Raw genomic sequence first — 72,089 nt, forward strand, 5'->3', positions numbered from 1 at the left:
GTCTATTTTGTCTGATTAGTGCAAGTGGTTCTGCCTGTGTTATGTGTCCTCTCTGGCCTCATGAGTGGTTTGATACCTCTTTGTACCACGTGAATATGACCCACTTTGGCAAAGGATGTTTCAAAACCAGAGATAGAAAAAAGAAGCGATGGATCTTCTTTTAAAGGTCTGAAATTATTAACAACCAAATAAATACTCATACTTCCAAACACTGAAAAACAATCTTAACTTGCTTCTGTTTACTATATTAAACACCCTTTATTTTCCCTCAAATTTACCCCACCCTATTTCATGTCGTATTTCATAGTAGGTAATTCACTAAGGTCAATTCGTGGTGCCCATGTGAACTTGAATATGAATCTATACTCTAGAATATAGAAAATCTGCTAATTTGTTAGAACAGCCCTCCAAAGAGCTTCCACCTGAAACTTTATCCTCCTAAGAGGTAGAGTATGAGGAGCACATCTGCTTAATTATTTGCATAGTTCTGGGTGTCTTGTCTTATATGGATAAATAGATAAACACAGTTGATATGTGTTCATGAACTAAGTGCCCATATTTCTGTACTGAAGTGTGCATTTCAGAGCATTGCTCATTTTGTATCCCTTACACTGTTCTTCCCCTGTACATTTTTTTTTTTCTGATCACTGAGATTTGGATGGAGGAAAGGTGTCATTGTGGTATCCTTTTGTATTTCACTTTCACTGTCACTTAATCACTAAACACTGAAAAGTTATACACTTCAAAAGAAACTTTTTGGACTAAGGTTCCTAGCAATCTATGTGTATAAACATAAGCATAAAAGGAAATGCTACACCATCCCCATGAGCAAAATTATAGTAGGCTCTATGCTATAACCTGTGAACTTCCTATCCACAAGCCTTTACCTCCAATATCTGTACCAGATGTTAAAATCCCTCATGTTAACCAGGCCTCAAACCAACTAAGAGTGTGGATGATTATATCATAATGGCTGTATAACCATGGCAACATTGGAGTAGCTCTTGACTGTAAAGGCATTGTCAGAGCATGCTATTTTCATCACACTGTAAGAACATGGGTAAGATTTCATTCCTATAATGCCGAGAAGTACTCTCCTCTGACTTTGGAAAACCTAGCCAGGTGGTAAAATTATTTTTTTTAATTAACTTTTAGATAGAGGTATGTTTTTTTCTTTAGTTAAAGGATGTGGTGCTTTTATCGTTAGTGTTTTCCATCTGGGTGAGTCAGTAAACCAAGGACAATGGCCAAGATGTTTTCTTTTAGAATCTACCTTGAACATCATGGTGTACTATCTTCTTCTTAGCTTTGTAATTTTCATTATATAGCGATGGTTCTGTGGGTATAAGTATTTATTCTTTCCTGCTAATTCAGAACAGACTTTACATATTGTGTGTTTTCTTTTTCTTTATGCAAAGGAAGTAAAAATATTTCATGGTAAAACTGAAGATTTACATTGAAAATATTTCCGATAATATTGAAGAAATATATAGAAAAACATGTCCATTGTGAAAATATTTTTAGAATATTATTGAGAAAAATGGTAGACAAAAAATCGTTGTTACTTGTTTTTAAAAGGAAGTAGCAATATGTCAAGACTGAAAATTTACATGATAAATGCATTTAATACAATTGTAGAAAAATACAGAATAACATGATAAACTTGAAGATTATAGTGGAAAATTTTACAGATAATCTGGTAGGCATGAAAATGTTTCTCTCTTTCTTAATGGAAGAATTATATACATTTTCTAATAAAATTGATGTTTACTTGGGAAGTATTTCTGATAAACTTCAGGAATATGAAGAAAAGCATGTTAAATTTGACAATATCATAGAAAAGTATACAGATATATTGATAGGCATAAACTATTGCCAAATTGATTAAAAGTGAAATTACAAACATTTCTGATATAATTATCTGTCTCTGAATATGGATAATCTATCATATAGCCTCTCTGTGAAACTGGGAGCCCTGTTCTCTCCATGTAGACAGGTATGTGCATACTCTTGCTAGACCAGCTCTGTTGTTGTTCTATTTGCCTATGTAGTTCTATGGCCCTATCAGTCTGAGTATAAATGGAAATGGGAAGGCTCCTGTCCCAGGCTGCTCCAAGAATCTTATGACCTCAGGCATTCATGCTGTTTCATTGAGTAGTATGGGTGGTAACACATGTTTTATCTGGCCACTCTGCACTCCTGAGTGGTTAGTTACCTCTGTGCACCATTTGGATATGGCCAACTCTGGAAGAGGATATTAATAAGCCAGAGAGAGAAAGAAGAAGCAATGAGTCTGGGTTTAAATGATTACAATTTGCCAGCTCCAATATAAAGTTTCTCCCCTCCATACACTGAAATAATATCTTAACATGCAATTATTTACTCTGTTAAATACCATTTAATTTCCGTCTAATATGTCCCTCCCAATTTCATGTCATCTTTCATATGTGATAATTCCCTAAGTTCAATTACTGCTGCCCATGTGAACTTGGATATGAGTCTATCCACTGGAACACAGAAAAGCTGCTCATTAGTTAGAAGACACCTGCAAACAGCTTCCAACATCCACTTTATCCTCTTAAGAGGAGAAGGATGGAGAACACATCCCATTAAGTATTTGGAAATTCGGGCTGTCTGGTCTTATATGAATATACATATAATCACAGTTGCAGTGAGTTCATGAACTAAGTGCTCATATTCCTGTATGGAAGTAAGCAATTCACAGCATTGCTCATTTAGCATCCCTTATATTGTGCTTCCCTTGTCCTCTTTTGGGCATATCTCTGTGATTTGGACAGAGTGAAAAGTGGCATTGTGGTTTAATTTGGGATTTCACTTCCACTGACATTCAATCTCTAAACACTTGATAGTTGATGGTCTTTACTAAAATTAATGTACCCTTCAAAACAGGCCTTTTGTAATAAGGTACCTAAAATTCTTTGTGTATATAAATATAGAAGAAAACGTTACTCCATCACCATGAGCAAAATTATAGTGGGTTCTGTCCTATAATCTATTATCACCATATCCACAGGACTTTAACAACAATTTCAGTATCAGACATTAAAAATCCTCATGTTAATGAGGTCTCAAACCCACAAGGAGTGTGCATGTTTACCTCATAATAGTTGTATAACCATGGCAACAGCAGAGAAGCTCTTGACTGTAAAGGCAGTGTCATAGAATGCTGTTTCCATCATAGAATGCATGTTTTCCATGTAAGAAAATGGATATGGTTTTTATTCTATTCTGACTATGTAAAGCTATCCAGATGAAAGATAATTCCTAGAAACTTTGAGATTGAGTTTTCTGTGTCTTTAATTAAAGGGTGTGGTGCCATTAACATTAGGGCTTTCAATGAGGTTAAGTTTGTTAAACAAGGACAATGACCAAGTTGTGTTATTTTGGAAAATACTTGGAAATTCAAAGTGTGGTATCATATTCTGGTGACAATCATATTCTGGTGAAAATCGTGTCTGTGTTCAGATGGAAATGGGAATTCTCCTGTCCCAGGCTTTTCCTAGCCTCTTATACCCTCAGTGCTTCAGTCTATTTTCTCTGATTAGTGCAAGTGGTCCTCCCCGTGTTATATGTCCTCTCTGCCCTCATGAGTGGTTTGATACCTCTTTGTACCACTTGTATATGACCCACTTTAGCAAATGATGTTTCAAAACCAGAGACAGAAAAAAGAATCGATGGATCTTGTTTTAAATGTCTGAAATTATTAACAACCAAATAAATTCTCGTACTTCCAAACACTGAAAAACAATCTTAACTTGCTTCTGTTTACTATATTAAACACCCTTTATTTTCCCTCAAATTTACCCCACCCTATTTCATGTCATATTTCATAGTTGGTAATTCACTAAGGTCAATTCGTGCTGCCCATGTGAACTTGGATATGAGTCTATACTCTAGAATATAGAAAAGCTGCTAATTTGTTAGAAGAGCCCTCCAAAGAGCTTCCACCTGAAACTTTATCCTCCTAAGAGGTAGAGTATGAGGAACACATCCGCTTAATTATTTGCATAGTTAAGGGTGTCTTGTCTTATATGGATAAATAGATAAACACAGTTGGTATGTGTTCATGAACTAAGTGCCCATATTTCTGTACCGAAGTGTGCATTTCAGAGCATTGCTCATTTTGTATCCCTTACACTGTTCTTCCCTTGTCCATTTTTTTTTTTGCTAATCCCTGAGATTTGGATGGAGGAAAGGTGTCATTGTGGTCTCCTTTTGTATTTCACTTTCACTGTCACTTAATCTCTAAACACTGAAAAGTTATACACCTCAAAAGAAACTTTTTGGACGAAGGTTCCTAGCAATCTATGTGTACAAACATAAGCATAAAAGGAAATGCTACACCATCCCCATGAGCAAAATTATAGTAGGCTCTATGCTATAACCTGTGAACTTCCTATCCACAAGCCTTTACCTCCAATATCAGTACCAGATGTTAAAATCCCTCATGTTAATCAGGCCTCAAACCAACTAAGAGTGTGGATGTTTACATCATAATGGCTGTATAACCATGGCAACGTTGGAGTAGCTCTTGACTGTAAAGGCATTGTCAGAGCATGCTATTTTCATCACACTGTAAGGACATGGGTAAGATTTCATTCCTATAATGCCCAGAAGTACTCTCCTCTGACTTTGGAAAACCTAGCCAGGTGGTACAATTATTTTTTTAAATTAACTTTTAGATGGAGGTATGTTTTTTTCTTTAGTTAAAGGATGTGGTGCTTTTATCGTTAGTGTTTTCCATCTGGGTGAGTTAGTAAACCAAGGACAATGGCCAAGTTGTTTTCTTTTAGAATCTACCTGGAACATCAAGGTGTACTATCTTCATTTTAGCTTTGTAATTTTCATTATATAGCGATGGTTCTGTGGGTTCAAGTATTTATTCCTTCCTGCTAATTCAGAACAGACTTTAAACATTGTGTGTTTTCTTTTTCTTTATACAAAGGAAGCAAAAACATTTTATGGTAAAATTGAAGATTTACATAGAAAATATTTCTGAAAATATTGAAGAAATATATAGAAAAACATGTCCGTTGTGAAAATATTTTTAGAATATTATTGAGAAAAATGGTAGACAAAAAATCGTTGCTTACTTGTTTTTAAAAGGAAGTAGCAATATGTTATGTCAAGACTGAAAATTTACATGATAAATACATTTAATACAATTGTAGAAAAATACAGAATAACATGATAAACTTGAAGATTATCATGGAAAATTTTACAGATAATCTGATAGTCATGAAAGTGTTTCTCTTTCCTTGAAAGAAGAATTATATACATTTTCCAATAAAATTGATGTTTACTTGGGAAGTATTTCTGATAAACTTCAGGAATATGAAGAAAAGCATGTAAAATTTGACTATATCATAGAAAAATATGCAGATATATCGATAGGCATAAACTATTGCCAAACTGAATAAAAGTGAAATTAGAAACATTTCTGATATAGATAGCTGTCTCTGAATATGGATAATCTATCATATAGCCTCTCTGTGATCCTGGGAGCCCTGTTCTCTCCGTGTAGACAGGTATGTGCATACTATTACTAGACCAGCTCTGTTGTTGTTCTATTTGCCTATGTAGTTCTATGGCCCTATCAGGTCTGAGTATAGATGTAAATGGGAAGGCTCCTGTCCCACGCTGCTCCAAGGATCTTATGACCTCACTCATTCAGGCTGTTTCATTGAGTAGTATGGGTGGTAACACATGTTTTATCTGGCCACTCTGCACTCCTGAGTGGTTAGTTACCTCTGTGCATCATTTGGATATGGCCAACTCTGTAAGAGGATATTAATAAGCCAGAGAGAGAAAGAAGAAGCAATGATTCTGGGTTTAAATGATTACAATTTGCCAGCTCCAATATAAATTTTCTCGCCTCCATACACTGAAATAATATCTTAACATGCAACTATTTACTCTGTTAAACACCATTTAATTTCCGTCTAATATGTCTCTCCCAATTTCATGTCATCTTTCATATGCGATAATTCCCTAAGTTCAATTACTGCTGCCCATGTGAACGTGGATATGAGTCTATCCACTGGAACACAGAAAAGCTGCTCATTATTTAGAACACACCTGCTAAGAGCTTCCAATGGCCACTTTATCCTCTTAAGAGGAAAAGGATGGAGAACACATCCCATTAAGTACTTGTAAAATTCGGGCTGTCTGGTCTTACATGAATATCCATATAATCACAGTTGCTGTGAGTTCATGAACTAAGTGCTCATATTCCTGTATGGAAGTAAGCATTTCACAACATTGCTCATTTAGCATCCCTTATATTGTGCTTCCCTTGTCCTCTTTTGTGCATATCTCTGTGATTTGGACAATGTGAAAAGTGGCATTGTGGTTTCCTTTGGGATTTCACTTCCACTGTCATTCAATCTCTAAACACTTGAAAGTTGATGGTCTTTACTAAAATTGATGTACCCTTCAAAACAGGCCTTTTGTAATAAGGTTCCTAAAATTCTGTGTGTATATAAATATTGAAGAAAATGTTACTCCATCACCATGAGCAAAATTATAGTGGGTTCTGTCCTATAACCTATTATCACCATATCCACGTGACTTTAACAACAATTTCAGTATCAGACATTAAAAATCCTCATGTTAATCAGGTCTCAAACATACTAGGAGTGTGCATGTTTACCTCATAATAGTAGTATAACCATGGCAACAGGAGAGAAGCTCTTGACTGTAAAGGCAGTGTCATAGAATGCTGTTTCCATCATAGAATGCATGTTTTCCATGTAAGAAAATGGATATGGTTTTTATTCTATTCTGACTATGTAAAGATATCCAGATGAAAGATAATTCCTAGAAACTTTGAGATTGAGTTTTCTGTGTCTTTAATTAAAGGGTGTGGTGCCATTAACATTAGGGCTTTCAATGAGGTTGAGTTTGTTAAACAAAGACAATGACCAAGTTGTGTTATTTTTGGAAAATACTTGGAAATTGAAAGTGTGGTGTCATATTCTGGTGACAATCATATTCTGGTGACAATCGCATCTGTGTTCAGATGGAAATGGGAATTCTCCTGTCCCAGGCTTTTCCTAGCCTCTTATAACCTCAGTGCTTCAGTCTATTTTCTCTGATTAGTGCAAGTGGTCCTGCCTGTGTTATATGTCCTCTCTGCCCTCATGAGTGGTTTGATACCTCCTTGTACCACTTGGATATGACCCACTTTGGCAAAGGATGTTTCAAAACCAGAAACAGAAAAAAGAAGCGATGCTTCTTGTTTTAAAGGTCTGAAATTATTAACAACCAAATAAATCCTCGTACTTAAAACACTGAAAAACAATCTTAACTTGCTTCTGTTTACTATATTAAACACTCTTTATTTTCCCTCAAATTTGCCCCACCCTATTTCATGTCGTATTTCATAGTTGGTAATTCACTAAGGTCAATTCGTGCTGCCCATGTGAACTTGGATATGAGTCTATAATCTAGAATATAGAAAAGCTGCTAATTTGTTAGAAGAGCCCTCCAAAGAGCTTCCACCTGAAACTTTATCCTCCTAAGAGGTAGAGTATGAGGAACACATCCGCTTAATTATTTGCATAGTTCTGGGTGTCTTGTCTTTTATGGATAAATAGATAAAAACTGTTGGTATGTGTTCATGAACTAAGTGTCCATATTTCTGTACTGAAGGGTGCATCAGAGCATTGCTCATTTTGTATCTCTTACACTGTTCTTCCCTTGTCCATTTTTTTGCTGATCACTGAGATTTGGATGGAGGAAAGGTGTCATTGTGGTATCCTTTTGTATTTCACTTTCACTGTCACTTAATATCTAAACACTGAAAAGTTATACACTTCAAAAGAAACTTTTTGGACTAAGGTTCCTAGCAATCTATGTGTATAAACATAAGCATAAAATGAAATGGTACACCATCCCCATGAGCAAAATTATAGTAGGCTCTATGCTCTAACCTGTGAACTTCCTATCCACAAGCCTTTACCTCCAATATCAGTACCAGATGTTAAAATCTCTCATGTTAACCAGGCCTCAAACCAACTAAGAGTATGGATGTTTACATCATAATGGCTGTATAACCATGGCAACATTGGAGTAGCTCTTGATTGTAAAGGCATTGTCAGAGCATGCTATTTTCATCACACTGTAAGAACATGGGTAAGATTTCATTCCTTTAGTGCCCAGAAGTACTCTCCTCTGACTTTGGAAAACCTAGCCAGGTGGAAAAAAATTTCTTTTAATTAACTTTGAGATAGAGGCATTTTTTTTCTTTAGTTAAAGGATGTGGTGCTTTTATCCTTAGTGTTTTCCATCTGGGTGAGTTAGTAAACCAAGGACAATGGCCAAGTTGTTTTCTTTTAGAGTCCACCTGCAACATCAAGGTGTAGTATCTTCTTCTTAGCTTTGTTAATTTTCATTATAGAGTGATGGTTCTGTGGGTTCAAGTATTTATTCCTTTCTGCTAATTCAGTACAGACTTTAAACATTGTGTGTTTTCTTTTTCTTTATACAAAGGAAGTAAAAACATTTTATGGTAAAATTGAAGATTTACATTGAAAATGTTTCCGATAATATTGAAGAAATATATAGAAAAACATGTCCGTTGTGAAAATATTTTTAGAATATTATTGAGAAAAATGATAGACAAAAATCGTTGCTTACTTGTTTTTAAAAGGAAGTAGCAATATGTTATGACAAGACTGAAAATTTACCTGATAAATACATTTAATACAATTGTAGAAAAATACAGAATAACATGATAAACTTGAAGATTACCATGGAAAATTTTACAGATAATCTGGTAGGCATGAAAATGTTTCTCTCTTTCTTGATGGAAGAATTATATACATTTTCTAATAAAATTGATGTTTACTTGTGAAGTATTTCTGATAAACTTCAGGAATATGAAGAAAAGCATGTTAAATTTGACTATATCATAGAAAAGTATACAGATATATTGATAGGCATAAACTATTGCCAAATTGATTAAAAGTGAAATTACAAACATTTCTGATATAGATAGCTGTCTGTGAATATGGATAATCTATCATATAGCATCTCTGTGATCCTGGGAGCCCTGTTCTCTCCGTGTAGACAGGTATGTGCATACTCTTGCTAGACCAGCTCTGTTGTTGTTCTATTTGCCTATATAGTTCTATGGCCCTATCAGTCTGAGTATAGATGGAAATGGGAAGGATCCTGTCCCAGGCTGCTCCAAGAATCTTATGACATCAGGCATTCATGATGTTTCACTGAGTAGTATGGGTGGTAACACATGTTTTATCTGGCCACTCTGCACTCCTGAGTGCTTAGTTACCTCTGTGCACCGGTTGGATATGGCCAACTCTGGAAGAGGATATTAACCAGCCAGAGAGAGAAAGAAGAACCAATGTTTCTGGGTTTAAATGATTACAATTTGCCAGTTCCCATATAAATTTTCTCGCCTCCATACACTGAAATTCTATCCTAACGTGCAAGTATTTACTCTGTTAAACACCATTTAATTTCGGTCTAATATGTCCCTCCCAATTTCATGTCATCTTTCATATGTGATAATTCCCTAAGTTCAATTACTGCTGCCCATGTGAACTTGGATATGAGTCTATCCACTGGAACACAGAAAAGCTGCTCATTATTTAGAACACGCCTGCAAACAGCTTCCGATGACCAGTTTATCCTCTTAAGAGGAGAAGGATGGAGAACACATCCCATTAAGTATTTGTAAAATTCGGGCTGTTTTGTCATATATGAATATCTATATAATCACAGTTGCTGTGAGTTCATGAACTAAGTGCTCAGATTCCTGTATGGAAGTAAGCATTTCACAACATTGCTCATTTAGCATCCCTTATATTGTGCTTCCCTTGTCCTCTTTTGTGCATATCTCTGTGATTTGGACAGTGTGAAAAGTGGCATTGTGGTTAACTTTGGGATTTCACTTCCACTGTCATTCAATCTCTAAACACTTGAAAGTTCATGGTCTTTACTAAAATTGATGTACCCTTCAAAACAGGCCTTTTGTAATAAGGTTCCTAAAATTCTTTGTGTATATAAATATAGAAGAAAATGTTACTCTATCACCATGAGCAAAATTATAGTGGGTTCTGTCCTATAACCTATTATCACCATATCCATGTGACTTTAACAACAATGTCAGTATCAGACATTAAAAATCCTCATATTAATCAAGTCTCAAACCCATTAGGAGTGTGCATGTTTACCTCATAATTGTTGTATAACCATGGCAACAGCAGAGAAGCTCTTGACTGTAAAGGCAGTGTCATAGAATGCTGTTTCCATCATAGAATGCATGTTTTCCATGTAAGAAAATGGATATGGTTTTTATTCTATTCTGACTATGTAAAGCTATCCAGATGAAAGATAATTCCTAGAAACTTTGAGATTGAGTTTTCTGTGTCTTTAATTAAATGGTTTGGTGTCATTAATATTAGGGCGTTCAATGAGGTTGAGTTTGTTAAACAAGGACAATGACCAAGTTGTGTTATTTTTGGAAAACACTTGGAAATTCAAAGTGTGGTGTCATATTCTGGTGACAATCATATTCTGGTGACAATCGTGTTTGTGTTCAGATGGAAATGGGAATTCTCCTGTCCCAGGCTTTTCCTAGCCTCTTATACCCTCAGTGCTTCAGTCTATTTTCTCTGATTAATGCAAGTGGTCCTGCCTGTGTAATATGTCTTCTCTGCCCTCATGAGTGGTTTAATACCTCTTTGTACCATTTGGATATGACCCTCTTTGGCAAAGGATGTTTCAAAACCAGAGACAGAAAAAAGAAGCGATGGATCTTGTTTTAAAGGTCTGAAATTATTAACAACCAAATAAATTCTCGTACTTCCAAACACTGAAAAACAATCTTAACTTGATTCTGTTTACTATATTAAACACCCTTGATTTTCCCTCAAATTTACCCCACCCTATTTCATGTCGTATTTCATAGTTGGTAATTCACTAAGGTCAATTCGTGCTGCCCATGTGAACTTGGATATGAATCTATGCTCTAGAATATAGAAAAGCTGCTAATTTGTTAGAAGAGCCCTCCAAAGAGCTTCTACCTGAAACTATATCCTCCTAAGAGGTAGAGTATGAGGAACACATCCGCTTAATTATTTGCATACTTCTGGGGGTCATGTCTTATATGGATAAATAGATAAACACAGTTGGTATGTGTTCATGAACTTAGTGCCCATATTTCTGTACTGAAGGGTGCATTTCAGAGCATTGCTCATTATGTATCCCTTACACTGTTCTTCCCTTGTCCATTTTTTTTTTTTTTTTTTTTTTGCTGATCACTGAGATTTGGATGGAGGAAAGGTGTCAATGTGGTGTCCTTTTGTATTTCACTTTCACTGTCACTTAATCTCTAAACACTGAAAAGTTATACACTTCAAAAGAAACTTTTTGGACTAAGGTTCCTAGCAATCTATGTGTATAAACATAAGCATAAAAGGAAATGCTACACCATGCCCATGAGCAAAATTATAGTAGGCTTTATGCTAGAACCTGTGAACATCCTATCCACAAGCCTTTACCTCCAATATCAGTACCAGATGTTAAAATCCCTCATGTTAACCAGGCCTCAAACCAACTAAGAGTGTGGATGTTTACATCATAATGGCTGTATAACCATGGCAACATTGGAGTAGCTCTTGACTGTAAAGGCATTGTCAGAGCATGCTATTTTCATCACACTGTAAGAACATGGGTAAGATTTCATTCCTATAATGCCCACAAGTACTCTCCTCTGATTTTGGAAAACCTAGCCAGGGGGAACAATTTTTTTTTAATTAACTTTTAGATAGAGGTATTTTTTTTTCTTTAGTTAAAGGATGTGGAGCTTTTATCGTTAGTGTTTTCCATCTGGGTGAGTTATTAAACCAAGGACAATGGACAAGTTCTTTTCTTTTAGAATCTACCTGGAACATCAAGGTGTAGTATCTCCTTCTTAGCTTTGTAATTTTCATTATATAGTGATGGTTCTCTGGGTTCAAGTATTTATTCCTTCCTGCTAATTCAGAACAGACTTTAAACATTGTGAGTTTTCTTTTTCTTTATACAAAGGAAGTAAAAACATTTTATGGTAAAATTGAAGATTTACATTGAAAATATTTCCAATTATATAGAAGAAATATATAGAAAAATATGTCCACTGTGAAAATATTTTTAGAATATTAGTGAGAAAAATGGTAGACAAAAAATCGTTGCTTACTTGTTTTTAAAAGGAAGTAGCAATATGTTATGACAAGACTGAAAATTTTCATGATAAATACATTTAATACAATTGTAAAAAAATACAGAATAACATGATAAACTTGAATATTATCATGTAAAATTTTACAGATAATCTGGTAGGCATAAAAATGTTTCTCTCGGGCAGTTCAGCAGTGGCTCGTCCAGCCGAAGGGCCATCAGCAGTGGAACCAAGGCGACACAGGGTCCTGTTAGGCCCTGTGCCAAAGACCACTGACCTTCGCTGACCAGCCGGGCTACAAGCAGCTGAGGTTTTGCGGAGCCTTTTGCTACAAGGAAGCCACTTCAGAACTCGGCCTCCTGCCAGACAGGAGATGCTCACCTCCCTCTTGGTTTCAGACTCCAGACAGATCGGACAGACTGAGGTACACAAACATAATCCGAGGCCAACACTGCAGGGGTCTGAGCCCGACGGGTGTTGGCCTGCACCCAGACCTTGGGCTGTTTGGGGGGCCAACGTGGTGCCAACCCAGCCAGGAGGTTTTTTTGCACAGGCTGGCGTTGGCGCCGCCATTTTGCCTACAGTCTCCAGAGTGCTCAGGAGGGGAGAGACGGCTAACAGGCATAGCCTGAGGACCCCAACAGGCCCTGGACTGACTCCAAGAACTGGGCGGCTTGGTGGGCCATCTGTGTGTCAACCCGCCCAGGAGGTTGTTAGCACAGCAGACTCTCCCAGCACTTTCCTGGAGCGCGAGCAAGCACGCCCCCCATCCTGGTCACCTGGCAGACCCAATTAAAAGTCATAGCCCTAGGGGAACTTTGCTCGGACCTTGGACTCCCAGGCTTTTGCCTGGACTCAAGGCCTGGGAGGCCAGGCTAATCTTGTGTGCACCAGCCCGGTTGGGGGATCGGCTGGCCAGCTGAGTGGTCAGAACACAGGGGAGGTTCCAGCAGCATACAATGTCTGCGCACCCTGGAGGTGCACACGGGCTCCATCTGGTCCACAGACACAATCTGGGGCAAGGCCTCAGGCGGGAGCCTTCAGCTCAACTCTACCCACTTCCGGATCCAGATCAGCCTGGGCGGCGGCCCTACATCCACAGGTCCTGCAAGAGGCTAGAGGGGCTTCCGGGCAGCCAGCTGGGAGAAGTTGGTGTGCTCAGGTGAATCCAGCAGGCCCCAGCGGAAGCCTTCGGGTGCCTGCTTCAGGATCTGAACAGCCTGAGCAGCAGCACCCTGTCTACAGGCAGTGGAGGAGGTAAGCTGTGCACCAGAGGCCAACTGGGAAGGGTCAGCTTGCTCTGGTGAGTCCAGCACTGACAAGACAAACTAATACCAGTGGGAACTAGATGGCAAAAGGCAAATGCAGGAACGTCACTAACAGAAATCAAGGCAATATGGCAACATCTGAACCCAATTCTCCTCTACCAACATGTCCTGGATACCCAATCACACCAGTAAAACAAGATTTGGATTTAAAATCACTGGTCATGATGCTGGTAGAGTGAAGCATGAAGGACATACTTAAAGAAATCCAGGGGAAAATGGATCAAAAGTTAGAAGCCCTTGCAAAGGAAACACAAAAATCATTGAAAGAAAGCCAGGACAATACAAAAGCCAACAATGAGGAAACGCAAAAAACACTTAAAGAAATACAGGAGAACTTTGGTCAACATGCTGAGGTCATGAAAGAGGAAACACAAAAATCTCTTAAAGAATTACAAGAAAGCACCAACAAGCAAGTGAAGGAGCTAAGCAAAACCATCCAGGATCTACAATCAGAAGTAGAAAGAACTAAGAAAACTCATAGGGAGATAACTTTGGAGATAGGAAGCCTTGGGGAGAAACCAGGGGACAGAGATGCAAATATCAACAACAGAATACAAGAGGTAGAAGAAAGAATCTCAGATGCTGAAGATTCCATAGAAACCATGGACTCAACAGTTAAAGAAAATGCAAAATGCAAAAAGCTTGTAACTCAAAATATCCAGGAAATCCAGGACACAATGAGAAGACCAAACCTAAGTATTATAGGCATAGATGAGAGTGAAGATTTACAACTTAAAGGGCCAGCAAATATCTTCAATAAAATTATGGAAGAAAACGTCCCTAACCTAAAGAGAGAGATGCCCATGAATATACAAGAAGCCTACAGAACTCCAAACAGACTGGACCAGAACAGAAATACTTCCCGTCACATAATAATCAAAACACCAAATGTTCTAAACAAAGAAAGAATACTAAAGGCAGTAAGAGAAAAAGGCCAAGTAACATATAAAGGAAGACCTATGAGAATCACAGCAGACTTTTCACCTGAGACTATGAAGACTAGAAGGTCCTGGGCTGATCTCATGCAGACTCTAAGAGAACACAAATGCCAACCAAAACTACTATATCCAGTAAAACTCTCAATCACCGTAGATGGAGAAACTAAGATATTTCATGACAAAACCAAGTTTACCCAATACCTATCCACAAACCCAGCCCTACAAAGGATAATAGGAGGACAACACCAATACAAGGAGGGAAACTTCACCCTGGAAAAAGCAAGATAGTAACCTTTCATCAAACCCAAAAGAAGTTAAGCAATCAAATTTAAAAAATAACGTCAAAAATGATAGGAAGTCACAATCACTATTCCTTAATATCTCTTAACATCAATGGACTTAATGCCCCAATAAAAAGACACAGACTAACTGACTGGATACGTAAACAGGACCCTACATTTTGCTGCTTACAGGAAACACACCTCAGGGTCAAAGACAAACACTACCTTAGAGTAAAACGCTGGAAGACAATTTTACAAGCAAATGGTCTCAGAAAACAAGCTGGAGTAGCCATTTTAATATCAGATAAAATTGACTTTCAACACAAAGTCATCAAAAGAGACTCTGAGGGACACTTCTTGCTGGTCAAAGGAAAAATACAACAAGAAGAACTCTAATCCCGAACATCTATGCTCCAAATGCAAGGGCACCCTCTTTCGTAAAAGAAACTTTACTAAAACTCAAAGCACACATTGCACCTAACACAATAATTGTGGGTGACTTCAACACTGCACTTTCCTCACTGGACCGATCAGGAAAACAGAAACTAAACAGGGAAACAATGAAACTAATTGAGGCTTTGGACCAATTAGATTTAACAGATATATATAGAACATTCTATCCTAAAACAAAAGAATATACCTTTTTCTCAGCACCTCATGGCACCTTCTCCAAAATCGACCATATAATTGGTCAAAAGACAGACCTCAACAAATATAAGAAGATGGAACTAATCCAATGCCTCCTATCAGATCACTATGGAGTAAAAGTGGTCTTCAATAGCAACAAAAACAACAGAAAACCCACATACACGTGGAAACTGAACAATATTCTACTCAATGATACCTTGGTCAAGGAAGAAATAAAGAAAGAAATTAAAGACTTTTTAGAACACAATGAAAATGAAAACACGGCATACCCAAATCTATGGGACTCAATGAAAGCAGTGCTAAGAGGAAAACTCATAGCCCTGAGTGCCTCCAAAAAGAAAATGGAGAGAGCATACATTACCATCTTAATGACACACCTGAAAGCCCTGGAACAAAAAGAAGCTATTTCACCCAGGAGGAGTAGAAGGCAGGATATCATCAAACTCAGGGCCGAAATCAATCAAGAAGAAACAAAGAGAACCATACAAAAAATCAACAAAACCAGGAGCTGGTTCTTTGAGAATATCAACAAGATAGATAAACCCTTAACCAGACTGACCAAAGGGCAAAGAGAAAGTATCCAAATTAACAAACCTAGAAATGAAAAGGGAGATATAACAACCGAAACTGAGGAAATCCAAAAAATCATCAGATCCTACTTCAAGAGACTGTACTCAACACAATTGGAGAATCTGGAGGAAATGGACAATTTTCTTGAGAGATACCAAATACCAAAATTAAATCAGGACCAACTAGACCATCTAAACAGTCCCATAACGCCCAAAGAAATAGAAGGAGTCATAGAAAGTCTTCCAACCAAAAAAAAGCACAGGACCAGATGGTTTCAGTGCAGAATTCTATCAGACTTTCAAACAAGATTTAACACCAATACTCTTCAAACTATTCCACAAAATAGAACACAGAAGGAACACTTCCCAATTCCTTCTATGAAGCCACAATTACACTGATACCAAAGCCACACAAAGATCAAACAAAGAAAGAGAACTTCAGACCAATTTCCCTTATGAACATCGATGCAAAAATACTCAATAAAATTCTTGCCCACCGAATCCAAGAACACATCAAAACGATCATCCACCATGATCAAGTAGACTTTATCCCGGGAATGCAGGGTTGGTTCAATATAAGGAAATCCATCAATGCAATCCACTACATAAACAAACTCAAAGAACAAAACCACATGGTCATTTCATTGGATGCTGAAAAAGCATTTGACAAAATTCAGCATCCTTTCATGCTTAAAGTCTTGGAGAGAACAGGAATTTAAGGCCCATACCTAAACATAGTAAAAGCAATATACAGCAAACCGGTAGCCAGCATCAAACTAAATGGAGAGAAACTTGAAGCAATCCCACTGAAATCAGGGACCAGACAAGGCTGCCCCCTTTCTCCTAACCTTTTCAATATTGTACTTGAGGTACTAGCTCGGGCAATTCGACAACATAAGGAGGTCAAAGGGATACAAATTGGAAAGGAAGAAGTCAAACTATCATTATTTGCAGACAACATGATAGTCTACCTAAGTGACCCAAAAAAAAACTCCACTAGAGAGCTCCTACAGCTGATAAACAACTTCAGCAAAGTGGCAGGTTATAAAATCAACACAAGCAAATCAGTGGCCTTCCTTTATTCAAAAGATAAGCAGGCTGAGAAAGAAATTGGGGAAATGACCCCCTTCACAATAGCCACAAACAGTATAAAGTATCTTGGGGTGACTCTTCCCATTCATGTGAAAGATCTGTATGACAAGAACTTCAAGACTCTGAAGAAGGAAGTGGAAGAAGACCTCAAAAAATGGGAAAACCTCCCATGCTCATGGATCGGTAGAATCAATATAGTTAAAATGGCCATTTTGCCAAAAGCAATATACAGATTCAATGCAAGACCCATCAAAATCCCAACTCAATTCTTCACAGAGTTAGAAATAGCAATTATCAAATTCATCTGGAACAACAAAAAACCCAGGATAGCTAAAAGTATTCTCAGCAACAAAAGAAAATCTGGGGGAATCAGTATCCCTGATCTCAAGCAATACTACAGTGTAATAGTGTTAAAAACTGCATGGTATTGGTACAGTGACAAGCAGGAGGATCAATGGAACAGGATTGAAGATCCAGAAATGAACCCACACACCTATTGCCACTTGATCCTTGACAAAGAGGCTGAAAACATCTAATGGAAAAAAGATAGCCTTTTCAACAAATGGTGCTGGTTCAACTGGAGGTCAGCATGCAGAAGAATGCGAATTGATCCATCCTTGTCTCCTTGTACTAAGCTCAAATCCAAATGGATCAAGGACCTCCACATAAAGCCAGACACTCTGAAGCTAATAGAAAAGAAACTGGGGTAGACCCTTGAGGACATCGGTACAGGGAGAAAGTTTCTGAACAGAACACCAATAGCGTATGCTCTAAGAGCAAGAATTGACAAATGGGACTTCAGAAAATTACAAAGTTTCTGTAAGGCGAAGGACACCATCAAGAGGACAAATCGGCAACCAACAAACTGGGAAAAGATCTTCACCAATCCTACATCAGATAGAGGGCTAATATCCAATATATATAAAGAACTCAAGAAGTTAGACTCCAGAAAACCGAACAACCCTATTAAAAAATGGGGTACAGAGTTAAACAAAGAATTCTCACCTGAAGAATTTAGGATGGCGGAGAACCATCTTAAAAAATGCTCAACTTCATTAGTCATTAGGGAAATGCAAATCAAAACAACCCTGAGATTTCACCTTACACCAGTCAGAATGGCTAAGATTAAAAATTCAGGAGACAGCAGGTGTTGGAGAGGGTGTGGAGAAAGAGGAACACTCCTCCACTGCTGGTGGGGTTGCAAATTGGTACAACCACTCTGGAAATCAGTCTGGCGGTTCCTCTGAAAACTGGGCACCTCACTTCCAGAAGATCCTGCTATACCACTCCTGGGCATATACCCAGAGGATTCCCCACCATGTAATAAGGATACATGGTCTACTATGTTCATAGCAGCCCTATTTATAATTGCCAGATGTTGGAAAGAACCCAGGTATCCCTCAACAGAAGAGTGAATGCAAAAAATGTGGTATATCTACACAATGCAGTACTATTCAGCCATTAGAAACAATGAATTCGTGAAATTCTTAGGCAAATGGATGGAGCTAGAGAACATCATACTAGGTTAGGTAACCCAGACTCAAAAGGTGAATCATGGTATGCACTCACTAATAAGTAGATATTAACCTAGAAAACTGGAATACCCAAAACATAATCCACACATCAAATGAGGTGCAAGAAGAAAGGAGGAGTGGCCCCTGGTTCTGGGAAGACTCAGTGAAGCAGTATTCGGCAAAACCAGAACGGGGAAGTGGGAAGGGGTGTGTGGGGGACAGGGGAAGAGAAGGGTGCTTACGGGACTTTTGGGGAGTGGGGGGCTAGAAAAGGGGAAATCATTTGAAATGTAAATAAATTATATCGAATAAAAAAATTAAAAAAAAATAAAAGCATTTATTGCATTTTGTCAGGAGTCATCTAGGTAATGCTAAAGCAAACAGGTGCCCTTACTGGATGTGGCCCATTGTTTTTGCATCGTCTATGATAGGTGAGCTCTGTGAAGCATGGTCCCATTGAGACTTCATCTCAAGATTGCTTTTGTAGCTGGTATGCCTTTCCTGTCATTATTAAATTAATATAATAATTCGTGAGCATAAGCCCACCTTATTGATCAGATTTCCTATAGATCCATATAAAATTGAACTGTCATGAATTAATGCTGTTTAGATGAATTAATAATTTTGTAGAATTTCTGATTTCATTCAAATAATTTTAGGAAAAATGTTTTAAGAGGGGGTCTGAGTTATTTTGCTAGAAAGTTTTAATAAAGTTTGAATCAAGAATAGAATGCATCCACTCATCATAATAGTAACTAAAGGCTGCATAACAAGAAATCAAATGAGCTTTCATAATTATTATTGTTTTAGTTTTTATTAAATATTTTCTTTGTTTACATTTCAAATATTATCCCCTTTCCTCATTTCTCCTCCGAAAACCCCCTATCCTATTACCCCTCCCCCTGCTCACCAGCCCTCCTACTCCTTCTTCCCTGTACTGGCATTCTCCTTCACTGGGGGACTGAGCCTTCACAGGACCAAGGGCTTCTCCTCTCACTGATATGCAACAAGGCCATTCTCTACTACATATGCAGCTGGAGCCATGGGTTTCTGCATGTGTACTCTTTGGTTGGTGGTTTAGTCCCTGGGAACACTGTGGGTACTGGTTGGTTCATATTGTTATTCCTCCTATCTAACAGGACTCTAAATGGAACATTCTTTGGTAGCTCTGAATAGCACCAGCAAGCCGAGGCCTCCAAGAATACAGGCTGCCTACTAATCCCATTATATACAGTGCAATATGCTGTTTTCAGGATACAAATATTTCAATAAACTACCAGTGATATTAAAAAAATGTTTCTCTCTTTCTTGATGGAAGAATTATATACATTTTCTAATAAAATTGATGTTTACTTGGGAAGTAATTCTAATAAAGTTCAAGAATATGAAGAAAAGCATGTTAAATTTGACTGTATCATAGAAAAGTATACAGATATATTGATAGGCATAAACTATTGCCAAATTGATTAAAAGTGTAATTACAAATATTTCTGATATAGATAGCTGTCTCTGAATATGGATAATCTATCATATAGCCTCTTTGTGATCCGGGGAGCCCTGTTCTCTCCGTGAAGACAGGTATGTGCATACTCTTGCTAGACCAGCTCTGTTGTTTTTCTATTTGCCTATGTAGTTCTATGGCCCTATCAGGTCTGAGTATAGATGGAAATGGGAAGTATCCTGTCCCAGGCTAATCCAAGAATCTTATGACCTCAGGCATTCATGCTGTTTCACTGAGTAGTATGGGTGGTAACACATGTTTTATCTGGCCTCTCTGCACTCCTGAGTGGTTAGTTACCTCTGTGCACCATTTGGATATGGCCAACTCTGGAAGAGGATATTAACAAGCCAGAGAGAGAAAGAAGAAGGAATGATGTTGGGTTTAAATGATTTCAATTTGAAAGCTCCCATATAAATTTTCATGCCTCCATACACTGAAATCATATCTTAACATGCAACTATTTACTCTGTTAAACACCATTTAATTTCGGTCTAATATGTCCCTCCCAATTTCATGTCATCTTTCATATGTGATAATTCCCTAAGTTCAATTACTTCTGCCCATGTGAACTTGGATATGAGTCTATCCACTGGAACACAAAAAAGCTGCTCATTAGTTAGAACACACCTGCAAACAGCTTCCAATGGCCACTTTATCCTCTTAAGAGGAGAAGGATGGAGAACACATCCCATTAAGTATTTGTAAAATTCGGGCTGTTTTGTCATATATGAATATCTATATAATCACAGTTGCTGTGAGTTCATGAACTAAGTGCTCAGATTCCTGTATGGAAGTAAGCATTTCACAACATTGCTCATTTAGCATCCCTTATATTGTGCTTCCCTTGTCCTCTTTTGTGCATATCTCTGTGATTTGGACAGTGTGAAAAGTGGCATTGTGGTTAACTTTGGGATTTCACTTCCACTGTCATTCAATCTCTAAACACTTGAAAGTTCATGGTCTTTACTAAAATTGATGTACCCTTCAAAACAGGCCTTTTGTAATAAGGTTCCTAAAATTCTTTGTGTATATAAATATAGAAGAAAATGTTACTCTATCACCATGAGCAAAATTATAGTGGGTTCTGTCCTATAACCTATTATCACCATATCCATGTGACTTTAACAACAATGTCAGTATCAGACATTAAAAATCCTCATATTAATCAAGTCTCAAACCCATTAGGAGTGTGCATGTTTACCTCATAATAGTTGTATAACCATGGCAACAGCAGAGAAGCTCTTGACTGTAAAGGCAGTGTCATAGAATGCTGTTTCCCTCATAGAATGCATGTTTTCCATGTAAGAAAATGGATATGGTTTTTATTGTATTCTGACTATGTAAAGCTATCCAGATGAAACATAATTCCTAAAAACTTTTACATTGAGTTTTCTGTGTCTTTAGTTAAAGGGTGTGGTGCCATTAACATTAGGGCTTTCAATGAGGTTGAGTTTGTTAAACAAGGACAATGACCAAGTTGTGTTATTTTGGAAAATACTTGGAAATTCAAAGTATGGTATCATATTCTGGTGGCAATCATATTCTGGTGACAATCGTGTCTGTGTTCAGATGGAAATGGGAATTCAACTCTCCCAGGCTTTTCCTAGCCTCTTATATCCTCAGTGCTTCAGTCTATTTTCTCTGATTAGTGCAGTGGTCCTGCCTGTGTTATGTGTCCTCTCTGCCCTCATGAGTGGTTTGATACCTCTATGTACGACTTTGATATGACCCAGTTTGGCAAAGGATGTTTCAAAACCAGAGACAGAAAGAAGAAGCGATGGTTCTTGTTTTAAAGGTCTGAAATTATTAACAACCAAATAAATTCTTGTACTTCCAAACACTGAAAAACAATCTTAACGTGCTTCTGTTTACTATATTAAACACCCTTTATTTTCCGTCAAATTTACCCCACCGTATTTCATGTCATATTTCATAGTTGGTAGTTCACTAAGGTCAATTTGTGCTGCCCATGTGAACTTGGATATGAGTCTATACTCTAGAATGTAGAAAAGCTGCATATTTGTTAGAACAGCCCTCCAAACAGCTTCCACCTGAAACTTTATCCTCCTAAGAGGTAGAGTATGAGGAACACATCCGCTGAATTATTTGCATAGTTCAGGGTGTCATGTCTTATATGGATAAATAGATAAACCCAGTTGGTATGTGTTCATGAACTAAGTGCCCATATTTCTGTACTGAAGTGTGCATTTCAGAACATTGCTCATTTTGTATCCCTTACACTGTTCTTCCCTTGTCCATTTTTTTTGTTTTTGCTGATCCCTGAGATTTGGATGGAGGAAAGGTGTCATTGTGGTCTCCTTTTGTTTTTCACTTTCACTGTCACTTAATCTCTAAACACTGAAAATTATACACTACAAAAGAAACTTTTTGGACTAAGGTTCCTAGCAATCTATGTGTATAAACATAAGCATAAAAGGAAATGCTACACCATCCCCATGAGCTAAATTATAGTAGGCTCTATGCTATAACCTCTGAACTTCCTATCCACAAGTCTTTACCTCCAAATTCAGTACCAGATATTAAAATCGCTCATGTTAACCAGCCCTTAAACCAACTAAGAGAGTGGATGTTTACATCATAAAGGCTGTATAACCATGGCAACATTGGAGTAGCTCTTGACTGTAAAGGCATTGTCAGAGCATTCTATTTTCATCACAGTGTAAGAACATGGGTAAGATTTTTTTCCTATAATGCCCAGAAGTACTCTCCTCTGACTGTGGAAAACCTAGTCAGGTGGAACAATTTTTTTTTAATTAACTTTTAGATAGAGGTATTTTTTTGTCCTTAGTTAAAGGGTGTGGTGCTATTATCATTAGTGTTTTCCATCTGGGAGAGTTAGTAAACCAAGGAAAATGGCCAAGTTGTTTTCTTGTAGAATCTACCTGGAACAGCAAGGTGTAGTATCTTCCTCTCAGCTTTGTAATTTTCATTATATAGCAATGGTTCTCTGGGTTCAAGTATTTATTCCTTCCTTCTAATTCAGAACAGACTTTAAACATTGTGTGTTTTCTTTTTCTTTATACAAAGGAAGTAAAACATTTTATGGTAAAATTGAAGATTTACATTGAAAATATTTCTGATATATTGAAGAAATATGTAGAAAAACATGTCCATTGTGAAAATATATTTAGAATATTAGTGAGAAAAATGGTAGACAAATATCGTTGCTTACCTGTTTTTAAAAGGAAGTAGCAATATGTTATGACAAGACTGAAAATTTACCTGATAAATACATTTAATACAATTGTAGAAAAATACAGAATAACATGATAAACTTGAAGATTATCATGGAAAATTTTACAGATAATCTGGTAGGAAGAAAAATGTTTCTCTCTTTCTTGATGGAAGAATTATATACATTTTCTAATAAAATTGATGTTTACTTGGGAAGTATTTCTGATAAACTTCAGGAATATGAAAAAAAGCATGTTAAATTTGACTATATCATAGAAAAGTATACAGATATATTGATAGGCATAAACTATTGCCAAATTGATTAAGAGTGTAATTACAAACATTTCTGATATAGATAGCTGTCTCTGAATATGAATAATCTATCATATAACCTCTCTGTGATCCTAGGAGCCCTATTCTCTCCGTGTAGACAGGTATGTGCATACTCTTACTAGACCAGCTCTGTTGTTGTTCTATTTACCTATGTAGCACTATGGCCCTATTAGTTCTGAGTATAGATGGAAATGGGAAGTCTCCTGTCCCAGGCTGCTCCAAGAATCTTATGACATCAGGCATTCATGCTGTTTCACTGAGTAGTATGGGTGGTAACACATGTTTTATCTGGCCTCTCTGCACTCCTGAGTGGTTAGTTACTTTACCTCTGTGCACCAATTGGATATGGCCAACTCTGGAAGAGGATATTAACAAGCCAGAGAGAGAAAGAAGAAGGAATGATTCTGGGTTTAAATGATTTCAATTTGCCAGCTCCCATATAAATTTTCATGCCTCCATACACTGAAATAATATCTTAACATGCAACTATTTACTCTGTTAAACACCATTTAATTTCGGTCTAATATGTCCCTCCCAATTTCATATCATCTTTCATATGTGATAATTCCCTAATTTCAATTACTGGTGCCCATGTGAACTTGGATATGAGTCTATCCACTGGAACACAAAAAAGCTGCTCATTAGTTAGAACACACCTGCAAACAGCTTCCAACGTCCACTTTATCCTCTTAAGAGGAGAAGGATGGAGAACACATCCCATTAAGTATTTGTAAAATTCGGGATGTCTGGTCTTATATGAATATCTATATAATCACAGTTGCTGTATGTTCATGAACTAAGTGCTCAGATTCCTGTATGGAAGTAAGCATTTCACAACATTGCTCATTTAGCATCCCTTATATTGTGCTTCCCTTGTCCTCTTTTGTGCATATCTCTGTGATTTGGACAGTGTGAAAAGTGGCATTGTGGTTTCCTTTGGGATTTCACTTCCACTGTCATTCAATCTCTAAACACTTGAAAGTTGATGGTCTTTACTAAAATTGATGTACCTTTCAAAACAGGCCTTTTGTAATAAGGTTCCTAAAATTCTTTGTGTATATAAATATTGAAGAAAATGTTACTCCATCACCATGAGCAAAATTATAGTGGGTTCTGTCCTATAACCTATTATCACCATATCCACGTGACTTTAACAACAATGTCAGTATCAGACATTAAAAATCCTCATGTTAATCAGGTCTCAAACACACTAGGAGTGTGCATGTTTACCTCATAATAGTAGTATAACCATGGCAACAGCAGAGAAGCTCTTGACTGTAAAGGCAGTGTCATAGAATGCTGTTTCCATCATAGAATGCATGTTTTCCATTTAAGAAAATTGATATGGTTTTTATTGTATTCTGACTATGTAAAGCTATCCAGATGAAAGATAATTCCTAGAAACTTTGAGATTGAGTTTTCTGTGTCTTTAATTAAAGGGTGTGGTGCCATTAACATTAGGGCTTTCAATGAGGTTGAGTTTGTTAAACAAGGACAATGACCAAGTTGTGTTATTTTGGAAAATACTTGGAAATTCAAAGTGTGGTATCACATTCTGGTGACAATCATATTCTGGTGACAATCGCATCTGTGTTCAGATGGAAATGGGAATTCTCCTGTCCCAGGCTTTTCCTAGCCTCTTATACCCTCAGTGCTTCCGTCTATTTTCTCTGATTAGTGCAAGTGGTCCTGCCTGTGTTATATGTCCTCTCTGCCCTCATGAGTGGTTTGATACCTCTTTGTACCACTGGGATATGACCGACTTTGGCAAAGGATGTTTAAAAACCAGAGACAGAAATAAGAAGCGATGGTTCTTGTTTTAAAGGTCCGAAATTATTAACAACCAAATAAATTCTCGTACTTCCAAACACTGAAAAACAATCTTAACTTGCTTCTGTTTACTATATTAAACACCCTTTATTTTCCCTCTAATTTATCCCACCCTACTTCATGTCGTATTTCATAGTTGGTAATTCACTAAGGTCAATTCGTGCTGCACATGTGAACTTGGATATGAGTCTATACTCTAGAATATAGAAAAGCTGCTAATTTGTTAGAACAGCCCTCCAAACAGCTTCCACCTGAAACTTTATCCTCCTAAGAGGTAGAGTATGAGGAACACATCCTCTTAATTATTTGCATAGTTCTGGGTATCTTGTCTTATATGGATAAATAGATAAACACAGTTGGTATGTGTTCATGAACTAAGTGCCCATATTTCTGTACTGAAGTGTGCTTTTCAGAGCATTGCTCTTTTTGTATCCCTTTTTTTTTTTTTTTTTTTTTTTTTTTTTTTTTTTTTGCTGATCCCTGCGATTTGGATGGAGGAAATGTGTCATTGTGGTATCCCTTTCTATTTCACTTTCACTGTCACTTAATCTCTAAACACTGAAAAGTTATACACTTCAAAAGAAACTTTTTGGACTAAGGTTCCTAGCAATCTATGTGTATAAACATAAGCATAAAAGGAAATGCTACACCATGCCCATGAGCAAAATTATAGTAGGCTCTATGCTATAACCTGTGAAGTTCCTATCCACAAGACTTTACCTCCAATTTCAGTACCAGATGTTAAAATCCCTCATGTTAACCAGGCCTCAAACCAACTAATAGAGTGAATGTTTACATCATAATGGCTGAATAACCATGGCAACATTGGAGTAGCTCTTGCCTGTAAAGGCCTTGTCAGAGCATGCTATTTTCATAACAGTGTAAGAACATGGGTAAGATTTTTTTCCTATAATGACCAGAAGTACTCTCCTCTGACTTTGGAAAACCTAGACAGGTGGAACATTTTTTTTTATTAACTTTTAGATAGAGGTATTTTTTTGACTTTAGTTAAAGGGTGTGGTGCTTTTATCATTAGTGTTTTCCATCTGGGTGAGTAAGTAAACCAAGGACAATGTCCAAGTTGTTTTCTTTTAGAATCTACCTGGAACATCAAGGTGTAGTATCTTCTTCTTAGCTTTGTAATTTTCATTATATAGCGATGGTTCTGTGGGTTCAAGTATTTATTCCTTCCTGCTAATTCAGAACAGACTTTAAACATTGTGTGTATAATTTTTCTTTATACAAAGGAAGTAAAACATTTTATGGTAAAATTGAAGATTTACATTGAAAATATTTCCGATAATATTGAAGAAATATATAGAAAAACATGTCCATTGTGAAAATATTTTTAGACTATTAGTGAGAAAAATGGTAGACAAATATCGTTGCTTACCTGTTTTTAAAAGGAAGTAGCAATATGTTATGACAAGACTGAAAATTTACCTGATAAATACATTTAATACAATTGTAGAAAAATACAGAATAACATGATAAACTTGAAGATTATCATGGAAAATTTTACAGATAATCTGGTAGGCATGAAAATGTTTCTCTCTTTCTTGATGGTAGAATTATATACATTTTCTAATAAAATTGATGTTTACTTGGGAAGAATTACTGATAAAATTCAGGAATATGAAGAAAAGCATGTTAAATTTGACTATATCATAGAAAAATATACAGATATATTGATAGGCATAAACTATTGCCAAATTGATTAAAAGTGTAATTACAAACATTTCTGATATAGATAGCTGTCTCTGAATTTGGATAATCTATCATATAGCCTCTCTGTGATCCTGGGAGCCCTGTTCTCTCCGTGTAGACAGGTATGTGCCTACTCTTGCTAGACCAGCTCTGTTGTTGTTCTATTTGCCTATGTAGTTCTATGGCCCTATCAGGTCTGAGTATAGATGGAAATGGGAAGTCTCCTGTCCAAGGCTGCTCCAAGAATTTTCTGACCTCAGGCATTCATACTGTTTCACTGAGTAGTATGGGTGGTAACACATGTTTTATCTGGCCTCTCTGCACTCCTGAGTGGTTAGTTACTTTACCTCTGTGCACCATTTGGATATGGCCAACTCTGGAAGAGGATATTAACAAGCCAGAGAGAGAAAGAAGAAGCAATGATTCTGGGTTTAAATGATTTCAATTTGCCAGCTCCCATATAAATGTTCACGCCTCCATACACTGAAATCATATCTTAACATGCAACTTTTTACTCTGTTAAATACCATTTAATTTTGGTCTAATATGTCCCTCACAATTTCATGTCATCTTTCATATGTGATAATTCCCTAAGTTCAATTACTGCTGCCCATGTGAACTTGGATATGAGTCTATCCACTGGAACACAGAAAAGCTGCTCATTAGTTAGAACACACCTGCAAACAGCTTCCAACGGCAACTTTATCCTCTTAAGAGGAGAAGGATGGAGAACACATCACATTAAGTATTTGTAAAATTCTGGCTGTCTGGTCTTATATAAATATCTATATAATCACAGTTGCTGTGAGTTCATGAACTAAGTGCTCATATTCCTGTATGGAAGTAAGCATTTCACAACATTGCTCATTTAGCATCCCTTATATTGTGCTTCCCTTGTCCTCTTTTGTGCATATCTCTGTGATTTGGACAGTGTGAAAAGTGGCATTGTGGTTTCCTTTGGGATTTCACTTCCACTGTCATTCAGTCTCTAAACACTTGAAAGTTCATGGTCTTTACTAAAATTGATGTACCCTTCAAAACAGGCCTTTTGTAATAAGGTTCCTAAAATTCTTTGTGTATATAAATATAGAAGAAAATGTTATTCCATCACCATGAGCAAAATTATAGTGGGTTCTGTCTTATAACCTATTATCACCATATCCACGTGACTTTAACAACAATGTCAGCATCAGACATTAAAAATCCTCATGTTAATCAGGTCTCAAACCCACTAGGAGTGTGCATGTTTACCTCATAATAGTTTTATAACCATGGCAAAAGGAGAGAAGCTCTTGACTGTAAAGGCAGTGTCATAGAATGCTGTCATAGAATTCTGGGGGTAACGGGAAGGGGGCGAAAGGGAAATTGAGTTGAGGCGACAGTTGCTGGTCAGGACTGAATTTAATATTATTTTGCCAAGATATTTAATATAGTCTTTAGGAAACAACACTGCCCCCCTCAACATCAAAGTACAGGTGAAGAACCCCTTGGCTCCATTTTCTCAGCAGGTCGCCTGTTTCCAGTCTGGCTGGTCTTTGCTGGCTTCCAGGAGAGACTGCCCTGAGGCAGTCTTGGTCTTCAAGGTGAAAGCACCTTATTGTTCCAAGGAACAAAGGCCAGAGATAACATCAGTGGAAGAATGGGGTCTGCCAGCCAGCTCAATGCTCTGGTGGAAGGGAAAGAATAACATGATAAACTTGAAGATTATCATGGAAAATTTTACAGATAATCTGGTACGCATAAAAATGTTTCTCTCTTTCTTGATGGAGGTATTATATACATTTTCTAATAAAATTGATGTTTATTTGGGAAGTATTTCTGATAAAATTCAGGAATATGAAGAAAAGCATGTTAAATTTGACTATTTCATAGAAAAGTATACAAATAGATTGATAGGCATAAAGTATTGCCAAATTGATTAAAAGTGTAATTACAAACATTTCTAATATAAATAGCTGTCTCTGAATATGGCTAATCTATCATATAACCTCTCTGTCTATGATCCTGGGAGGCCTGTTCTCTCCGTGTAGACAGATATGTGCATACTCTTGCTAGACCAGCTCTGTTGTTTTTCTATTTGCCTATGTAATTCTATGGCCCTATCAGGTCTGGGTACAGATGGAAATGGGAAGTCTCCTGTCACAGGCTGCTTTAAGGCTCTTATGACCTCAGGGATTCATTCTGTTTCATTGAGTAGTTTCATCTGGCCTCTCAGCACACCTGATTGGTTAGCTACCTCTGTGCACCACTTGGATATGGCCAACTCTGGAAGAGGATATTAACAAGCCAGAGACAGAAAGAAGAAAAAATGGTTCTGGGTTTAAATGATTTCAATTTGCTAGCTCCCATATTAATTTTCATGCCTCCATACACTGAAATAAAATCTTAACTTGCAACTATTTACTCTGATAAACATCATTTATTTCGCTCTAATATGCCCCTCCCAATTTCATGTCATTTTTCATGTGTGATAATTCCCTAAGGTAAATTACTGCTGCCCATGTGAACTTAGATATGAGTCTATCACCTAGAACACAGAAAAGCTGCTCACTCATTAGTTAAAACACACCTCCAAACAGCTTCAAACTGCCACTTTATCCTCTTAAGAGGAGAAGCATGGAGAACACATCCCATTAAGTATTTGCCAAAATTCTATCTGACTTGTCATATATGAATAGCTATATAATCACAGTTGCTGTGAGTTCATGAACTAAGTGCTCATATTCCTGTATGGAAATAAGCATTTCACAGCATTGCTCATTTACCATCCCTTACATTGTACTTCCCTCGTCCTCTTTGGTGCTTATCTCTATGATTTGGACGGTGTGACAAGTGGCATTGTGGTTTCCTTTGGGATTTCACTTTCACTGTCATTGAATCTCAAAACACTTGAAAGTTGATGGTCTTTCCAAAGATTGATGTACTCTTCAAATGAGGCATTTTGTAATAAGGTTCCTAACATTCTTTGTGTATATAAATATAGAAGGAAATGTTACGCCATCTCCATGAGCAAAATTATAGTGGGTTCTGTCCTATAACCTATTATCACCATATCCACGTGACTTTTACAACAATTTCAGGATCATACATTAAAATTCCTCATGTTATTCAGGTCTCAAACCCACTAGCAGAGTGGACGTTTACCTCATAATAGTTGTATAACCATGGCAACAGCAGAGAAGCTCTTGACTGTAAAGGCACTGTCATAGAATGCTGTTTCCATCATAGAATGCATGTTTTCCATGTAAGAACATGCATAATGTTTTTATTCTATTCTGACTCTGTAAAGCTAGCCAGATGAAAGTTAATTTCTAGAAACTTTGAGATTGAGTTTTCTGTGTCTTTTGTTAAAGGGAGTGGTGCCATTATCATTAGGGCTTTCAATGAGGTTGAGTTTGTTAAACAAGGACAAGGACTAAGTTGTGTTATTTTGGAAAATACTTGGAAATTCAAAATGTGGAATCATATTCAAGCTTTGTGATTTTCATTTAATAACCCTTGGTTCTGATGCATGCTTGATAATTCAAAACACACTTTAAACTTTGGGTTTTTTAAATTTCCTTTTCATTCTTTCCATTGAAAACGGAAGTAGAATATTTTATAATGAAATTGAAGATTTACATTTGTAATATTTCTGAAAATATTGAACAAATATGTAGAAAAAGAAATCAAGTATGAATATATTCTTTGAATATTAAAGAGAAAATGGTATTTAATCATTTCTAAAATGATTTAAAAAACAAGTACAACGTGTTATGACAGGATTGAAGATTTGCATGATATATATTTCCAATAAAATTGTAGAAAAATATATAATAACATGACAATCTTGAAGATTATTATGGAAAAATATACAGTTAAAATGGTAGGGATAAAATAATTCTTTGTTCATTGATGGTGGTAATATGTTTTCTGATAAAATTGATGGTGTTCATGGAAAATAATTCTGATAAAAACTCAAGAAATATGTCGAAAAACAGGTTTGATTTGATGTTGTCTAAGAAAATTATAAACATACTTTCATAGCAAGAAACTATTTCCAAACTGATTGAAAATGGAATACCAAATATATTTGATATGAAAGTTAAAGATACTTTTGGAAATTTTTCTCATAAATTTCAAAATGTATATATGAAATCATGTTAAAAATGACTATTTCTTATAAAATTCTACAGATAATATGGTAGGCTTATATACTTCTAATTTGATTGAGAGTAGAATTGCAAATATTTTATGATAAATTTGAATATTCTCCTGGAAAATTATTCTGATAAAAGTGAAGAAACATGGAGACAATCATGTTAAAAGTGAACATTATCATGGAAAATTATACGGATAAAATGGTAGACAAAGAGGTGAGACAGCTTATGAATATTTTGGGGGGGGGGCTGGAAACCCAGGAATAGGAACAACATTAGAAAAGTGAATGATGAATATATCTAATAAAAAAAAAGCAAAAACCACTTTGAAATATAAAACATTATAACTTTTCTTAATAAACAAATTATAAACATTATTTCTGATAAAATTAGAGATTTACCAGTAAAACAATTGTTATTCTATGTTTGTTTATTGAAGAATTGTGTCCATTCATGTTAAGAGGTTTTAAGGAATGATTGTTGACTCCTCTTACTTTTGATGTAATTTCTGTATTTGTGTGGTTAATCTTCTGTTTGCTTTGTTGAAAGATTACTTTCTTGCTCTTTTTTAGGTATAGTTTCCTTCTTTGTGCTGGCTTTTCCCTTCTCTTATGATTTGTATTGCTGGACTATTGGAAAGATAATTGTGTAAATTTGGTTTTATCATGGAATATCTTGGTTTCTCCTTGTATGGTGATTGAGACTTTTGCTGGGTATATTAATCTAGGCTGGCATTTGTGGTATCTCTGGGTCTGTATGAGATCTTAACAGGAACTTTTAGCTTTCATAGATTCTTGTGTGAATGCTGAGGTAATACTGATAAATCTGAGTTTATATGTTACAGGATCATTCTCGGTTACTGCTCTTAATATTTCTTTGTTTACTGCATTTGATGTTTTGATTATTTTGTGCCAGGAATACTTTCTGTTCTGGATCAATATGTTTGAAGTATATTCATGGCCATCTCTCTCTTTAGGATAGGGCAGTTTCCTTCTATAATTTTGTTGAAGGTATTTCCTGTCCCTATCAGGTGTAAATCATCATTCTATTCTACTCCTATAATCTTTAGGTTTGGACTTTTCATTGTGTCCTGGATTTGCTGGACATTATGGCTTACAAACTTTTCACATTTTGAATTTTTTGACTGTTGTGACAATAATTTCTATATAATCTTCAACACCTCAGATTCTTTCTCCTATCATTTTTATTCTATTGCTAATGTTTGCATCTATGACTCCTGATTTCTTTCCAAGGGTTTTTATATTCAATAGTTTTCTCCCTTTCAGTTTGCTTAGTTGTATGCATTGCAGTTTTTATATCCTCGATGGTTTTGTTCAATTTCTTCACTTATTTCTTTATTCACGTAATATTTTTTTTTTAGTTGTTGTTTTCTGTGTAAGGGCTTCTACATGTTGACCCATGTTCTCCTGTATTTCTATGAGTGCTTATTGGGTTTCCTCGTAAATGGCTTCTATCTGTTGACACATGTTCTCCTGTATTTCTTTAAGTGATTTTGTTTTTCCTCTTTAAGGACTGCTACCTGTTGACCCATGTTCTCCTGTAATAATTTAAGGGATTCATATTTATTTTCTCCTTAAGGACTTCTGCCTGTTGACCCATGTTCTACTTTACTTTTTAGAGTGAATTTATTGTTTCCTTTTTACAGGCTTGTAACAGGTGACACATATTTTCCTGTACATCTTTAAGAGACTTCTTTATGTACTTATTGAAATCTTCTATCAGCATAAAGAGATGTAATTTTATATTCAGATCTTGATTTTTTTGGGTGTTGGTGAATCTAGGACTTGCTGTTTTTGGAGAACTTGTTTCAGTTGATGCTATTTTTCCTTGTTTTCAGTTGGTAATGTACTTGCATTTGATCTTTGCCATCTTGTTTCCTCTGGTGTTAACTGGTATTGCTGTCTCTGACTGTGGCTAATGTATCATGTTTCCTCTGTTTCATTGCTCTTCGAAGCCCTGTTCTCTCTGTGTATACAGGTATTTATATATTCTTGCTAGATCAGCTTTCTTGTGGTTGTATTTGTCTATGTAATTCTGCTCACAGTCTTGTCTGTGTGCAGATGGAAGTGGGAATTCTCCTGTCCCAGGCTGTTCCTAGCCTTTTATGTCCTCAGGACTTCAGTCTATTTTCTCTGATTCGTGGAAGTGGTCCTGCCTGTGTTATCTGTCCTCTCTACCCTCATGAGTGCTTTGCTACCTCTTCGTACCACGTGAATATGACCCACTTTGGCACAGGATGTTTCAAATCGAAAGACAGAAATAAGAAGCGATGGTTCTTGTTTTAAAGGTCTGAAATTATTAACCACCAAATAAATTCTCGTGCTTCAATACACTGAAATACAATCTTAACTTGCTGCTGTTTACTGTGTTAAACACCATTTATTTTCCCTCTAATTTACCCCACTTATATTTCATGTCATATTTCATACTTGGTAATTCACTAAGGTCAATCCGTGCTGCCCATGTGAACTTGGATATGAGTCTATACTCTAGAATATAGAAGAGCAGCTAATTTGTTAGAACAGCACTCCAAACAGCTTCTACATAAAATGTATCCTCCTAAAAGGTAGAGTATGAGGAACACATCCGCTTAAAGATTTGTATAGTTCTGGGTGTCTTGTCTGATATGGATAAATAGATAAATGCAGTTGGTATGTGTTCATGAACTAAGTGCCCTTATTTCTGTAATGAAGTGTGCATTTCAGAGCATTGCTCATTTTGTATCCCTTACACTGTTCTTCCCTTGTCCATTTGTTTGCTGATCCCTGAGATTTGGATAGTGGAATTGTGCCATTGTGTTATCCTTAGGTATTTCACTTTCACTGTCACTTAATCTCTAAAAATTGAAAAGTTATACACTTCAAAAGTAACTTTTTGGACTAAGGTTCCTAGCAATCTATGTGTATAAACATAAGCATAAAAGGAAATGCTACACCATCCCCATGAGCAAAATTATAGTAGGCTCTATGCTATAACCTATGAACTTCCTATCCACAAGCCTTTACCTCCAATTTCAGTACCAGATGTTAAAATCCCTCACGTTAACCAGACCTCAAACCCACTAAGAGAGTGCATGTTTATATCATAATGTCTGTATAACCATAGCAACGTTGGAGTAGCTCTTGACTGTAAAGGCATTGTCAGAGCATGCTATTTTCATCACAGTTTAAGAACATGGGTAAGATTTTTTCCTCTTAAGCCCAGAATTACTCTCTTCTGAGTGTGAAAACGCAAGCCTGATGGAACAAATATTTTTTATTAACTTTTAGAGTTTTTTTTTTTTTTTTTTTTTTTTTTTTGTCTTTAGTTTAAGGGTGTGGTGCTTTTATCATTAGTGTCTTCCATGTGGTTGAGGTAGTTAACCATGGACAATGGCCAAGTTCTTTTTTATTTAGAAACTACCTGGAACTTCAAGGTGTAGTATCTTCTTCTTAGTATTGAAATTTTCATTATATAGACACTGATTCTGTGGGTGGAAGTATTTATTCCTTCCTGCTAATTCAGAACAGACTTTAAACTTTGTGTGTTTTCCTTTCCTTTTCACAAAGGAAGTAAAAATATTTTATGGTAAAATTGAAGATTTACATTGAAAATATTATCGACAATATTGAAGAAATATATAGAATATGTCCATTCTGAAAATATTTTTAGAATATAAGTGAGAAAATGGTAGACATAAAAATCGTTGCGTAATTGATTTTAAAAGGAAGTAGCAATATGTTATGACAAGACTGGAGATTTACATGTTAAATCCATCTAATACAATTGTAGAAAAATATAAAATAAAATAATAAACTTGAAGACTATCATGGAAAATTTTACAGATAATCTGGTAGGCATAAAAATGTATCTCTCTTCCTTGATGGTGGAATTATATACATTTTCTAATAAAAATGAAGTTTACTTGGGAAGTATTTCTGATAAAATTCAGGAAATATGAATAGAAGCATGTTAAATTTGACTATATCATAGAAAAGAATACAAATAGATTGATAGGCATACACTATTGCCAAATTGATTAAAAGTGTAATTACAAATATTTCTGATATAGATAGCTGTCTTTGAATACAGATAATCTATCATATAGGCTGTCTGTGATCCTGGCAGCCCTGTTCTCTCCGTGTAGACAGGTATGTGCATACTCTTGCTAGACCAGCTCTGTTGTTGTTCAATTTGCCTATGTAGTTCTATGGCCCTATCAGGTCTGGGTACAGCTGGAAACAGGAAGTCTCCTGTGCCAGGCAGCTCCAAGAATCTTATGACCTCAGGCATTCATGCTGTTTTACTGAGAAGTATGTGTGGTAACACGTGTTTTATCTGGACTCTCTACACTCCTGAGTGGTTAGTTACCTCTGTGCACGATTTAGATATGGCCAACTCTGGAAGAAGATATTAACAAGCCAGAGAGAGAAAGAAGAAACAGTGTTTCTGGGTTTAAATGATTTCAATTTGCCAGCTCCCATATAAATTTTCATGCCTCCATACATTGAAATAAAATCTTAACATGCAACTATTTACTCTGTTAAACACCATTTATTTTCATTCTAATATGCCCCTCCCAATTTCATGTCATCTTTATGTGTTATAATTCCCTAAGGTCAATGAGTGATGTCCATGTGAACTTGGATATGAGTCTATCACCTAGAACACAGAAAAGCTGCTCGCTCATTAGTTAGAACACACCTCCAAACAGCTTCCAACGGCCATTTTATCCACTTAAGAGGAGAAGGATGGAGAACACATCCCATTCAGTATTTGCAAATTTTGGGCTGTCTGGTCGCATATGAATACCTATATAATCACAGTTGCTGTGAGTTCATGAACTAAGTGCTCATATTCCTGTATGGAAATAAGCATTTCACAACATTGCTCATTTAGCATCCCTTATATTGTGCTTCCCTTGTCCTCTTTTGTTCATATCTCTATGATTTGGACACTGTGACAAGTGGCATTGTGGTTTTCTTTGGTATTTCACTGCCACTGTCATTGAATCTCTAAACACTTGAAAGTTGATGGTCTTTCCAAAGATTGTTGTACCCTTCAAAACAGGCATTTTGTAATAAGCTTCCAAACATTCTTTGTGTAAATAAATATAGAAAGAAATGTTACACCATCACCATCAGCAAAATTCCAGTGGGTTCTGTCTTATAACCTATTATCACCATATCCATGTGACTTTAATAACAATTTCAGGATCAGACTTTAAAATTCCTTATGTTAATCAGTTCTCAAACCCACTATGAGTCTGCATGTTTACCTCAAAATAGTTGTATAACCATGGCAACAGCAGAGAAGCTCTTGACTGTAAAACAAGTGTCATAGAATGCTGTTTCCATCATAGAATGCATGTTTTCCATGTAAGAACGTGGATAAGTTTTTTTATTCTATTCTGACTATGTAAAAGCTAGCCAGATGAAACATAAATTCTTGAAACTTTGAGATTGAGTTTCCTGTATCTTTAGTTACAGGGTGTGGTGCCATTATCATTAGGGCCTTCAATGACTTTGAGTTTGTTATACAAGGACAATGACCAAGTTGTGTTATTTTGGAAAATACTTGGAAATTCAAAGTGTGGTATATTATTCTTAGCTTTGTGATTTTCATTTAATAACCCTTGGTTCTGATGCATGCTTGATAATTCAAAACACACTTTAAACTTTGGGTTTTATAAATTCCCTTTTCATTCTTTCCATTGAAAATGGAAGTAAAATATTATATGATGAATCTGAAGATTTACTTTTGTAGTATTTCTGAATATATTGAACAAATATATAGATAAACACATCAAATATGAAAATATTCGTCGACTATTAAAGAGAAATTGGTAGATAATGATTGCTAAATTGTTTTTAAAAAGAGGTAAAACGTGTTATGACAGGATTGAAGATTTATATGATATATATTTCCAATAAAATTGTAGAAAAATATATAATAACATGACAAACTTGAAGATTATCATGGAAAAAATAAACAGTTAAAATGGTAGGGATAAAATAATTCTTTGTTCCTTGATGGTGGTAATATATTTTCTGATAAAATTGATGGTTTTCATGGAAAATAATTCTGATAAAAACTCAAGAATATGTCGAAAACAGGTTTGATTTGACTTTATCTAAGAAAATTATACACATACTTTCATAGGAATAAACTATTTCCAAAATGATTGAAAATGGAATATCAAATATTTTTGATATTAAACATGAAGATTCTTTTGGAAATTTTCCTTATAAATTTCATAAGCTACATGTATAGAAAATCATGTTAAAAATGACTATTTCTTACAAAATTCTACAGATAAAATGGTAGGCTTAAATATTTCTAATTTGATTGAGAGTAGAATTGCAAATATTTTCTGATAAATTTGAATATTCTCATGGAAAATTATTCTGATAAAAGTGAAGAAACATGGTGACAATCATGTTAAATGTGAACATTATCACGGAAAATTATACGGATAAAATGGTAGACAAAGAGGTGAGACAGCTTATGAGAATTTGGGGTGGGGGCTGGAAAACCAGGAATAGGGACAACATTAGAAATGTGACTGAAAAATATATCTAATAAAAAAATGCAAAAAACACTTTGAAATATAAAACATTACAACTTTTCTTAAAAAACAAATTATAAACATTATTTCTGATAAAATTGAAGATTAACCTGGAAAAATTGTTATTCTATGTCTGTTTATTGGGGAATTGTGTCCAGTCATGTTAAGAGGTTTTAAGGAATGATTGTTGGCTCCTCTTTCTTTTGATGTAATTGCTATATTTCTGTGGTTAATCTTCTGTTTGCTTTGTTGAAAGATTACTTTTTTGCTTTTACTTGGGTATAGTTGCCTTCTTTTTGTTGGCATTTCCCACCTATTATGATTTGTATTGCTGGACTATTGGAAAGATAATTGTGTAAATTTGGTTTTATCATGGAATATCTTGGTTTCTCCATGTACAGTGATTGAGAATTTTGCTGGATATAGTAATCTAGGCTGGCATTTTGGTATCAATGGGTCTGTATGAGTTCTTCCCAGGAACTATGAGCTTTCATGGATTCTTGTGTGAATGCCGAGTTAATGCTGATAAGTCTGACTTTATATGTTACTTGATCATTCTCGGTTACTATTCTTAATATTTCTTTGTTTACTGCATTTAATATTTTGATTATTTTTGCCAGGAATACTTTCTGTGCTGTTCCAGTATGTTTGAAATTCTGTAGGCTTCTTGTATATTCATTGGAATCTCTCTCTTTAGGTTAGGGCAGTTTCCTTCTATAATTTTGTTGAAAGTATTTCCTGTTCAGATCAGGTGTAAATCATCATTCCATTCTACTCTTATAATCTTTAGGTTTGGGCTTTTCATTGTTTCCTGAATTTGCTGGATCTTTTGTGATAAAAATTTTTCACATTTTGCATTTTTTGACTGTTGTGACAATAATTTCTATGTAATCTTCAACAACTCAGATTCTTTCTTTTATCACTTGTATTCTATTGCTAACGTTTGCATCTATGACTCTTGATTTCTTTCCAAGGGTTTCTATCTTCAATAGTTTTTTTCCTTTCAGTTTGCTAAGTTGTATGCATTGCAGTTTTTAGATCCTCGATGGTTTTGTTCAATTTCTTCACGTATTTCTCTATTTATGTAATAATTTAAGGGTTTTTTTTTTGGTTGCTGTTTGCTGTGTAAGTGCTCCTGCATGCTGACCCATGTTCTCCTGTATTTCTATGAGTGATTATTAGGTTTCCCCATAAAGGGGTTCTCCCCGTTGACACATGTTCTCCTGTATTTCTTTAAGTGATATTGTTTTTCTCTTTAAGGACTGCTACTTGTTGACCCATTTTGTCCTGTAATAATTTAACGGATTCATATTTGTTTTCCCCTTAAGGGATTCTGCCTGTTGATCCATGATCTACTTTACTTTTTTGAGTGAATTTTGTGTTTCCTTTTTACAGGTTTGTAACAGTTGATACATATTTTCCTGTACTTCTTTAAGAGAGTTATTTATGTACTTATTGAAATCTTCTATCAGCATAAAGAGATGTGATTTTATATTCAGATCTTGCTTTTTTTGGGGTGTTGGGGAATCTAGGACTTTCTGTTGTTGGAGACCTTGGTTCAGAAGATGCTATGTTTCCTTGTTTTCTGTTGGTAATGTACTTGCATTTGCTCTTTGCCACCTTGTTTCCTCTGGTGTTTACTGGTATTGCTGTCTCTTACTGTGGCTAATGTATCATGTTTCCTGTCTATCATTGTTCTTCAGAGCCCTGTTCTCTCTGTGTATACAGATTCTGTGTTTACATATTCTTGCTAGATCAGCTTCTTGTGCTTGTATTTCTCTTTGTAATTCTGTGGACAATCAGGTCTGTGTGCAGATGGAAATGGGAATTCTCCAGGCCCAGGCTGTTCCTAGCTTCTTATATCCTCAGGGCTTCAGTCTATAGGGTCCTGCCTGTGTTATGTGTCCTCTCTGCCCTCCTGAGTGGTTTACTACCTCTTTGTACCACTTGGATATGACCCTCTTTGGCAAAGGATGCTTCAAAGCCAGAGACAGAAAGAAGAAGCAATGGTTCTTGTTTTAAAGGTCTGAAATTGTTAGCCACCAAATAAATTCTCATGCTTCCATACACTGAAATACAATCTTAACTTGCTGCTGTTTACTGTGTTAAACACTATTTATTTTCCCTCCAATTTAACCCACCAAATTTCATGTCATATTTCATAGTTGGTAATTCACTAAGGTCAATTCATGCTGCCCATGTGAACTTGGATATGAGTCTATAAACTAGAATATAGAAAAGCTGCTCATGAGTTAGAACAGCCCTCCAAACAGCTTCCAACTCACATTTTATCCTCCTAAGAGGTAGAGCATGAAAAACACATCCCCTTATTTATTTGCATAATTGTGAATGTCTTGTCTTATATGGATATCTAGATAAACACAGTTGGTATGTGTTCATGAACTTAGTGCCCATATTTCTGTACTGAAGTGCCCATTTCAGAGCATTCCTCATTTTGTGTCCCTTACACTGTTCTTCCCTTGTCCATTTTTTTCCTGATCCCTGAGATTTGGTTGGTGGACAGGTGTCATTGTGGTATCCCTTTTTATTTCACTTTCACTGTCACTTAATCTCTAAACACTGAAAAGGTATACACTTCAAAAGAAACTTTTTGGACTAAAGGTTCCTAGAAATCTATGGGTATAAACATAAACATAAAAGGAAATTCTACACCATCCCCATGTGCAAAATTATAGTAGCCTCTATTCTATAACCTATGAACTTCCTATCCACAAGACGTTACGTCCAATTTCAGTACCAGATGTTAAAATCCCTCATGTTAACCAGGCCTAAAACCCACTAAGAGAGTTGATGTTTACATCATAATGGTGGTATAACCATGGCAACATTGGAGTAGCTCTTGACTATAAAGGCATTGTCAGAGCATGCTATTTTCATCAGCTTAAGAACATGGGTAAATTTTTTTTCCTCTAAAGCCCAGAAGTAGTCTCCTCTGACTGTGGAAACCGTAGCCAGATGGAACAATTTTTTTTTTGTATTAACTTTTAGATAGAGATTTATTTCTTTTTGACTTCAGATAAAGGGTGTGGTGCTTTTATAATTAGTGTTTTCCATGTGGGTGAGTTAGTTAACCAAGGACAATGGCCAAGTTGTTTTCTTTTAGAAAATACCTGGAACTTTAAGGTAAGGTATCTCCTTCTTAGCATTGTAATTTTCATTAAATAGCCCATGGTTCTGTGGGTTCAAGTATTTATTCCTTCCTGATAATTCAGAACAGACTTTAAACTTTGTGTGTTTTCTTATTCTTTATACAAAGGAAGTAAAAACATTTTATGGTAAAATTGAAGATTTACATTGAAAATATTTCCAGTACTATTGAAGAAATATATAGAAAAACATGTCCATTGTGAAAATATTTTTAGAATATTAGTGAGAAAATGGTAGACAAAAAAATCGTTGCTTAATTTATTTTAAGAGGAAGTAGCAATATGTTATGACAAAACTGAAGATTTACATGATAAATACATTTAATACAATTGTAGAAAAATATAGAGTAACATGATAAACTTGAAGATTATCGTGGAAAATTTTATACATAATCTGGAAGGGATAAAAGTGTTTCTTTCTTGATGGAAGAATTATATTCATTTTCTAATAAAATTTATGTTTACTTGGGAAATATTTCTGATAAAATTCAGGAATATGAAGAAAAGCATGTTAAATTTGACTATAACATAGAAAAGTATACAAATAGATTGATAGGCATAAATTATTGCCAAATTGATTAAAAGTGTAATTACAAACATTTCAGATATAGATAGCTGTCTCTGAATATGGATAATCTATCGTATAACATCTCTGTTTGTGATCCTGGGAGCCCTGTTCCCTCCGTGTAGACAGGTATGTGCATACTCTTGCTAGACAAGCTCTGTTGTTTTTCTATTTGCCTATGTAGTTCTATGTCCCAATCAGGTCTGGGTACAGATGGAAATGGGAAGTCTCCTGTCTCAGGCTGCTCCAAGAATTTTATGACCTCAGGGATTCACTCTGTTTCACTGAGTAGTATGGGTGGTAATACCTGTTTTATCTGGCCTCTCTGCTCTCCTGAGTGATTAGCTTCCACTGTGCACCACTTGGATATGGCCAGCTCTGGAAGAGGATATTAACAAGCCAGAGACAGAAAGAAGAAGCAATGGTTCTGTGTTTAAATGATTTCAATTTGCTAGCTCCCATATAAATTTTCATGCCTCCATAGACTGAAATAAAATCTTAACATGCAGCTATTTACTCTGTTAAACACCATTTAATTTTGCTCTAATATGCCCCTCCCAATGATATGTCATCATTCATATGTGATAATTCCCTAAGGTCAATTACTGCTGCCCATGTGAACTTGGATATGTGTTTATCAACCTAGAACACAGAAAAGTTGCTCGCTCATTAGTTAAAACACACCTCCAAACAGCTTCCAACTCCCACTTTATCCTCTAAGAGGAGAAGCATGGAGAACACATCCCATTATGTATTTGCAAAATTCACACTGTCTTGTCGTATATGAATATCTATATAATCACAGATGCTGTGAGTCCATGAAGTAAGTGCTCATATTCCTGTATGGAGGTAAGCATTTCACAGCATTGCTCATTTAGCATCCCTTACATTGTTCTTTCCTTGTCCTCTTTGTTGCTTATCTCTATGATTTGGATGGTGTGACAAGTGGCATTGTGGTTTCCTTTGGGATTTCACTTTCACTGTCATTGAATCTTGAAACACTTGAAAGTTGATGGTCTTTACAAAGATTGATGTAACCTTCAAAAGAGGCATTTTGTAATAAGGTTCCTAACATTCTTTGTGTATATAAATATACAAGGAATTGTTACACCATCTCCAGGAGCAAAATTATAGTGGGTTCTCTCCTATAACCTGTTATCACCATATCCACGTGACTTTAACAACAATTTCAGGATCATACTTTAAAATTCCTCATGTTAGTCAGGTCTCAAACCCACTAGGAGAGTGCATGTTTACCTCATAATAGTTGTATAACCATGGCAACAGCAGAGAAGCTCTTGACTGTAAAGGCACTGTCATAGAATGCTGTTTCCATCATAGAATGCATGATTTCCATGTAAGAAAATGGATAAGGTTTTTATTCTATTCTGACTATGTAAAGCTATCCAAATGAAACATAATTCCTAGAAACTTTGAGATTGAATTTTCTGTGCCTTTAGTTAAAGGGTATGGTGCCATTATCATTAGGGCTTTCAATGAGGTTGAGTTTGTTAAACATGGACAATGACCAAGTTGGGTTATTATGGAAAATACTTGGAAATTCAAAGTGTGATATCATATTCTTAGCTTTGTGATTTTCATTTAATAACCCTTGGTTCTGATGCATGCTTGCTAATTCAAAACACACTTTAAACTTTGGGTTTTTAAATTTCCTTTTCATTCTTTCCCTAGAAAATGGAAGTAAAATATTATATGATGAAATTGAAGATTTGCATGTGTAATATTTCTGAAAATATTGAACAAATATATAGAAAAACACATCAAATATGAAAATATTCATCGAATACTAAAGAGAAAATGGTAGATAAATAATCATTGCTAAATTGATTTCAAAAAGAAGCAAAAACGTGTTATGACAGGATTGAAGATTTACATGATATATATTTCCAATAAAATTGTAGAAAAATATATAATAACATGACAAACTTGAATGCTATCATGGAAAAATATACAGTTAAAATGGTAGGCATGAAATAATTCTTTGTTCATTGATGGTGGGAATACATTTTCTGATAAATTTGATGGTTTTCATAGAAAATAATTCTGATAAAAACTCAAGAAATATGTAGAAAAACATGTTTAATTTGACTTTATCTAAGAAAATTATACGCATAGTTTCATAGGAATAAACTATTTCCAAATGATTGAAAGTGGAATATCAAATATTTTTTGATATTAAAGTTGAAGATTCTTTTGGAAATTTTTTCTGACGAATTTAAAAAACTATATAGAAAAACATGTTAAAAATGAATGTTTCTTGTAAAATTCTGCAGATAAAATGTTAGTCTTACATATTTCCAATTTGATTGAGAGTAGAATTGCAAATATTTTCTGATAAATTTGAATATTCTCATGGAAAATTATTCTGATAAAAGTGAAGAAACAACGATTCATTCATGTTAAAAGTGAACATTATCATGGAAAATTGTACGGATAAAATGGTAGACAAAGTGGTGAGACAGCTTATGAGAATTTAGAGGGGGCTGGAAAACCAGCAATAAGGACAACATTAGAAAGTTGAATGAAGAATATATCTAATAAAACAGGGCAAAAAACACTTTGACATATAAAACATTGCAACTTTTCTTTAAAAACAAATTATAAACATTATTTCTGATAAAATTGAAGATTTAACTGGAAAAAATTGGTATTCTATGTCTGTTTATTGGGGGATTGTGTCCATTCATGTTAAGAGGTTTTAAGGAATGATTCTTGGTTCGTCTTACTTTTGATGTAATTTCTATATTTGTGTGGTTAATCTTCTGTTTGCTTGTTGGAAGATTACTTTCTTGCCTTTTCTTGTGTATAGTTTCCTTCTTTGTGTTGGCATTTTCCTCCTATTATGATTTGTGTTGCTGGACTATTGGAAAGTTAACTGTGTAAATTTGGTTTTATCTTGGAATATCCTGGTTTCTCCTTCTATGTTCATTGAGACTTTTGCTGGGTATAGTAATCTAGGCTGGCATTTGTGGTATCTCTGGGTCTGTATGAGATCTTCCCAGGAACTTTGAGCTTTTATAGATTCTTGTGAGAATGCTGAGGTAATACTGATAAGTCTGACTTTATATGTTACTTGATCATTCTCAGTTACTGCTCTTAATATTTCTTTGTTTACTGCATTTGATGTTTTGATTATTTTGTGCCAGGAATACTTTCTGTACTGGTCCAGTATGTTTGAAGTATATTCATGGCCAATTCTCTCTTTAGGTTAGGGCAGTTTCCTTCTATAATTTTGTTGAAGGTATTTCCTGTCCCAATAAGGTGTAAATCATCATTCTTTTCTACACCTATAATCCTTAGGTTTGGACTTTTCATTGTCTCCTGGATTTGCTGGATCTTTTGGCTTACAAACTTTTCACATTTTGCATTTTTTGACTGTTGTGACAATGCTTTCTATATAATCTTCAACACCTCAGATTCTTTCTTCTATCACTTGTATTCTATTGCTGATGTTTGCATCTATGACTCCTGATTTCATTCCAAGGTTTTCTATCTCCCATAATTTTCTCCCTTTCAGTTTGCTTAGTTGTATGTGTTGCTGTTTTTAGATTCTCGATGGTTTTGTTCACTTTCTTCTCTGATTTCTGTACTCATGTAATAATTTAACCATTTTTTTCGTTGCTGTTTGCTGTGTAAGGGCTTCTGCATGTTGATCCATGTTCTCCTGTATTTCTATGAGTGATTTTTGGGTTTTCCCTTAAAGGGCTTTTACCTGTTCACACATGTTCTCCTGTATTTCTTTAAGTGATTTTGTTTTTCCTCTTTAAGGAATGCTACCTTTTGACCCATGTTGTCCTGTAATAATTTAAGGGATTCATATTTGTTTTCTCCTTAAGGGCTTCTGTGTTGAGCGCCTATCATCTTGCCAGCAAGAAGGATGCACGGCTACAGGATCCTTCTGTGCACACTCTTTTATTGTATACCTTTTCTGAGCAGGGGACCCCGCTGGAGGAAAAGGCACAGCTTATACATGCTAGGAGACTCATGTCGCTACCTGATTGCTGCAGGTGTCAATGCCTTATTAGCATGCCTCCTAGAGCGGGCTGTGGTAAACTTGGGTCATGCGCACTGTGTCCTTCGGGGTGGACAATAGCCGTGTCCTGCTGACTTATGCACAGGAAACCGGCCCCATCTTTGTGCGTGGTACGGGAAGCTGCCAACATCTCCCCATCTCAAATAATATAAAGAACAAGTCGATCAACCATTGGGCTCTTGTTGAACCCTCAGGGTTCAAGACTTTGAGTGGATATGACAAGGGCAAGGCACCTTCCTGCGTGCAATGGGACTAACCCTGCTGGGTGCAAAGGCTGCTTCGATGTGTAGGACACCCAATGCTAGTGCAATGTTTCAAGAGACTCAGGGTGCATGGGCTGTCCGAACATGAGCTCATTGTCAATCTTTGAGCATGTTTAACCAGACCGAGGGAGACATGCCCAATTCGAGTGCAGTTAGGGCTTGTGCAATGACCACTTTGTCACGTTGCTGTTGGGCACGCAACCTACACACCAACCACAGCAGAAAACTGTCCATCCGCATAAAAGCATGCCAACCCCAATTACTCCCGACCATATTGGTCATATGACCCATATTGGGTCATAGCCAATATAATCCAGGAAGATAGTCCCTCTGGGAGAGAAGCATCAAGTTGTGTTGAATTCATGGTCACAATGGCCACACGCAGTTGTTCCATCAGGGCATCAAATTCACCAGTCCAATTTCTGAAAAGATACTTAGACATTTGTTTAGACAAATTCACAGCACTTGTAAAATTTTCATATTGAATGTTGGTAATGCATAAACTAGAATATTTCTACTGACATCCCACTTGGGCTAGCTGCTACAAGGTCTCAATTTGTTCTTGTATTAAATCAATTCTTTGGTTTATAACCAATAAGCCTCCTTTCAGTTGACCATAAAGGCTCACTTGTACATCAATTTTATGAGCAACACTAGATGACTGATTACTCAGGGCAAGAGCCCTTTGGCAAATTGTAAAAGGATTAAAAGTATAATTTATAAGTTGATCATTGTCAGCTCTGCTAACTGAGTTGATCCCATGTGATTTTATAGCCACCTGTTGATTATAAATAAGATATCTAGCTTTTCCTTCAGAAGAGCCATTTATGAAAACAATGTCCCAAAATGAATCATAGTTATATGCACATATTTTGATTTTTTAAATTAGAAATATGAGTATCAATTATCTGTAAAAGTTAATTAAGTCCTTTAGAATGAACATCATTATGTGGTACATCAAGAACAAATCTTTATAATTTGATGTATATAAAAATGTAAAATTGTTTTTTAAGCTATTACTTTTTGATGATATGAATAATAAATGTGCTTGTATATCTGAATGTTTCTATATACCCTCTTTGGGATACACACTTTATGTGTCTTGTCCCAAAGGGTCCTGTCTAGGCACCTTTTTTAAAGATTAAATTATAGATAAGTATATTGTAGCTGTCTTTAGACACACCAGAAGAGGGCAAATGCTATGCCATCCTTAGGGGTGCAACCACAGCCAATTCCCCCTTTTTGTTTTATTAAGCATTCTTTTAAGGTGTAGTGGGCACGCTCTACAATGCCCTGACCTTGGGGGTTATAAGGAAGTCCATGATTTAACTGTACATTTATGTATTTGCAGAAAGACTGGAACGACTGAGCAGTATAAGCTGGACCATTATCTGTTTTTAACTGACAAGGCTGCCCCCCAGGCAGCGCATGCTTCAAGGCAATGTCCAAGCACATTGCAAGCCTTCTCTCCACTCATGGCATTGGCATGGATAATTCCAGAGCATGTATCCACAGAGACATGAACATACTTTAAGGTTCCAAACTCGGATATATGAGTCACATCCATCTGCCATAATTTTAGGGGCAATAGGCATTTTGTATTAACTGTTAGACGCGGGGGATGGTAAAAAACTATACATTGTAGGCACTCCAGCACAAGCTGTCGTGCATTTGCACGGGAAAGATGGAATTTTTGTTGCAATGTCCTAGCTGAAATATGAAATTGCTGATGAAATTTTTGTGAAGCTTCCAGGGATGAGGCCAGGAAGGTGTATCGATCAACAAGGTCATTGCCCTTATTCAGTGGGCCTGGCAGACCAGAATGGGCTCTAATATGTTGTATAAAAAATTTTGAATCCCTGGACCAGATAATTTTCTGTAATTCCTTCATAAGATGACTTACCATACTAGTAGGTTTTATGGAGCCAGCCACTTCTAATATCTTAACAGCATTTACCATATAAGATGAATCCGAATGTAAATTAAATGGAAAAGAGCATTTTTTGAAAACTTCTAACACAATTTGTAACTCAAACACCTGTGGGGAGCCAGGCTGATATTGGCACAAAACGAGCTCATTGTGCTCGATCATATAAGTTCCACAACCTGTTTTAGATCCGTCTGTAAATATATTTGGGGCACCCGACAAGGGTGCTTGTGTAGTTACTTTTAGAAACACCACAGGATGCTCCTTAAAAAATGAAAGCAAAGGATGTCTGGGATAATGATTATCTATTAATCCATAAAACCAGGAGTGCAATATGACCCAGTCATCAATCGTCCCACACAAAACCTGCACCTGAGAAGCAGTATAGGGAATGATCAGTAATGTAGGATTCTTCTCAAAAAAACTGTATACATTGTTGTATCCCTAGAAGGGCCAATTTAGCAACCGCAGTAGGGTACTGATCAATAGATTTTGCTGGTGAGGCTCTAGGCTGCAAAAAGGTAGACAAAATGCATAAAGCAGTTTACTCTCCTTCTTTGCAGTGAAACAACACTGTGTCTTGTAACTCTTGTTCTACTCTTTTGAGGGCTACTCTAGCCTCCTGTGTAAATATTCGGGGTGAATCTATGGCTGGATTTTAATGCCTTTATAATTTCTATATAGCCTTGTTAATGTTTTATAGATCTAAGTTTGAAACTTTATTTTGAACCACATCTGTATGAATCTGTTAAAAATGTTCTTTTGGCCAAAACTCTCTATGTGAAGCCTGTAAGATAAGTCCAGACCTAAACACATCAATCTTGCAAGGAGTAGCCTGTAACCAGATCCCACTGTATGATGGTCAAATAGCAAAAGGAACTTGTAATATCAAAGCATTACTACAATTTTTTGAAATCAAATCCCAGTTTTAAACAATCTTTTCTCCTTAAAATTAATGGAAAACATATTACTTTCATATTTTAAAGTTTGTCTATCAGCTTCTGTATTTGAGTGTATGACAGTGTAACTTATTGTAGAGACATTATTTTAACTATTATTTTTAATAAGTCTGAGTTCTAGGATAAGAATCACATAAAACATTATGTCAATTTAGAAATACCTTAGAGACCTGTATTTCGTGGCTTCTGTCATGCCACGTGTTGCTTAAGATAGCTTTAACCCTAAATTGTCAGTTTTAAACTTACCCTTTGTTACCATCATTATATTTTTTAAATCATGTCCAATAACTTATGAGTCAATACTCTATAATCAAGGCATGTAAAACATTTATACCTTTAAGACCAATTAGAAATAAAAATAAAGTGATTATACAAATCTCATTAATTTAAACCAAATACATATATATTTTTCCAGCTGTAATTTCAGGGCAATAAAGCACCTTGAACCCAACTATCACCACGGTAGAAATTTTTCCAGAATTAACCATTAATTTTGAGGCTGCTGGCCTCTTGAAAAGTAGCTTTTTTTTTTCTAGCTATGTTTAACTCATAGTTAAGAAAGTGAAGCACCTTTGATCATCTTCTTCTGTGTAAATTGTAGACTGGCAGGACTGCCAGTAGATAACGCTCTTTTTTTACCCTTTTATTTTTTCTTTTCAGCATATAACATAAACACAACAATCATTCTGCCACTCAAACAATAGACAACATGAATTGACACACATATAGACAAGTTTGGTGCACCAAAGATAGGCAACAGACAGAAATGGAACTTGATGTCCCAAAAAGATCCAAATACCTTAACCCTAAGAATATCTCCATTAGGATTCAGAGAGAAAATAGGATGTCTCCCATTTTCTTCTGTTTCTTGGAGAGTTTTGAAATTATCTTTTAACAATTATTATTAGTATTAATATTAGTATTAGTATTATACTTTTTAATAACATGTCCTGTACATGGAAAAACTGCTTTTCAATAACCTGCTTTTTCTCTTGTTTAAGAGTTAACTTCTTATCTTCTTTTTCTTCTGGGAGTTCTGCCAGAGAAGGGAGGAAAGAGATAGTGGCAACCACTGACAGTTATTTTATAGTGTCTTGCTTTTTTAACCCATATTAGGTTCATAAAAAGAGAAAGATGTTTAAAAAATGTGAGACACGGTATCCTGGCCATGACCATGTGGAGAGAGGTATGAGGGGAGAAGAGCCCAGGGATTTCTTTATCTGGCTGTTTTAACTGTCTGTCTCTTTCACTTTTAGAATCTTCTCTCTCTAAGATTGCTCAGAGCAGAGCCAGGAAAATTGGATGTGACAGGAGGAAAGCTTGTTGCTTTAAAAGTAGGGTTGTGAAATTTTTTGTAGTTTTCACTTAATTGCAAAGTTTATTTTTAGTTCATTACTATGTAAATCCTCTTTCCTTTTGTTCTACCATGAACTTCCCCTTCCCCCTGCTCGCCCTGCCTTAATCTGCAGGGCAGGGCTAACTACCCACACTCTCCTTTGTCTGTATAAGGCAGGGGATGGTGGCTTCCCACCCAGGCCCACATCTTTCTTCCTCATATTTAGCTGCTTCCCCTTTTACCTCTTCCTCCTCTGACTCTGACAACTCCTGCTCAGAGTAACTGCTAGCCAGCTCTAATGCTTGCAATTCTTTAAACGGATACAAAGTATCCTATCTGGGTGACTTGTACTTCATCCCCCGGGACAGGACTGCTTTTCCTTTTGGTGACATATCTTCCACCTTTTGTATCTCTTTTACTTTTACTTTAACAAATTTTTCTTTTTGCGTGCTTACATTTTTTCACTTCGCTCCATTTCTGGCATACTCTCCTGAATATTTTTCTAACGGGAGCATGTCTCTTGGAGATTATCTTTTAACTTCTATTTTTTCACTTCGCTCCGTTTCTGGCATGCTCACCTGCTAAAAGGAGCATGTCTCTCGAAGGAAGCTTACCTTTTAATTTACCATCTCGCAGTTCTGAATCCTCTTCAGCACACTGAAGGGTCCCCTGGGTGCCAGAGATGTAGTTCCCGGGTTTCGGCACAATTTGTCGCGCGCCTATCGTCTCTCCAGCAAGAACGATGCACAGCTACAGGATCCTTCTGTGGACACTCTTTTATTGTACAGCTTTTCTAAGCAGGGGACGCCGAAGAGGAAAAGGCACAGCTTATATATGCTAGGAGACTCATGTCGTTACCTGATTGGCGCAGGTCTAAATGCCTTATTAGCATGCCCCGAGAGCGGGATGTGATAAACTTGGGTCATGTGCACTGTGTCCTTCGGGGTGGACAGTAGCCCGTGTCCTGCTGACTCATGCACAGGAAACTGGCCCCATCATTGGGCACATTACTGTGGCTGCCAACACTTCTGCCTGTTGATCCATTTTCTACTTTACTTTTTAAAGTGAATTTTGTGTTTCCTGTTAACAGGCTTGTAACAGTTGACACATATTTTCCTGTACTTCTTTAAGGGAGTGATTTATGTACTTATTGAAATCTTCTATCAGCATAAAGAGATGTGATTTTATATTCAGATCTTGCTTTTTTGGGGTGTTGTTGAATCTAGGACTTGCTGTTTTTGGAGAACTTGGTTCAGATGATGCTATTTTTCCTTGTTTTCTGTTGGTAATTTACTTGCGTTTGCTCTTTTTCATCTTGTTTCCTCTGGTGTTAACTGGTATTGCTGTCTCTAACTGTGGCTAATGTATCATGTTTCCTCTGTATCATTGCTCTTCGAAGCCCTGTTCTCTCTGTGTATACAGGTACTTACATTTTCTTGCTAGATCAGCTTTCTTGTGGTTGTATTTGTCTATGTAATTCTGGTGACAATCGTGTCTGTGTGCAGATGGAAATGGAAATTCTCCTGTGCCAGGCTGTTCCTAGCCTCTTATATCCTCAGTGCTTCAGTCTATTTTCTCTGATTAGTGGAAGTGGTCTTGCCTGTGTTATCTGTCCTCTCTTCCCGCATGAGTGGTTTGCTATCTCTTTGTACCACTTGAATATGACTCACTTTGGCAAAGGATGTTTCAAAGCCAGAGACAGAAATAAGAAGCAATGGTTCTTGCTTTAAAGGTCTGAAATTATTAACCAAAAAATAAATTTTCATGCTTCCATACACTGAAATACAATCTTAACTTGCTGCTGTGTACTGTGTTAAACACCATTTATTTTCACTCAAATTTTCCCCACCCTATTTCATGTCATATTTCACAGTTGGTAATACACTAAGGTCAATTCCTGCTGCCCATGTGAACTTGAATATGAGTCTATACACTAGAATATAGAAAAGCAGGTAATTTGTTAGAACAGCCCTCCAAACAGCTTACACCTGAAACTTTATCCTCATAAGAGGTAGTGTATGAGGAACACATCCGCTTAATCATTCTGGGTGTCTTGTCTTATATGGATAAATAGATAAACACAATTGGTATGTGTTCATGAACTAAGTGCCCATATTTCTGTACTGAAGTGTGCATTTCAGAGCATTGCTCATTTTGTATCCCTTACACTGTTCTTCCCTTGTCCATTTTTTTTTTTTTTTTTTTTTTTTTTTTTGCAGATCCCTGAGATTTGGATAGTGGAAAGGTGTCATTGTGGTATCCTTTGGTATTTCACTTTCACTGTCACTTAATCTCTAAACACTGAAAAGTTATACACTTCAACAGAAACATTTTGGACTAAGGTTCCTAGCAATCTATGTGTATAAAAATAAGCATAAAAGGAAATGCTACACCATCCCCATGAGCAAAATTATAGTAGGCTCTATGCTATAACCTATGAACTTCCTATCCACAAGCCTTTAACTCCAATTTCAGTACCAGATGTTAAAATCCCTCATGTTGACCAGGCCTCAAAACCACTAAGAGAGTGGATGTTTACATCATAATGGTTGTATAATTGGATGTTTAATCATAATGGTTGAAAATGGAAGTAAAATATTATATGAAGAAATTGAAGATTTACATTTGTAATATTTCTGAAAATATTGAACAAATATATAGATAAACACATCATATATGAAAATATTCTTCGACTATTAAAGATAAAATGGTAGATAATCATGGCTAAATTGATTTTAAAAAGAAGTAAAAACGTGTTATGACAGGATTGAATATTTATATGATATATATTTCCTAAAAAATTGTAGGAAAATATATTATAGCATGACAAACATCAAGATTATCATGGAAAAATATACAGCTAAAATGGTAGGTATAAAATAATTTTTTGTTCATTAATGGTGGTAAAATATTTTCTGATAAAATTGATGGTTTTCATGGAAAATAATTGTGATAAAAACTCAAGAAATATGTTGAAAAATAGGTTTGATTTATCTTTATCTAAGAAAATTATACACATACTTTCATAGGAATAAACTATTTCCAAACTGAATGAAAATGGAATATCAAATATTTTTCGATATTAAAGTTGAAGATTCTTTTTTTTAAGCTTAGTATTCCTTTATTTTTTCATTCGATATAATTTATTTACATTTCAAATGATTTCCCCTTTTCTAGCCCCCCACTCCCCGAGAGTCCCGTAAGCCCCCTTCTCTTCCCCTGTCCTCACACCCACCCCTTCCCAATTCCCTGTTCTGGTTTTGCTGAATACTGCTTCACTGAGACTTTCCAGAACCAGGGGCCACTCCTCCTTTCTTCTTGTACCTCATTTGATGTGTGGATGATGTTTTGGGTGTTCCAGTTTTCTAGGTTAATATCCACTTATTAGTGAGTGCATACCATGATTCACCTTTTGAGTCTGGGTTACCTCACTTAGTATGACCTTCTCTACCTCCATCCATTTGCCTAAGAATTTCAAGAATTCATTGTTTCTAATGGCTGAATAGTACTCCATTGTGTAGATATACCACATTTTTTGCATCCACTCTTCTGTTGAGGGATACCTGGGTTCTTTCCAGCATCTGGCAATTATAAATAGGGCTGCTATGAACATAGTGGAGCATGTATCCTTACTACATGGTGGGGAATCCTCTGCGTATATGCCCAAGAGTGGTATAGCAGGATCTTCTGGAAGTGAGGTGCCCAGTTTTTGGAGGAACCGCGCACACCCGCCATCCGGGTCACCTGGCGGTCCCAATTAACAGTCATAGCCCTAGGGGAACTTTGCTCGGACCTTGGCCTCCCAGGCTTTTGCCTGGACTCAGGGCCTGGGCGGCCAGGCTAACCTTGTGTGCGCCAGCCCAGTTGGTGGATCGGCTGCACAGCGGAGTGAGCAGAACACAGGGAAGGTGACAGCAGCATACACTGTCGGCGCTCCCTGGGGGGTGCACACGGGCTCCATCTGGTCCACAGACACAAGGCCTCAGGCAGAAGCCCTCAGCTCAACTCTCTCCGCTTCAGGATCCAGATCAACCTGGGTGGCCGCACCACATCTCCAGGTCCTGCAAGAGGCTAGCGGGGCTTCCGGGCGGCCAGCTAGGAGAAGTCGGTGTGCTCCAGTGAATCCAGCGGGACCCAGCGGGAGCCTTCGGGTGCCTGCTTCGGGGTCTGAACAGCCTGGGCAGCAGCACCCTGTCTACAGGCAGTGCAGGGGGTAAGCTCTGCAACAGAGGCCAATGGGGAAGGGGCAGCTTGCACTGGTGAGTCCAGCACTGACAAGACCTAGGAACACCAGTGAGAACTAGATGGCAAAAGGCAAACACAGGAACGTCACTAACAGAAATCAAGGCAATATGGCAACATCTGAACCCAATTCTCCTCTACTAGCATGTCCTGGATAACCCATCACACCAGTAAAACAAGATTTGGATTTAAAATCACTGGTCCTGATGCTGGTACAGGAACACATGAAGGTCATACCTAAAGAAATTCAGGAGAAAATGGATCAAAAGTTAGAAGCCCTTGCAAGGGAACCACAAAAATCATTGAAAGAAATCCAGGAGAATACAAAAGCCAACAAGGAGGAAACACAAAAAACACTTAAAGAAATACAGGAGAACTTTGGTCAACAGGCTGAGGTCATGAAAGAGGAAACACAAAAATCTCTTAAAGAATTACAGGAAAGCACAAACAAGCAAGTGAAGGAGCTAAGCAAAACCATCCAGGATCTAAAATAGAAGTAGAAACAACTAAGTAAACTCAAAGGGAGACAACTTTGGAGATAGAAAGCCTTGGGAAGAAATCAGGGGACAGAGATGCAAATATCAACAACAGAATACAAGAGATAGAAGAAAGAATCTCAGATGCTGAAGATTCCATAGAAACCATGGACTCAACAGTTAAAGAAAATGCAAAATGCAAAAAGCGTGTAACCCAAAATATCCAGGAAATCCAGGACACAATGAGAAGTTGAGCATTTTTTAAGATGCTTCTCCGCCATCCGAAGTTCTTCAGGTGAAAATTCTTTGTTTAACTCTGTACCCCATTTTTTAATAGGGTTGTTCGGTTTTCTGGAGTCTAACTTCTTGAATTCTTTCTATATATTGGATATTAGCCCTCAATCTGATGTAGGATTGGTGAAGATCTTTTCCCAATTTGTTGGTTGACGATTTGTCCTCTTGATGGTGTCCTTTGCCTTACAGAAACATTGTAATTTTATGAGGTCCCATTTGTCAATTCGTGCTCTTAGAGCATACGCTATTGGTGTTCTGTTCAGAAACTTTCTCCCTGTACTGATGTCCTCAAGGGTCTTCCCCAGTTTCTTTTCTATTAGCTTCAGAGTATCTGGCTTTATGTGAAGGTCCTTGATCCATTTGGATTTGAGCTTAGTACAAGGAGACAAGGATGGATCAATTCGCATCTTCTGCATGCTGACCTCCAGTTGAACCAGCACCATTTGTTAAAAAGGCTATCTTTTTTTCCATTGGATGTTTTCAGCCTCTTTGTCGAGGATCAAGTGGCCATAGGTGTGTGGGTTCATTTCTGGATCTTCAATCCTGTTCCATTGATCCTCCTGCCTGTCACTGTACCAATACCATGCAGTTTTTAACACTATTGCTCTGTAGTATTGCTTGATGTCAGGGATACTGATTCCCCCAGAATTTCTTTTGTTGCTGAGAATAGTTTTAGCTATCCTGGGTTTTTTGTTGTTCCAGATGAATTTGATAATTGCTCTTTCTAACTCTGTGAAGAATTGAGTTGGGATTTTGATGGGGATTGCATAGAATCTGTATATTGCTTTTGGCAAAATGGCCATTTTAAATATATTGATTCTACTGATCCATGAGCATGGGAGGTTTTCCCATTTTTTGAGGTCTTCTTCCATTTCCTTTTTCAGAGTCTTGAAGTTCTTGTCATACAGATCTTTCACACGTTTGGTATGTGTCACCACAAGATACTTTATACTGTATGTGGCTATTGTGAAGGGGGTCATTTCCCTAATTTCTTTCTCAGCCTGCTTATCCTTTGAGTATAGGAAGGCCACTGATTTGCTTGAGTTGATTTTATAACCTGCCACATTGCTGAAGTTGTTTATCAGCTGTAGGAGCTCTCTAGTGGAGTTTTTTTGGGTCACTTAGGTAGACTGTCATGTCGTCTGCAAATAATGATAGTTTGAATTCTTCCTTTCCAATTTGTATCCCTTTGACTTCCTTATGTTGTCGAATTGCCCGAGCTAGTACCTCAAGTACAATATTGAAAAGATAAGGAGAAAGGGGGCAGCCTTGTCTGGTCCCTGATTCCAGTGGGATTGCTTCAAGTTTCTCTCCATTTAGTTTGATGCTGGCTACCGGTTTGTTGTATATTGCTTTTACTATGTTTAGGTATGGGCCTTGAATTCCTGTTCTCTCCAAGACTTCAAGCCTGAAAGCATGCTGAATTTTGTCAAATGCTTTTTCAGCATCCAATGAAAGGACCATGTGGTTTTGTTCTTTGAGTTTGTTTATGTACTGGATTGCATTGATAGATTTCCGTATATTGAACCAACCCTGCATTCCCGGGATAAAGCCTACTTGATCATGGTGGATGATCGTTTTGATGTGTTCTTGGATTCGGTTGGCAAGAATTTTATTGTGTATTTTTGCATCGATGTTCATAAGGGAAATTGGTCTGAAGTTCTCTTTCTTTGATGGATCTTTGTGTGGCTTTGGTATCAGCGTAATTGTGGCTTCATAGAAGGAATTTGGTAGTGTTCCTTCTGTTTCTATTTTGTGGAATAGTTTGAAGAGTGTTGGTGTTAACTCGTCTTTGAAGGTCTGATAGAATTCTGCACTGAAACCATCTGGTCCTGTGATTTTTTTGGTTAGAAGACTTTCTATGACTCCTTCTATTTCTTTAGGCATTATGGGACTGTTTAAATGGTCTAGTTGGTCCTGATTTAATTTTGGTATTTGGTATCTGTCAAGGAAATTGTCCATTTCCTCTAGATTCTCCAGTTGTGTTGAATACAGACTCTTGTAGTAGGATCTGATGATTTTTTGGATTTCCTCAGTTTCTGTTGTTATATCTCCCTTTTCATTTCTAAGTTTGTTAATTTGGATACTTTCTCTGTGCCCTTTGGTCAGTCTGGCTAAGGGTTTATCTATCTTGTTGATTTTCTCAAATAACCAGCTCCTGGTTTTGTTGATTTCTTGTATGGTTCTCTTTGTTTCTACTTGATTGATTTCGGCCCTGAGTTTGATGATTTCCTGCCTTCGACTCCTCGTGGGTGAAATAACTTCTTCTTGTTCCAGACTTTCAGGTGTGTCATTAAGCTGGTAATGTATGCTCTCTCCATTTTCATTTTGGAGGCACTCAGTGCTATGAGTTTTCCTCTTAGCACTGCTTTCATTGTGTCCCATAGATTTGGGTATGTTGTGTTTTCATTTTCATTGTGTTGTAAAAAGTCTTTAATTTCTTTCTTTATTTCTTCCTTGACCAAGGTATCATTGAGTAGAATATTGTTCAGTTTCCATGTGTATGTGTGTTTTCTGTTGTTTTTGTTGCTATTGAAGACCACTTTTACTCCATAGTGATCTGATAGGAGGCATGGGATTAGTTCGATCTTCTTATATTTGTTGAGGTCTGTCTTGTGACCAATTATATGGTCAATTTTGGAGAAGGTACCATGAGGTGCTGATAAAAAGGAATATTCTTTTGTTTTAGGATAGAATGTTCTATATATATCTGTTAAATCTAATTGGTCCAAAGCTTCAATTAGTTTCATTGTGTCCCTGTTTAGTTTCTGTTTTCCTGATCGGTCCATTGAGGAAATTGCAGTGTTGAAGTCACCACAATTATTGTGTTAGGTGCAATGTGTACTTTGAGATTTAATAAAGTTTCTCTTACGAAAGAGGGTGCCCTTGCATTTGGAGCATTGATGTTCAGGATTGAGAGTTCTTCTTGTTGTATTTTTCCTTTAACCAGCAAGAAGTGTCCCTCAGAGTCTCTTTTGATGACTTTGGATTGAAAGTCAATTTTATCTGATATTAAAATGGCTACTCCAGCTTGTTTCCTGAGACCAGTTGCTTGTAAAATTGTCTTCCAGCCTTTTACTCTAAGGTAGTGATTGTCTTTGACCCTGAGGTGTGTTTCCTGTAAGCAGCAAAATGTAGGGTCCTGTTTGCGTATCCAGTCAGTTAGTCTATGTCTTTTTATTGGGGCATTAATTCCATTGATGTTAAGAGATATTAAGGAATAGTGATTGTTACTTTCTATCATTTTTGAGGATATTTTTTTAAATTTGATTTCTTAACTTCTTTTTGGGTTTGATGAAAGGTTACTATCTTGCTTTTTCCATGGTGAAGTTTCCCTCCTTGTATTGGTGTTTTCCTCCTATTATCCTTTGTATGGCTGGGTTTGTGGATAGATAGTGGGTAAACTTGGTTTTGTTATGAAATATCTTAGTTTCTCCATCTACGGTGATTGAGAGTTTTGCTGGATATAGTAGTTTTGGTTTGCATTTGTGTTCTCTTAGCGTCTGCATGAGAACTGCCCAGGACCTTCTAGCCTTCATATTCTCAGGTGAAAAGTCTGCTGTGATTCTGATAGGTCTTCCTTTATATGTTACTTGGCCTTTTTCTCTTACTGCCTTCAATATTCTTTCTTTGTTTAGTACATTTGGTGTTTTGATTATGTGACAGGAGGTAATTCTGTTCTGGTCCAGTCCCTTTCGAGTTCTGTAGGCTTCTTGTATATCCATGGGCATCTCTCTTTAGGTTAGGGAAATCTTCTTCCATAATTTTATTGAAGATATTTGCTGGCCCTTTAACTTGTAAATCTTCACTCTCATCTATGCCTATAATCCTTAGGTTTGGTCTTCTCATTGTGTCCTGGATTTCCTGGATATTTTGGGTTACAAGATTTTTGCATTTTGCATTTTCATTAACTGTTGAGTCCATGGTTTCTATGGTATCTTCAGCATCTGAGATTCTTTCTTCTATCTCTTGTATTCTGTTGTTGATATTTGCATCTATGTCCCCTGATTTCTTCCCAAGGCTTTCTAACTCCAAAGTTGTCTCCCTTTGAGTTTTCTTAGTTGTTTCTACTTCTGATTTTAGATCCTGGATGGTTTTGCTTAGCTCCTTCACTTGCTTGTTTGTGCTTTCCTGTAATTCTTTAAGAGATTTTTGTGTTTCCTCTTTCATGACCTCAGCCTGTTGACCAAAGTTCTCCCGTATTTCTTTAAGTGTTTTTTGCGTTTCCTCATTATTGGCTTTTGTATTCTCCTGGATTTCTTTCAGTGATTTTTGTGTTTCCCTTGCAAGGGCTTCTAACTTTTGATCCATTTTCTCCTGAATTTCTTTAAGTATGTCCTTCATGTGTTCCTGTACCAGCATCATGACCAGTGATTTTAAATCCAAATCTTGTTTTTCTGGTGTAATGGGGTATCCAGGACATGTTGGTAGAGGAGAATTGGGTTCAGATGTGGCCATATTGCCTTGATTTCTGTTAGTGTCGTTCCTGTGTTTGCCTTTTGCCATCTAGTTCTCACTGGTGTTAGCTGGTCTTGTCAGTGTTGGACTCACCAGTGCAAGCTGCCCCTTCCCAGTTGGCCTCTGGTGCAGAGCTTACTGTCTGCACTGCCTGTAGACAGGGTGCTGCTGCCCAGGCTGTTTAGATCCCGAAGCAGGCACCTGAAGGCTCCCGCTGGGTCCCGCTGGATTCACCTGAGCACACAGACTTTTCCCAGCTGGCCGCCCGGAAGCCCGTGTAGCCTCTTGCAGGACCTGGAGATGTGGTGCTGCTGCCCAGGCTGATCTGGATCTCAGTCTGTCCGATCTCTCTGGAGTCCGAAACCAAGATGGAGGTGAGCCTCTCCTGACTGGCGGGAGGCCGAGTTCTGAAGTGGCTTACGTGCAGCGAAAGGTGCCACAAAACCGCAGCTGCTTGCAGCCCAGCTGGTCAGCGAAGGTCAGTGGTTGTGGGCGCAGGGCCTAACTGGACCCTGTGTCACCTTGGTTCCACTGCTGATGGCCCTTCAGCTGAACCAGCCACTGCTGCCCTGCTGCGGCAGCCGCCACCACCGCCACCGCTGCCAAAGAAAGTTGTAGATTCTTTTGGAAATTTTCCTGATAAATTTCAAAAACTATATAGAAAATCATGTTAAAAATCAGTATTTCTTATAAAATTCTACAGATAAAGTGGTAGGCTTAATTATTTCTAATTTGATTGAGAGTAGAATTGCAAGTATTTTCTGATAAATTTGAATATTCTCATGGAAAATTATTCTGATAAAAGTGAAGAAATATGGAGACCATCATGTTAAAAGTGAACATTATAACAGAAAATTATACGGATAAAATGGTAGACAAAGAGGTGAGACAGCTTATGAAAATTTGGGCTGGGGGCCGGAAAACCAGGAATAGGGACAACATTAGAAATGTGACTGGAGAATATATCTAATAAAAAACACTTTGAAATATAAAACATTACAACTTTACAACATTACACTATTTCTGATAAAAGTGAAGATTTACCTGGAAAAATAGTTATTCTATGTCTGTTTATTGGGGAATTGTGCCCATTCATGTTAAGAGGTTTTAAGGAATGATTGTTGGCTCCTCTTACTTTTGATGTAATTTTTATATTTTATATGTATATTTTATATTTGTGCAGTTAATCTTCTGTTTGCTTTGTTGCAAGATTACTTTTTTGCTTTTTCTTGGGTATAGTTCCCTTCTCAAATTGGCATTTCCCTCCTATTATGATTTGTATTGCTGGACTATTGGAAAGATAATTGTGGAAATTTGCTTTTATGATGGAATATCTTGGTTTCTCCATGTACGGTGATTGAGACTTTTGCTGGGTATAGTAATCTAGGCTGGCGTTTGTGGTATCTCTGGGTCTGTATGAGATCTTCCCAGGAACTTTGAGCTTTCATAGATTCTTGTGTGAATGCTGAGGATATGCTGATAAGTCTGACTTTATATGTTACTTGATCATTCTCGGTTACTGCTCTTAATATTTCTTTGTTTACTGCATTTAATATTTTGATTCTTTTTGCCAGGAATACTTTCTGTGCTGTTCCAGTATGTTTCAAATTCTGGAGGCTTCTTGTATATTCATTGGCATCTCTCTCATTAGGTTATGGCAGTTTCCTTCTATAATTTTGTTGAAGGTACTTCCTGTTCCTATCGGGTGTAAATCATCATTCTATTCTACTCCTATAATCTTTAGGTTTGGACTTTTCATTGTATCCTGTATTTCCTGGATCTTTTGGCTTACAAACTTTTCACATTTTACATTTTTTTGACTGTTGTGACAATGTTTTCTCTATAATCTTCAACACCTCAGATTCTTTCTTCTATCACTTGTATACTATTGCTGATGTTTGCATCTATGACTCCTGATTTCTTTCCAAGAGTTTCTATCTCCAATAGTTTTCTCCATTTCAGTTTGCTTAGTTGTATGTATTGCTGTTTTTAGATCCTCGATGGTTTTGTTCACTTTCTTCACTTATTTCTATATTCACGTAATAATTTATCCGGTTTTTTTTTGTTGTTGTTGTTGTTGTTGTTGCTGTTTGCTGTGTAAGGGCTTCTGCATGTTGACCCATGTTCTCCTGTATTTCTATGAGTGATTATTGGGTTTCCCCTTAAAGGGCTTCTACCTGTTGACACATGTTCTCCTGTATTTCTTTAAGTGATTTTGTTTTTCCTCTTTAAGGAATGCTACCCGTTGACCTATGTTGTCCTGTAATAATTTAAGGGATTCATATTTGCTTTTTTTCCTTAAGGGCTTCTGGCTGTTGATCCATGTTCTACTTTACTTTTTAGTGTTAATTTTGTGTTTCCTTTCCACAGGCTTGTTATTGTTGACTCATGTTTTCCTGTACTTCTTTAAGGGAGTGATTTATATACTTATTGAAATCTTCTATCAGCATAATCAGATGTGATTTTATGTCCCACGCTTTCGTCTTGCCAGCAAGAACGCACGCAGGACACTAGGATTCTTCTGCAGCCAAGCTTTTATTGAAGCTTTTCGTGGAGGAAGACCCCGAGCCCAAAATGGACGCAGCTTATATACCCCTTGGCATCGCGTGTACACACCTGATTGGCTGTTTACTCATCACCCCATATCTATGTCACAGGATGGGCAGAGACTAGGCATGGTTTTTGCTCTTGCACATGTGTACCTAACTTGTTTACCAAGAACACTGAGCTGGCATAGCTGAAGACAGCACCATCTTATAATGGCGAATACTATCACGGCTTTCCATATCTCTCCCTTATTATTTTATTAAAAACTGCAATCCACTCTGTAATGGATGAAGGTAGAGGTCGAATCCCTAGTAAGATAAGTAAGAGTGTCATGTACAGAACAATATCCTTAGTTTCCCTTTCCCAGGATCGTCCTGACCTGCACTCGTGCCCTTTTTCCTAGGGGAGGGACACTTGGACACACAACCCTCATGCAATCCGACTTGTCTTCTAAGAGTGTCCAAAACTCTGAACAACCCTTATGTGGTGCTTAGCCTGACAATCCATCAGAGTGAAAGACTTACTCACTCATCCCTGTGCAATGAGTCTAGCCTCTAGGTGTGCAAGAGCTGAGCAGTCCAATACTTGCAAAATTATTTTAACATGGATAACCAGATCTCTGGGGAGGCACCTTGTTCAATAGCTGCAAGTGCTTGAGCAATCACAACCTTGTCACGTTTTTGCTGGGATCTGAGTTTTCAGACCAACCAAAGCAAGAACACGCATCCACAGCATAAGGCTGCGCCAAATAAACTCTCACACACCCACTCCTTAAAGGAAGAAAAGGCTGAAGTGATCCAGGAAGAGAGTCCCTCTGTTAGCGACAGGTCCACTCGAGTCGAATTGATAGCCAACACTGCTGCCTGTAAGGATTCAAGAATTTCATCGAAGCCTTCAGACCAGTTTCCTGCAAGATATAATGACAATTGCTTAGATAAGTTTGCCGTGCGGCTAAAGTTTTCACACTGCACACTGGTAATACAAATCGCACCCAGTTTTCTTTCACATCCCAATTGAGCAAGTTGGGATTCACTAGGGTTTTATTGAATCCAGTGATCTCTATGGTAGTATTAGTATACATTCGTACAGTTCCACTCTTTTCCAGGATAGTAGCATTCAATCCCCAGAACTGAAAAAATTTTGAAGCACCAGTAAAGGAGGCTTTTCCAGCAGCTCCTTCTCAGATAAAAGCCAAGGAATTAAGTTCTGAACAGCTGCCATTAACTCCACAAAGTACCCACTTATGGAAAGGGTGCATTCTAAAATCCTGTATAAAGACTCCCTGTTTCATAGCAAATTCCTCTTCTTGGTCTACCATTATATTGGGGGAAAAAAGAAAAAGTTCTAACTTGGTCTGCCCAACGAGTAATAGAGGACTGACAATCAGACCAGGGAGGGATCCAAATTGCCACTTGCCAGAAGGCCCGTTTTGTAACTGTTTTATCTGGGTCAGGGTATCCTGGGTCCGATTCAGCCAGCCTCCTCTCTGCTTGTCAAACATTCCCAGAGCTCGGCCTGTAAGCTTGATGCATTCTCCTACCCCATCAAATTCAAAACAGAGAGAACCTCGTTCTCATAGAGAACGACTCTCCCCTAATGGTGCCTGGGTGGGATCAAATGGCAAGAATGGCAATTCTAAGGTTTTGTTAGTTATAAAAAACTTTGGGAAAACAATTGCATCATGACGGACAGGCATTGGCTTTGGGAAGGCCGACAAGATAGCCCATCTGTATTCTCCCAATATACTAGGAACCCAAATCCAGAGAGGCAGCACGAGGGTCAGGAGTAATTTCTGTGGGATCCGTCCAGGTGTCATCTTCAGGTGTCAGAATTCTCCACGTCAATCGCTCTGGCAGCCAGAATGGGTTATCTTCCCCCTGTGGAAAAACACAAACAGCTCCCCTGGATCTTATTAAGATAGGATCCGGGCCTTTCCATTGACCAGACAACACATCTTTCCATTTGACCATTTCTTTTGGCCTGTCAGGTTCTGAACAGTGTCGATTGGCCGCAGTATGGCCTTGGTCATCAAGATTTAGATAATTAAGAGTAAAGAGTGCCATGGAAACAGCTACTCTTGGTACCAGGGGTAGAGCCTCCTCGATTCCCCCTTTTTGTTTAATTATGTAAGGTTTAAGAGTGCGGTGGGCATGCTCTACAATAACTTGCCCTTGGGGATTATATGTGAGGCCAGTTAAATGAGTCACATCCATTTGACTGCAGAACTGCCGAAATTTTTGAGAAGTATATGCTGGTCCATTGTCTGTCTTGAGGAGTTTGGGTTTGCCCCAAGCACTCCATGCCTCAAGGCAATGTTGAATTACATGTGAGGCCTTTTCTCCTGTTAGAGGTGTAGCATACATAATGCCAGAGCATGTATCAATAGAAACATGCAAATACTGAGGTCTTCCAAAGGAAGGGATGTGAGTGACATCCATCTGCCATACTTGTAGTGGTCGAATTCCCCGTGGGTTAATTCCCACGTGAGGCACAGGCAAAAACTGACAACAATTTTGACATTGGGTAACTATTTCTCTAGCTTCATTTCTAGTCAATGAAAAACAGCGATGTAAGGTTTCAGCTATCACATGAAAGCACTTATCAAATTCTTTTGCAGCTTCTGTCTGGGAAAACAGTGCAACAGCCACGATCTTGGTGGCCTTATCTGCCAAATCATTTCCCAGCGACATAGGACGGGGGGGGGGGGGGGACCCGAGTGTGCTCTGACATGAGTAATATAAACAGGGAATCTTCTATTCAATAAGACAAGTTGTATTTGTTGAAAAATATTAGCAACTCTGCTGGAGACTTTATTACCCCAGCTGTCTCAAGAAGGTTAACTGCATTAACTACATAAGAAGAGTCAGACACAATATTAAGCGGTTCTGGGAAGGTCTCAAGAACCTCTAGTACTACTAAACATTCCACAATTTGAGGTGAGATTTCATTATATTGTTTAGATACTACCTTGCCATTAACTACATAAGCACCTATAGCAGTTTTTGATCCATCAGCATATACCACGATTCCATCTGGGAGCGAATTTCTGGCTGTCACTCGTGGAAATACTACAGCCTGACTCGGGGCAAACTGCAAAATTGGATGCTTTGGATAATGATTGTCAATCTGTCCAGCAAAAGTGGTAACTAAAATCGCCCAATCATTGGATGTAGCTGCCAAAATTTGAACTTGTGCTGCAGTATACAGCACAATCAAAGAATTAGGATCTTGTGTACCAAACAGCATTCACCACATAAGATGAATCTGAAAGTAAATTAAATTGAAAGGAGCATTTTTTGAAAACGTTTAACATAATTTGTAATTTAACCACCTGTGGGGAGCCAGGCTGATATTGGCACAAAACGGACTCATTGTGCTCGATCATATAAGCTCCACAGCCTGTTTTTGATCCATCTGTAAATATATTGGGGGCACCTGGCAAGGGTGCTTGTGTAATTACTTTTGGAAACACCACAGGATGTTCCTTAAGAAATAAAAGCCAAGGATGTCTGGGATAATGATTATCTATTAATCCATCAAAACAGCAGTGCAATATGACACAATCATTAATTGTTCCACACAAAATCTGCACCTGAGAGGCAGTATAGGGAATGATCAGTGATATAAGATTCTTCTCAAAAAACTATAGGCATTTTTGTATCTCTAGAAGGGCCAATTTAGCAATTGCAGTAGAGTAATGATCAATAGATTTTGCTGGTGAGGCTTTAGGATGTACCCACAACAAGGGACCTTCTTTCCATAGCAGGCCTGTAGGCTGCAAAAAGGTAGACAAAATGCATAAAGCAATTTTCTCTTTTTCTTTGTAGTGAAACAACACTGTGTCTTGTAAGCCTTGTTTTACTCTGTTGAGGGCTACTCTAGCCTCCCGTGTTAATATTTGGTGTGAATCCAAGGCCGAATTTTAATGCCTCTATAATATCTATATAGCCTTATTAATGTTTTATAGATCTAAGTTTGAAACTTTATTTTGAACCACATCTATATGAATCTGTTAAAAATATTCTTTTGGCGAGAACTCTCTATGTGAAGCCTGTAAGATAAGGCCAGACCTACACCCATCAATCTTGCAAGAAATAGCCTGTAACCAGACCCCATTGCACGAAGGTCAAATAACAAAAGGTACTTGTAATATTAAAGCATAACTACAATTTTTGAAAGCAAAACCCAGTTTTAAACAATCTTTTCTCCTTAAAATAATAGCAAACACATTATTTTCATATTGCAAAGTTTGTCCATCAGCTTGTGTGTTTGATTGTATGACAGTGTAACTTATTGAAGAGACATTATTTTAAATCTTATTTTTTATAAGTCTGAGTTCTAGGATAAGAATCACATAAAACATTATACCAATTTAGAAATATCTTAGAAACCTGTATTTCTTGGCTTCTGTCATGCACATGTTGTTTAAAATAGCTTTAACCCTAAATTATCAGTTTTAAACTTACCTTTTGTTACCATTATTATATTTTCTTATAAATCATGTCCAATGGCTTATGAGTCAATACTCTATAATCAAGGCATGTAAAACATTTATACCTTTAAGACAAATTAGAAATAAAAATAAAGCGATTACACAAATCTCATTAATTTAAACCACATACATATATATATATTTCTAGCTGTAATTTCAGGGGAATAAAACACCTTGAACCCAACCATCACCATAGTAGAAATTTTTCCAGGAGAATTAACCATTAAGTTTGAGGCTGTTGGTCTCTTAAAAGTAGCTTTTTTCTCCAGCTATGTTTAACTCATAGTTAAGAATATGAAACACCTTTAATCATCTTCTTCTGTGTAAATTGTCGACTGGCAGGACTGCCAATAGATAACGCCTTTTTTTACCATTTTATTTTTTTCTTTTTAACACATAACATATACACAACAATCATTCAGCCACTCAAACAATAGACAACATAAATTGACACACATATAGACAAGCTTGGTGCACCAAAAATAGGCAACAGACAGAAATGGAACTTGATGTACCAAGAAGAACCTTAACCAGAACTAAGAATATCTCCATTAGGATTCAGAGAGAAAATAGGACGTCTCCCCTTTTCTTCTGTTTCCTGGAGAGTTTTAAAATTAGCTTTTAACCATTATTATTATTATTATTATACTTTTTAATACCATGTCCTGTACATGTAAAAACTGCTTTTCAGAAACCTGCTTTTTCTCTTATTTAAGAGTTAACTTCTTATCTTCTTTTTCTTCTGGGAGTTCTGCCACAGAAGGGAGGAAAAACACAGAGCCCAGGAATTTCTTTGTCCAGCCATTTTAACTGTCTGTGACTTTTAAAGAATAAATTTTTCTCTAGAGAATTTAGCTAGGGTAGGCTGCATAAATTCCTCAGGTGCGAGCCAGCTCTCTGTGGAGCTCCTTTAAGAGGTCTATACTCAAAGCAAGCTCTTGCTCTCCCAAATAACCGCACAGGCTAGCAAAAAGCTGCTTTAAACGTAGGGTTGTGAACTTTCTTGTAGTTCTCACTTAACTGTGAAATTTATTTTTAGTTTATTACTATGTAAATCCTCTTTCCTTTTGCGAAGTCCCTCCACCCTGCTCTGCCTTCATCTGCAGGGCAAGGCTAACTACCCACACTCTCCTTTGTCTGTATAAGGCGGGGGACAGTGCCTATCCACCCAGGCCCATATCTTTTATTCCTATTTAGCTGCTTCCTCTTTTAACTCTTCCTCCTCCCGACTCTGACAACTCCTGCTCAGAGTCACTGCTAGCCAGATCTAAGGCTATTTATATTCTTTAAACGGATACAAAGTATTCTCTCCGGGTGACTTTTACTTCATCCCCCGGGGCACGACTGCTTTTAATAGATATAAAGTATCCTCTCGGGGTGACTTGTACTTCGTCTCCCAGGGCACAACTGCTTTTTCTTCTGTCAACATATCTTCCTCTTTTTGTATCTCTTTTACTTTTACTTCTTTTACTTTAACAACCTTTTTCTTTTAGTGCGCTTCCATTTTTGTGTTTTTTCTTTCTCCTCCATTTTCTCTCCCCTGGGGCGTACTTTTCCCATTCTCTCACTTCCTCGATTCAGAGTCCTTGGAAGGGTCTTTTTGCTTAGGTGCACCTCTTTTCTTTTTGACCACACCGGTCCTTTTACACCGCTCTATTTCTGACAGACTGTCCTGAATCTCTTCCAAAACCTCCTGCCCTGTTCTTATGGACGAACGGAATTTCTCATCCTCAAGACATGATATCACAAGCTTCCACAGTGGCATCATTCCTGCTTTTAGTTTCCTAGCCTGTTGTTCTCTAATTAGGTCTCTCTCCAGCTTCTCCCATGAAGCAAGCATTAGCGACCCAGAACATGCATACCAGGGTGCCACACGATCCACCTCCCTGACAAAACAATTTAGAGTTTTTGTTGAGACCTTCAGATTGTGCTGTCTCAGAAGGGTCTGCAGCACCATGACCACCGAATGTGAAGCCCCCATACTAACCCTTTATCTACAGGAGAGACTTATGTATCAGGCAGGCACTGCGGCTTATCTACATCCATCTGACTGTGCCTAATGATGATGATTTAACACCACCGCCAATTGAAGCAAAATGAAACTAAAAGAAAAAGGATGAGTGCCACGAAAACAATCAGAAGGCTTCAATCGCCCCTGCTAATTGAGGAGAGAGGTGGGAGAGATCAAGGCCAAGGACAAACATACCTCTTAGAGCCTTACTGTATCACTGCAGTTCTGAATCCACCCTGTGACCTTGAGGGGCGGGGGTCTCCTCGGTGCCGGCAATGATAAGTCATATCCTGGGTTTCAGCACCAGATGTCCCATGCTTTTGTCTCGCCAGCAAGAACGCACGCAGGACACTGGGATCCTTCAGCAGCCAAGCTTTTATTGAAGCTTTTCGTGGAGGAAGACCCCGAGCCCAAAATGGAAGCCGCTTATATACCCCTTGGAATGGCGTGTACACACCTGATTGGCTGTTTAATCATCACCCCATATCTATCTCATGGGATAGGCAGAGAATAGGCATGGTTTTTGCTCTTGCACATGTGTACCTAACTTGATTAACAACAACACTGAGCTGGCACAGCTGAAGCCAGCGCCATCTTATAATGGCGAATACTGTCACGGCTTTCCACAATTTTATATTCAGATCTTGCTTTTTTGGGATGGTGGGGAATCTAGGACTTGCTATTATTGGAGAACTTGATTCAGATGCTGCTATGTTTCCTTGTTTTCTGTTGGTAATGTACTTGCATTTGCTCTTTGCCATCTGGTTTTCTCTGGTGTTAACTGGTATTGCTGTCTCTGACTGTGGCTAAGGTATCATGTTTCCTCTGTATCATTGCTCTTCGGAGCCCTTTTCTCTCTGTGTATACAGATTCTGTGTTTACATATTCTTGCTAGATCAGCTTTCTTGTGGTTGTATTTCTCTATGTAATTCTGTGGAGAATCAGGTCTGTGTAGATAGAAATGGGAATTCTCCTGGCCCAGGCTCTTCCTAGCTTCTTATATCCTCAGGGCTTCAGTCTATTTTCTCTGTTTAGTGGAAGTGGTCCTACCTGTGTTATCTGTTCTCTTTGCCCTCATGAGTGGTTTACTACCTCTTTGTACCACTTGGATATGACCCACTTTGGCAAAGGATGTTTCAAAGCCAGAGACAGAAAGAAGAAGCGATGGTTCTTGTTTTAAAGGTCTGAAATTGTTAGCCACCAAATAAATTCTCATGCTTCCATACACTGAAATACAATCTTAACTTGCTGCTGTATACTGTGTTAAACACCATTTATTTTACCTTCAATTTACCCCACCCAATTTCATGTCATATTTCATAGTTGGTAATTCACTAAGTTCAATTCGTGCTGCCCATGTGAACTTGGATATGAATGTATACACTAGAATACAGAAAAGCTGCTCATTAGTTAGAACAGCCCTCCCAAAAGCTTCCAACTGACACTTTACCCTCCTAAGAGGTAGAGCATGAAGAACACATCCCCTTAATTATTTGCATAATTGTGGATGTCTTGTCTTATATGGATAACTAGATAAACACAGTTGGTATGTGTTCATGAAATAAGTGTCCATATTTCTGTACTGAAGTGCGCATTTCAGAGCATTGCTCATTTTGTGTCCCTTACACTGTTCTTCCCTTGTCCATTTTTTCCTGATCCCTGAGATTTCGATGGAGGAAACATGTCATCGTTGTATCCTTTTGTATTTCACTTTCACTGTCACTTAATCTCTAAACACTGAAAAGGTATACACTTCAAAATTAACTTTTTGGACTAAGGTTCCTAGCAATCCTTGTGTATAAACATAAACATAAAAGAAAATGCTGCACCATCCCCATGAGCAAAATTATAGTAGGCTCTATGCTATAACCTATGAACTTCCTATCCACAAGCCTTTACCTCCAATTTCAGTACCAGAAGTTAAAATCCCTCATGTTAACCAGGCCTCAAACCCACTAAGAGAGTTGATGTTTACATCATAATTGTTGTATAACCATGGCAACATTGGAGTAGCTCTTGACTATAAAGGCATTGTCAGAGCATGATATTTTCATCAGTGTAAGAACATGGGTAAGATTTTTTTCCTCTAAATCCCAGAAGTAGTCTCCACTGACTGTGGAAATGCTAGCCAGATGGAACAATTTTTTTATTAAATTCTAGATAGAGTTTTTTTTTTTTTTTTTTTTTTTTGGTCTTTAGTTAAAGGGTGTGGTGCTTTTATAATTAGTGTTTTCCCTGTTGGTGAGTTAGTTAATCAAGGACAATGGCCAAGGTGTTTACTCCTACAGCTGATAAACAACTTCAGCAAAGTGGCTGGTTATAAAATCAACTCAAGCAAATCAATTGCCTTCCTATACTCAGGCTGAGAAAGAAGTTAGGGAAATGACACCCTTCACAATAGCCACAAACATTATAAAGTATCTTGGTCTGACTCTAACCAAACAAGTGAAAGATCTATATGACAAGAACTTCAGGTCTCTGAAGAAGGAAATCGAAGAAGACCTCAGAAAATGGAAAAATCTACCATGTTCATGGATTGGGAAGATTAATATAGTTAAAATGGACATCTTGCCAAAAGCGATCTACAGATTCAATGTAATCCCCATCAAAATTCCAACTCAGTTCTTCACAGAGTTAGAAAAAACAATTCTCAAACTCATCTTGAATAACAAGAAACCCAGGATAGCTAAAACTATTCTCAACAAGAAAAGAAATTCTGGGGGAATTATTATCCCTTACTTCAAGCTATACTACAGAGCAATAGTGTTAAAAACTGTGTGGTATTGGCACAGTGACAGACAAGTGGACCAATGGAATAGAATTGAAGATCCAGAAATGTATCCACACACCTATGGTCACTTGATCTTCGACAAAGGAGCCAAAAACATCCAGTGGAAAAGATAGCCTTTTCAACAAATGGTGCTGGATCAATTGTAGGTCAGCATGCAGAAGAATGCGAATTGATCCATTTTTATCTCCATGTACTAAACTTCACTCCAAGTGGATCAAGGAACTACATGTAAAACCAGACACACTGAAAGTAATAGAAAAACGAAACTGGGGAAGACCCTTGAGGACATGGGCACAGGGGAAAAGTTCTTGAACAGATCACCAATAGCTTATGCTTTAAGATCAAGAATTGACAAATGCAAAAAAAAAAAAAAAAGAATTGACAAATGGGACCTCATAAAATTACAAAGTTTCTGTAAGGCAAAGGACACTGTTAAAAGGACAAAATGGCAACCATCAAATTGGGAAAGGATATTCACCAACCCCACATCTGATAGAGGGCTAATATCCAATATATACAAAGAACTCAAGAAGTTAGACCCCAGGGAACCAAATAATCCTATTAAAAAATGGGGTACAGATCTTAACAAAGAATTTTCACCTGAAGAAATTCTGATGGCTGAGACGCACCTTAAGAAGTGCTCAACATCATTAGTC

Source organism: Apodemus sylvaticus, chromosome X, assembly GCF_947179515.1.
Source record: "Apodemus sylvaticus chromosome X, mApoSyl1.1, whole genome shotgun sequence".
Classification (NCBI taxonomy): Eukaryota; Metazoa; Chordata; class Mammalia; order Rodentia; family Muridae; genus Apodemus; species Apodemus sylvaticus.